The sequence below is a fragment of the Petromyzon marinus genome, unplaced genomic scaffold (assembly GCF_048934315.1).
Source record: "Petromyzon marinus isolate PM22_M1 ecotype Great Lakes invasive population unplaced genomic scaffold, UKy_Petmar_22M1.pri1.0 PM_G_Scaffold_101, whole genome shotgun sequence".
Lineage (NCBI taxonomy): Eukaryota > Metazoa > Chordata > Hyperoartia > Petromyzontiformes > Petromyzontidae > Petromyzon > Petromyzon marinus.
In genome coordinates this window covers 107071-176278 of record NW_027422653.1, presented here as the reverse complement: position 1 = coordinate 176278, position 69208 = coordinate 107071, and the positions used below count along the sequence as shown (strand labels likewise).

Below are 69208 nucleotides of genomic sequence, written 5' to 3'. Positions count from 1 at the left end.
TATCAGGCAGTTACCGATAATGTACTCTTCAAATTGTTGCCTTGTATGACTTCCGAAATTGAAAACACTTTGCGCCAAATGTAAATGTTTATTGGAAAATGGATATACTGTAACTGCCAAAAAATATATATAATTGCAGAAATAATAATATGGTCTTTGTAAAAAGTGTGTGTTTTGAAAAAGTGTGATTGCATGCAAGACAGTTTTGGGTTCTTCCCACGAGTTTTTTTGCATATTCAGAGATGAAAGCTAGAAATGCGGTATAGTGCCCCAATGTTTGACCTTTTTATCTTTTTCCATTACAGATAATACTGTTTTGGATGTAATATAAATGTTTTGTAAGGCCCTTTTACAATGAATTGTCAGCAGATGATTGGAATTGCAAAATGAACCATTCTTGTATATTACGTGTTTTCTAAATTGATTTGCATTATAAATGGCAATATAAACCCTTTTCATGTGGTAAATATATTACCGTTATCTGATCTCTTCTAGAAATCAGTATTTGGATATAAGAAAAAAAGCTGCTTTTAGCTCTGCACCACTTATTCCACATTTTTTTCATTAAAATTGTTTTTGATGTTAATATTTTCATTCATGACATTTTGCAGTGTTACACTTTTTATTTTCGGTAAAGTCTCGTCGAAAGAAATTACTACACTTTACCCGAAAGAACCAAAGAGTCATTCCTGCAGTCACGAAAGCTTTGAATCTATTTTGCTGTGTATTTAAAAGTTGAAAAAACATGAATGTACCTGGAAATATGTCCAGTTTAAGTTGTCATGTTCTTTACTCTGGGAATGTTACAGATATGTGGATATGTCAAATTTCAATTGACACCCAACAACAACATTTTAACAAGTTGTATTTTGGAGCCTTGCCACTTTTATAGGCATGTTTACCATGTGTTGATAAACAGTTCACTGGAGAATTGTAATGTGTTCACTGTTCATCATTTACAGCGTTTTGTCAACCCACTGCTTAAACGAAGGCCTCACCACACCATGTCGGTCATTCTTCACCCACTGATGTTAACTGTGGCTGGGAATTGAACTGGTTGTTTCGTCAGTTTCCTAGTGCCATCACTCCATTCAATTACATCCTGTTTAATGTGTATAATTATAAGTGGCATTCTTACTCTTTGGTTCTATTCGGTAAAGTCACGTAGGTAAAAAAATTAAAACAACAAAAATCACGACGTTTCGGCCACAACACAAGCGGCCTTCATCAGGTGAAGGGACCAACCTGTCCAGCGGGCAGCGTTGGAGTGAAGAAAGCCAAGCGCTGGTCGCCTCCCTTTAAGCTGTGAGGGGGCAAACAGCAAACGCTCTGACAAAGGAAATTAGCATGAAACGCACCACTGACAAAGTTTGGAGTTAGCACAAGATGATAATACACCACCCTGGGAGTTTGGAATACCACTATGCATGTTGTTGTTGCGTTGCAACAACATGCATAAATACAAACTGACAATTTCATCCTTGCAGTCACGAAAGCTTCAAATCTAGAAGTCGCATTCTATTTTTGGTGATCATACGTTCAGTATTTTCTGCTGAACTGAGTGTTGGATTTATTCATTTTAAATGTACTTTTTGCTTGGTTACATTTTGCTCAGGTAACAGCTCGCATTTGCGGTAACTGGTGCCATACATCAATGTCTTGTATGGCATTAGACACGTCTGTACGAACAGTGTTTTCATTAGCCTCCATTTATCAGTTAGGGGAACAACTAAGCTCGAAGGGGCAGTACGTGTCGTTCTGGTCACTCAACACGACGTGTACTGTTCACGGACCACTGAGAAAACGCGTTGCAACAACAACATGCATAAATACAAACTGACAATTTCAGCCAGTGCAGCAGCTTTATATAGCATGACCACATCGATTCAAGTTTCACAAACATCTTATTCGTATGTGCAGACGTGTAGCAACTACAATAATGTTTCTTTGAGGTGGTAGAGCCGGATGACTGCGTCAGCTGTAGCAGATTGTATCACTGTAATGCCTCCATTATGTTTGTGAATCGGGCATTGAATTGTTATATGTTCCATGGTTCTGGGTGAGCCCAGTCGCACACTGGAGAGTTTTTTCTATTTTCTTTTTTGTGCATCGACCGGATGTTGTTTAGGGTAGCCCGTAAGCTTTACGGAAGATTGAAGCCAGGTACCTTTTACATCGGGTCTTTCATGAGGTGTTTGTGTCTTGTGGACTTCATTCGGATTTCCAAGAATCACGTTTGAATGTTGCCTTAAAGCTTTCGTGACTGCAGGAATTCACATTCTTGGGTCTTTCGGTAAAGTCACGTAGATAGGTTTAAATAAAATAAAAAAAACTACGACGTTTCGATCACAGCACAAGCAATCGTCATCAGGAGAGCAATCTTATTATCCTTGAGATCAGGGCTAGGCCAGCCCTGAACAAGATCCGTTTACCATTGGGAGAAGTGACAACAGCAGATGTCAGTGTGAAGGCGATCGGTATTACCTTAGTGTCGCGGCATCTTTTCAGAAATGTGAGCGACTTGATCGAGTCGACGGATCTTGTTCAGGGCTGGCCTAGCCCTGATCTCAGAGATAATAAGATTGCTCTCCTGATGACGATTGCTTGTGTTGTGATCGAAACGTTGCAGTTTTTTTTGTTATTTTTTGTTATTTTCTTTGAACCTATCTACGTGACTTTACCGAAAGACCCAAGAATATCACGTTTGAAGTTACATTGTTGAAGGTTAAGCGCGTGGGTCCAAAAAGGCTTGCGCGACTCGAGTGCTGGCGAGGGACTGTATTGAGATCCGAATGGATGGGGAGACGTTCGTTTTTCCACGATTTGCTGTGCTTCCCGGACAGTTGCAGTATTGAGGCAAATGGATGGGGAAGTGATGCGTGGCAACTCGAGAAGCCAGGATTTTGGATCCTGCTTTAAGGTTCCAGTGCCACCGCATTGCATCGTTCAATTGGACATCAACAAGCCGGGTGTGTGCCGAGCTATTTATGGTCCATGCCGTTGCACAGAATACACAAGGACCATGGCTTATACCATAGCACCGGTGATAAATAAGAATTATCAAACAAGAACATGGAACAAAAGCTGAAAAGTATTTAGGAAAAAAGCGTGGAGCGGTGCATGCTGAGAGTTACTCTGGGATGGAAAGAGGAATGCAGATGTACTGACATCGCAGACGTCGCTGTTTAATGCCGGCGCTAGAGGTGCACGGTGTGCGATGTACTCACATCGTGGACACCACGTATATAGTGACATCGTGGATGTCACTGTGTAATGCCGGCCCTAGAGAGGCACGGAGTGCGATGTGCTCACATCGCGGACACCACTTGTATGCGGGTGTTGTGCTGGCCCTAGAGGGGCTCTGTGAGCGCTGAGTCATAGCGCTGAGTGACACCACGCTCAGGTGTGCATTGCCGACTCCTACAGGATGGGGTGTGAGAGTGTCAGCCATGGAATCGGGTTACTATAGGCCATGGCACTCTGGTTGACCCCGGAGAACACGTGACTGGTAAAGTCTACACAGGGTCCCCAAGTGGGGGGCTAGGGGTGGTCACGTGTCGGGGCGAGATCCTGCTTGGGGATTCTAGAAGGTGGTCGTGGCCAAGGGTGAGGCCAGCCACGACCACGGAGGATATAAGCTGGGTCCCCAGAGTTGCTGTTGTCATCCTGAAGCTCTACATTCGACGTCCGTGAAGAGTCACCAACACGTGGACCTGGACCCAAGCTGGGGTTCTGTCCGTTGTAGCTACTCCCAGTGTAGTTAGTGTAGTTAGCCTGGTGGTCACGTAGCTAGTTACGGTGCAATTAGTGTAGTTAGCCTGGTGGTTACGTAGCTAGTTACGGTGTAATTAGTGTAGTTAGCCTGGTGGTGACGTAGCTAGTTACGGTGTAGTTAGTGTAGTTAGCCTGGTGGTCACGTAGCTAGTTACGGTGTAATTAGTGTAGTTAGCCTGGTGGTTACGTAGCTAGTTACAGTGTAATTAGTGTAGTTAGCCTGGTGGTGACGTAGCTAGTTACAGTGTAATTAGTGTAGTTAGCCTGGTTACGTAGCTAGTTACGGTGTAATTAGTGTAGTTAGCCTGGTGGTGACGTAGCTAGTTACGGTGTAATTAGTGTAGTTAGCCTGGTGGTTACGTAGTTAGTTACGGTGTAATTAGTGTAGTTAGCCTGGTGGTCACGTAGCTAGTTACAGTGTAATTAGTGTAGTTAGCCTGGTGGTCACGTAGCTAGTTACGGTGTAATTAGTGTAGTTAGCCTGGTGGTCACGTAGCTAGTTACGGTGTAATTAATGTAGTTAGCCTGGTGGTCAGGTAGCTAGTTACGGTGTAATTAGTGTAGTTAGCCTGGTGGTCACGTAGCTAGTTACGGTGTAATTAATGTAGTTAGCCTGGTGGTGACGTAGCTAGTTACGGTGTAATTAGTGTAGTTAGCCTGGTGGTTACGTAGCTAGTTACAGTGTAATTAGTGTAGTTAGCCTGGTGGTCACGTAGCTAGTTACAGTGTAATTAGTGTAGTTAGCCTGGTGGTCACGTAGCTAGTTACGGTGTAATTAGTGTAGTTAGCCTGGTGGTCACGTAGCTAGTTACGGTGTAATTAGTGTAGTTAGCCTGGTGGTCAGGTAGCTAGTTATGGTGTAATTAGTGTAGTTAGCCTGGTGGTCACGTAGCTAGTTACGGTGTAATTAGTGTAGTTAGCCTGGTGGTCACGTAGCTAGTTACGGTGTAATTAGTGTAGTTAGCCTGGTGGTTACGTAGCTAGTTACAGTGTAATTAGTATAGTTAGCCTGGTGGTGACGTAGCTAGTTACAGTGTAATTAGTGTAGTTAGCCTGGTTACGTAGCTAGTTACGGTGTAATTAGTGTAGTTAGCCTGGTGGTGACGTAGCTAGTTACGGTGTAATTAGTGTAGTTAGCCTGGTGGTTACGTAGTTAGTTACGGTGTAATTAGTGTAGTTAGCCTGGTGGTCACGTAGCTAGTTACAGTGTAATTAGTGTAGTTAGCCTGGTGGTCACGTAGCTAGTTACGGTGTAATTAGTGTAGTTAGCCTGATGGTCACGTAGCTAGTTACGGTGTAATTAATGTAGTTAGCCTGGTGGTCAGGTAGCTAGTTACGGTGTAATTAGTGTAGTTAGCCTGGTGGTCACGTAGCTAGTTACGGTGTAATTAGTGTAGTTAGCCTGGTGGTCACGTAGCTAGTTACGGTGTAATTAGTGTAGTTAGCCTGGTGGTGACGTAGCTAGTTACGGTGTAATTAGTGTAGTTAGCCTGGTGGTTACGTAGCTAGTTACAGTGTAATTAGTGTAGTTAGCCTGGTGGTCACGTAGCTAGTTACAGTGTAATTAGTGTAGTTAGCCTGGTGGTCACGTAGCTAGTTACGGTGTAATTAGTGTAGTTAGCCTGGTGGTCACGTAGCTAGTTACGGTGTAATTAGTGTAGTTAGCCTGGTGGTCAGGTAGCTAGTTATGGTGTAATTAGTGTAGTTAGCCTGGTGGTCACGTAGCTAGTTACGGTGTAATTAGTGTAGTTAGCCTGGTGGTCACGTAGCTAGTTACGGTGTAATTAGTGTAGTTAGCCTGGTGGTTACGTAGCTAGTTACAGTGTAATTAGTATAGTTAGCCTGGTGGTGACGTAGCTAGTTACAGTGTAATTAGTGTAGTTAGCCTGGTTACGTAGCTAGTTACGGTGTAATTAGTGTAGTTAGCCTGGTGGTGACGTAGCTAGTTACGGTGTAATTAGTGTAGTTAGCCTGGTGGTTACGTAGTTAGTTACGGTGTAATTAGTGTAGTTAGCCTGGTGGTCACGTAGCTAGTTACAGTGTAATTAGTGTAGTTAGCCTGGTGGTCACGTAGCTAGTTACGGTGTAATTAGTGTAGTTAGCCTGATGGTCACGTAGCTAGTTACGGTGTAATTAATGTAGTTAGCCTGGTGGTCAGGTAGCTAGTTACGGTGTAATTAGTGTAGTTAGCCTGGTGGTCACGTAGCTAGTTACGGTGTAATTAGTGTAGTTAGCCTGGTGGTGACGTAGCTAGTTACGGTGTAATTAGTGTAGTTAGCCTGGTGGTTACGTAGCTAGTTACGGTGTAATTAGTGTAGTTAGCCTGGTGGTCACGTAGCTAGTTACAGTGTAATTAGTGTAGTTAGCCTGGTGGTCACGTAGCTAGTTACGGTGTAATTAGTGTAGTTAGCCTGGTGGTCACGTAGCTAGTTACGGTGTAATTAGTGTAGTTAGCCTGGTGGTCAGGTAGCTAGTTACGGTGTAATTAGTGTAGTTAGCCTGGTGGTCACGTAGCTAGTTACGGTGTAATTAGTGTAGTTAGCCTGGTGGTCACGTAGCTAGTTACAGTGTAATTAGTGTAGTTAGCCTGGTGGTTACGGAGCTAGCGTTATTTATAAATGTGTCGTAACCCTCCACCACCCGACACGGCCAATCAGCAAAAAAAGTGTCACATTGACAAAAGAGTTTCACTACATCAGCTCACCGGTGTGTTGAAGAGTGAATCCACAACATTTACAGTTTGAATACGACGTTTCGCTGGTAATTACATCCAGCATTATCGGGCAATTCGCCAGAATGGTAAAGCCCTCACTTACTCCCGGTCTTAAATAGAGCAGCAGCAGGGTGACGTCTTCATTTAACTCATTCAGGTGCAGTGATTATATAATCGATTGGTGATCAGTGACAGCGCCGTGACTACACGGGACGTCGCGCTTGACTTGAGCAAAAGGCAGACGGCACAAAGAATGAAGACGCACAATGTGACACTGTGAACTTGCGAGACGATTTCGTTTTGCGCGTGCAACAATCACCGCCATTCTGCTGGGTAAAATGTGTAGTACTCTTTGGTTCTATTGGGTAAAGTCACGTAGGTGAAAATAAAATAACAAAAAATCACGACGTTTCGGCCACAACACAAGCGGCCTTCATCAGGTGAAGGGACGAGACTGTCTGGAGGACAGCGCTGACTTTACCCAATAGAACCAAAGAGTATGGATCCTAGCAGTCACGAAAGCTTTAAATCTAGAATTAAAATGTGTAGTCCAATCGCTTGGCACTAAACATTTTATTTAAATGTGAAGACATTTGTCGATCCACTGCTGGATAAATTCCTCCACCACGTTGTTTCTGCCATGGGGGTTGTTTGACCATCATTCACCACATTGGTCAGTGTGGATTGGTGAAGGACAGGTAGGTGCCCGGAATTAGTTCAGATATCACTCGCTACTGATGTCATCCGTGATCAGTAATCAAACTTGACTCGCTGCTGGGTTCATAGTGCATTGCGCTAACAATTGCACCGCTACTACACCTTAAACATTGAATGTCATCATTGACCACGATCAATCCACAGCTGGATGAAGACCTCCCGGTGCTATCCGTGTACCTGCTTGAGTCCCGAGTGGTTGGGGTCATCTGAGTGCAAGTGGTGTGTGGTTATCCACGTCGGGTGAGTTTCCTCACCAACCTGCATTGACCAGGGTATAATGACTAACGGTCACGTATCTTCCCCACAATTTTAACGCATCTTGACACATTAACCTGAATCTGAAAATTTGAAATATTCATCATTACGAGGAAATAAAACAGGAAGGAGACAGACTTCTAAACATGGATTTCTCTGTTAGATGCAGTCATTTGATGCCACTATTTGTGATGTCTCAGGGAACACGATGTGACAAATCAAGCATACCAGCTTATATGGAAGAATGTCTCGATTCCAGCTCTCAAATCAACAGATAGACACGATGCTTATATAAATAACCACATTGTACAGCTTACCGACCTACCAAGGAGTTGACGCGTTCTTTTGCTGTCTTCTAGTACACAGGTAACTATAGGCTACAACAGGTGTTTCGTAAAGCCAGTAGATACACCTTTCTGCGGCCCACTTTTCACTTCCCACAAAATCAGCAGCCTGCAATACAATGCAGCGATACGGTCCAATTTACACTTCAATGGCGACTAATGGGAGATGCGAATGGACCGTGGAAGACTGGCCCACAAACTTCAGTTTGAGAATGCAGAGGACTGGAGGGAAAAATGCCAAGGAAATCCCGATCGGATACCCCCCCCCCCCCAATCTCTCTCTACGAAGAGTTGACGGCGGGGATTTGAGAGGCGGCAGCAGCAGCAGCAGATGGTGGCCGTACGCTTGTGGCAGCGAAGCCCCGAGTAGCCGTCCCTGCAGGTGCACACGCCAGGGAGCCGCGCAGCGCCCGCCGTTGACGCAGCCATCTCGGCACAGCGCTGTTCGGGGGGCATCGCCAGAGGCGCACGGGAGGAGGAGCCTTTAGCCGTCGGCAGAATCCTTGCATCGGGTAGAGCGGCCCCAGACATCGTCGTCGTCGTCGTTGTCGTCGGCCGCTAAGTGATCGGAGTGGCGATGATGACGCATTGGCGAATGTTCGTGCGTGTGTATGTGGTCACAACGGTGACTTCCTGGGCCTCAATTATGTCGGCTCAGACTTAAATGAGTACCTGGTGTGCTGTGGATACGTCAGCATTGGGGCGACAAAAGCGGCTTTGGGGCCGTCCATAAATGACGTCACGCGATTTTGGACGATTTTTGACCCCCCCCCTCGTCATTGTCACAAATGTCTGACCCCCCCCCCCCCAAAAAAAGATAAAACATGCTTCAAATCGCTTTAAACGATTGTCATTGTAGTGCGTATTTATTGTGCCGCTGCACTCTGATGTTGTAGGAGAAAACATTTATTAACAAGTCTATTTAATTAAGTGGAACGTGTTGTCTATATTTATTTAAAGTTGCGCATTTTTATGTGACGTCACATTTCTCACCCCCCCCTCGTCACACATCGTCACAAATGTCTGACCCCCCCCCCAGGTGCGTGACGTCATTTATGGATGGCCCCTTTGGCGTGGTGTTGGCCACACCACCTACTCGATACAAGACGTACACAAGCTGAAGAATCAGACTGGCGAACGAGAGGCACAATTGAAATAAATACATCGTGACACGGTTGGCATAGATAAGGTGAGAAGGAAAGGAGAGCACCCCATACCTCTGAAGAGTGGCATAACCTTTTCCATCATAGGGGCACAGCTGACAGTAATTCTAGAGGAATGGGATTATATTATTGCTGTCTCTGAGAATCGCACTTCGTGTTTGATCGCTCTCATCGGATAGGGCGACCTGAAACACTGGCGGTGTACTTTCTCACTCTCGCTTGTGTACAATTACGGGTTACCAGAGCACAGAATGCAAGCTCACATTCACTCGGGTAAGATGGGCTGCAAGCACCGTGGCCAGATGTTAACTACCTCGCCTAGTATACAGGAGGTCGTTGGTTCGATCTCGACCCTGACGCCTGCTGCTGTATATTTGGATGTTCTCCCCTTGGTCGTGTGGCTTTTTCTCCGAGTCCTCCGGTTTTTCCCTCCCAATTCAGAAGCATGCGTTTGGAGTATTTGGCTGCTAGAAATTTTCACACAATAAGCCACTTCGTTGAGCTATCATTTGTGGCCAGGTCGCTTCTAAAAAAAAGAGCTTTACAGCTCAGTGGGCCCTGGTAAAATAAAAAAAGTTTTAATTTAGTATGAGAGGGCAACATTCTCGTCGGTAATGGCATAAGACAGGAGGCGGCAGTGTATACGTGGTGCATCTGCGTTCGAGGCTTAGCCAATTTTCACAGCCTCAGATCAATCCACTGCTGGATGATGCCTTTCCCCATATTATATGGGTTACTTGACCATACTGCACCACACTGGTCAATGCGGTTTGTTTGAAGGGGTCCAGATATCACTTTCAATTCATGTTATAGTCATTCCCTGTAATCGAACTTACAGTGAGGGAAAAAAGTATTTGATCCCCTGCTGATTTTGTACGTTTGCCCACTGACAAAGAAATGATCAGTCTATAATTTTCATGGTAGGTTTATTTGAACAGTGAGAGACAGAATAACAACAACAAAAATCCAGAAAAACGCATGTCAAAAATTTTATAAATTGATTTGCATTTTAATAAGGGAAATAAGTATTTGACCCCTCTGCAAAACATGACTTAGTACTTGGTGGCAAAACCCAGGAGTGTCCCACTTTTGTAGAGGAAACCTTTACAGCAAAATCATCAAACACCCACCACCCCCACCCCACTACCGTTCCCAAAGTCCGCCGAGTGGAAGGTCATGGCAACACAAGAAAGTCGACTGATCTTTCACGAGGCCAGGACTCCCCACGCCCGTGTCTGAGGGTTCTAAGGTCAACTGTAGTTTAGATTAACAAAAATATCTGAATGCAACCACAACTCACAAAATAACAAAATTAACCCAGAATGCACCAAATCTCGTCAGATTTTTGAAGCTCAGCCGGGGAAGAGCCTGGGTTTAGTGCTTAATTTGAAGACTGTCTGGGAAAAGCAGACGTTTTAGGCCTTGCGCTGCAAGTTGGCCAACAGATGTCGGTGTACGGTGACGCTTTTTATATTCTTGGTTCTTTCGGTAAAGTCACGTAGCAGGGAAACAATAAAATAATCAAAATATAAAACATCTATGCAGTTGTCGAGTGTTACCCCCCCCCACCACCTTTCGTATGTACAGGTAATCTCCGAGTTACTCCGGTTTCCTCTCACGAGCCAAACAAGCTACAAAGGAATTGGTCGAACATCTGAACGCTGGAACTTCATGAATACAAAATCTCAGAAACAAGTCAGGATTTCCTGAGTAAATGAACGGGAAAAAAATATTCTGACAGTATTATTATTATCACCCACGGATGCGCATATGAACGCTGTTTTGTCAACAGCGCTGGATGCAGCAACAATACGTTCCTAACCTGAAGCCACGAAAAACCTCCCCTATGCATTAAGTGCCTGGCATGAGCAATTCACATTTTTCAGATTCCGTATTCAAAGATCGCACGTGTCCAAAACCAACGGCGCCACGTTCAAGTTGAAACCGGTTCCTTGCGAAGCCTCGGGAGGTACCGGTGGGGCGAGTGGGAGGACGTGTCTCACGGTGGGCCCCCTCCCACCCCAAACTCCCCCTTCTCTCTCCTCGCCGTCCGCTCGATCTCCACCGCGGTTCTAGTTTCTGTACCGTGCCGCAACATCGGACCACAGCTTCTGCATGTCCTCCAGGCCCCTGGTCCAGAGCTCGCGTAGCTTCACCCAGCCGGTGCGCGCCGTTATCAGCAGGTAGTCGGCGTTCTGCGGGTATCGCAGGATCGTGTAGCGGGCCATGACCAGCGACTGGCAGAACCTGCGGGGAAAAGTAGACCATGTTGTTGTTGTCGCCGTTGCTGTCATGACGGTTAATATCGTTTGTTATTCAAGAGGGTTTTTGCTGCCGACTTGTTGATCGGCTGGGATTTTAGCGTCCAGGAATCGCAGCCATAGTTGGATCAAGTCTCGTGGTCAGCAGCAGAAGTGCCAGCAGAAGGAAAGTCGCCGTCTTCATCTTCCTCGTCTCCAGCAGCAGCAGCAGCAGCGTGATCAGCAACATGATCGTAAACAACATCGCTATGAGTGTCTTTTCTATAATCATCATCACCGTCATCAGCAGCATCCGTAGAAGTGCTGTTAGCAACATCATGGTAATCAGCATTATTATGTCTTAACTGTTACTGATCCCCCCCGTTCACCAATACACATTAACCAGCATGGTAAAGTATGGTCAACCACCGCGACGATCGACATGGCATTGGCAAGACCTTCATCATTGGTCTGATGAAGAGCTTTAAATAAATAATAAAGCACTTTTTTTGCCGCACAATCATCGAGTTTATCGGATTCTCGCCAGACCTGGATTAATTCTCGTTACTCAACCGCCACAGGTTTTTGAAGCCAACGTTTCCCGATGCGGCCAACGGCGATCCGGGCAGACCCGACCCGACCTGCCCCGGCCCCCCTCCCCACCTCCGCTCTCACCTGCACGCCACCAGGAAGTAAACGGCCCTCCTCTCGTCCTCGACGAGGGCCTGCACGCTCTCGTAGCCTGCCAGGACGTGACCCCCGGCCTCCATCGCCTCTCCGCTCTCCACCATCATGTACATGATGGCCATGGCCAGGTCGTACACGTGGTAGCCGAACATCATCGAGTTGAGGTCCACAATGCCGGAGACGTGGTGCCGCGGCGCTCCCTCCGCCGACTTGGGCCCCTGCTGCTGCTGCTGCTGCTGCTCGCTTCCCGCGGCCACCTCCTGCACCAGGATGTTGTCGTCATTGAAGTCACCGTGGATTATGCCTGCGGCGAGGGGGAAACGTTGAATTTGATTTCGTCCGTTGTCTTTTATTGTTGACCGTCCTCCCCTCGTCGCCGTCGTCATCGTTCGTGCCCGTGCCGCTTTTATTCCGGCCGCACGATTGGTGTTGCGCAAGCCGCGTGTGCGAGTCTAAGAACGGCCCCCGCAGAGTCTCAGTGAATCACCGACTTCTCCTGCCTTCAAAGGCACAGAATTACAATAACCCACCAGCGTCGTACAACCCTGTACAGGGGCGAGATATGGAGCGGTGTGTAGTGGTATGCACACCGCATCACGAGCCCTTGATTCCCGACCATGGAGAACATCACTGATATCTGAACCAGTCCTGGGATCCTACCTACCTCCTCACCGACCAGCATGGTGAAGGAGGCAAAACAACCCCCATGACCCTACACAGCCTGGGAATGCCTTCGTCCAGATAGTGCATTGACAAAGGGCTGTACATTATTATTATTATGAGTATATGTGTAACAAAAACTGTTGAACACAATTTAGCATCCATTGAAAAATGATTTGGTAGAAATTACAATTATGATTTATATACAGTAGCGTCTGAATGTAATAACCCTGTCATTTGATTTCACCTGTGATCAGTGTCTGTGCGAGTGTCCCCCATTACATGCATGCCTTGTAATGCATCTGTGTATGCTGGGTAAAAGTAATCACGTGAAGCACATTGCAAAGAAAATGCTTGCCACAAATGAAACACAATACCTTGCTGATCTCGTCAAGCAGCATAAACCATCACGCGAATTCGGGTGATCCTCGCAGCGGCTTTTGGCTAACCATCGAACAAAGAAAGACGGTCACCGCATCGCGCGCTTTCAGATGCACTTCTGCGGCCGTCTGAAAAGCTCTTCTTTCCGATATTAGGAAGGCACTGGAGCTATGCACTTTTAAACCTAGATTGAACACTAATTTATTTTTGAACTGATTTTTTTGTGTTTAGTTTGTTGTCCTTCCCCCGCACCTCCGATTAGCACGGTTGGCTACGTACGGTGCGAAAGAAGTTCAACGTACACACGTACGTGGCACCCGTCGTGGCTTCAAGGCCTCGTCGGTGGCCTGAAGCGCCCCTCGCCCCCTGAGGCATGGAGCTACGTCCCGGGTGAAGCTGCGAGGCGAGCGTACATCTGGTAAACTTGTGCAGGTTGGGTTGGATCTCCTCGCGGAACTTGGCGATGACCTCCCTGACCAGACCCTGGTTGGGGTCGCCATCCAGAGTGAAGAGGTAGGACTCGAGCAGGTGGGTGTTTGACAGGTTCCAGATGAAATCGTCTCGTTGCAGGGAGTGCAGGAACGGGTGCTCAAACTATGCAGATGTTTAAAAACGAAGGCGGTAAGATGACAAAAAATGCAATACGAGATTAACATCGCATTGGCCAGTTGAGTACACATGTAAGTTAAAGGCAGCAAAACGTCAAGCTTAGCAAAGGATAGTCTTCGTTTCAGAAAAGATGTTCTCCTTGACTTATTATTTTCTCTTTGGTTTTTTTCGGTAAAGTCACGTAGGTAAAACTATAAAATAAAAGAATAAATGAAAAAACAACTACATTTTTTTTCATTCTATCATTTTATAGTTTTACCTACGTGACTTTACCGAAAAAACCAAAGAGTATGAATCCTTGCAGTCACGAAAGCTAAAAATCTAGACTTATTATGCAGCTGAGGGTGGGGCTGCCCAAGTCCTGCGTGCGGCTGGCAAATGTTTGATTGGTATTTGTCAATAACAGGACACTTGAATGGATCTGAGAAGTAGTTTTGTGAGATCACCTTCTGTGGGCCATTCTCTAACCAGAGGTGATGCACAGAATGAGATGTTTTTTTCCATCTCATGACATGGCACCAATTAGCACAACTCATACAGCCCTTATCAAGGCACTGCCGTATTCAGTGTTGGTCATGTAGGGTGTTTGACCATACTTCGCCAAACTGGTCAGTGTAGGTTGGTGAAGGATAGAGGACAAGGGGGGGGTGGGGGGGGCAGGACTGGTTCAGATATCACTTGCCACGAATGTTAGCCGTGGCCGGAAATAAAACTCAGGTGGCCGGGTTCGTAGCGCAGTGTGCGCACAACTGCGCCACCGCTCCACCCCGACGCTTGGAATAAAATTTGGGGGGGGGGGGGAAACAACAAAAATACGTTGTTCATAATAAAGGTTTTTGGGTTAGATCGCGTTTATTTATAAATGTGTTGTAACCCTCCACCACCCGACACGGCCAATCAGCAAAAAAAAGTGTCACGTTGACAAAAAGACAAATAATTCACTACTTTAGCCCACCGATGTGTTGAAGAGTGAATCCACATTTACAGTTTGAGTACGACGTTTCGCTGGTAAATACATCCAGCATCATCGGGCAATTCGCCAGAATGGTAAAGCCCTCGCTTGCTCCCGGTTTTATATAGAGCAGCAGGGTGACGTCATCACTTAACTCATATCAGGTGCAGTGATTAGAGGCGGAGGGGAGGGGGTATTGTAATTATATAATCGATTAGTAATCAGTCATTGGTTATGATTAGTAATGAGTTGTAGATTAGTAATTCTTTAAATCAAAATGTAACGTGTATTATTTAATAATACGCTTCCAGGCCGCACTAAGCCTGTAGCTGTCAGAGCGATTAAAGTTATTCTTGTTCCTCTCAATTTCAATGGATTATCTAATTAGTCTTTGCCAGTAATAATTAATTTTACACACCACTGCAACATTGTCAAAATCAATTGAGTGTCCTTGTTGACAAGCATGTTCTGCCACTGCCGACAGTTGTGTTTGAGATAATTTAATATTTCTCTGATGTTCTTTTAGTGTTACGCTGATGTTACGTCCCGTCTGCCCAATGTAGCAGCTGCCACATAAACAATTAATCCGATATACACCTTCTGTTGATAGTTAGGTAATGCGTCTTTTGTGCAAGATACTAGTTTTTGAATTTTGTTTACTGTACCAAATCTTACTGTAATGTTTTGCTTTTGCAAAACACGGGCTAATTTGTCAGTTACTCCTGAGATATATGGAATTTTTATTGTTTTAACAATCTGGTCGCTTTCAGCAGTATTGCTTTGCGATCGTGATTTGGCATTTAGTGCTCTGTTAATTTGAGCATTATTGTAGCCATTCTGTCGTAGTGCGTCTTTAACGTGTTTAATCTCTCTCACTAGACTCTCACCATCTGACACTGTTTTAGCCCGATGTATGAGCATCTTGATAAGAGAGGATTTCTGAGCTGGATGATGATGTGATTCTGCATTCAGATAGGCATCAGTGTGCATTTGATTTCTGTAAACGCTGTGTTATTTTATACATCGGGCTAAAACAGTGTCAGATGGTGAGAGTCTAGTGAGAGAGATTAAACACGTTAAAGACGCACTACGACAGAATGGCTACAATAATGCTCAAATTAACAGAGCACTGAATGCCAAATCACGATCGCAAAGCAATACTGCTGAAAGCGACCAGATTGTTAAAACAATAAAAATTCCATATATCTCAGGAGTAACTGACAAATTAGCCCGTGTTTTGCAAAAGCAAAACATTACAGTAAGATTTGGTACAGTACACAAAATTCCAAAACTAGTATCTTGCACTAAAGACGCATTACCTAAATTATCAACTGAAGGTGTATATCGGATTAATTGTTTATGTGGCAGCTGCTACATTGGACAGATGGGACGTAACATCAGCGTAAGACTAAAAGAACATCAGAGAAATATTAAATTATCTCAAACACAACTGTCGGCAGTGGCAGAACATGCTTGTCAACAAGGACACTCAATTGATTTTGACAATGTTGCAGTGGTGTGTAAAACTAATTATTACTGGCAAAGACTAATTAGAGAATCCATTGAAATTGAGAGGAACAAGAATAACTTTAATCGCTCTGACAGCTACAGGCTTAGTGCGGCCTGGAAGCGTGTTATTAAATAATACACATTACATTTTGATTTAAAGAATTACTAATCTACAACTCATTACTAATCATAACCAATGACTGATTACTAATCGATTATATAATTACAATACCCCCCCCTCCGCCTCTAATCACTGCACCTGATATGAGTTAAGTGATGACGTCACCCTGCTGCTCTATATAAAACCGGGAGCAAGCGAGGGCTTTACCATTCTGGCGAATTGCCCGATGATGCTGGATGTATTTACCAGCGAAACGTCGTACTCAAACTGTAAATGTGGATTCACTCTTCAACACACCGGTGGGCTAAAGTAGTGAATTATTTGTCTTTTTGTAAACGTGACACTTTTTTTGCTGATTGGCCGTGTCGGGTGGTGGAGGGTTACGACACATTTATAAATAAACGCGATCTAACCCAAAAACCTTTATTATGAATAATATTGGTCGCGAAAGCCTACATGTTAAACTGACTAACTTCTATGGGGAGGATACTTTTCTTAAAACCAGAAAATTGGAGAAGCTCCGCATTAAGCGGATGAAATTGATATCTTCACTGGCGTTCCTCAAAAGGTGCAGAGATTCAAAGGTAATACCAAACGCAGTTAAAATAACACATCACATAAAGTCTTCTAAAGCTAACCAAATACTACACAGAGCTAGCGAATTATTATTAATAGAGAGAATACAGCACAATAGGAGTGAACTATCTTACATTTCGGAATCGCTAAAGCAGTTACACTTAGATATAAGCAATAGTGTATCTATGCATTATTGGAATATAATCGATAACATAACACAACAATCGGCTCATAATGTGTTTAAACTAACAAAAACTAACCAAATTAATACATTTTCTAGACTACATAATAAACAAATCCCTACTGAAAACCAAAAATTTAAAAACAAAACCGTACTGAACTTGACTAACACTGTATTAACCGGTGACATGGTCTCTATCCTTTCTAAAGGCCTTAACTTTGCCGTTACCCCACGCACAATTCCAGTGGATGAGATCATTGCTGAGGTAGAATCAGCAGTTAGACTCCTTCCACATAATGAGGCAGAGATGACTAGACATGAGGTTGCTAAAATAATTGAGAATAGCAAAGTTCCAAAAGTAAATATTAGCTCTAACGAGGCAAAAGCCTTAAGAGAGCTGCGTGTAAACAAGGATATCCAAATCCTAGCAGCTGATAAAGGCCGCACTACTGTAGTGATGTCACGAGCCGATTATGATAATAAATTAGAAATTTACTAGAGGAAAGCACCTACATTAAAATTAAACGAGATCCAACTAATACTTTAGAACGTAAGACCACTGCAATAATTGCAAATTCATTAATCCCTAAAAATGAGCAATACCAAATTAAGCCAAGGGCCTCAAAACCACCTAGACTCTATGGGCTACCAAAGATTCATAAAATCGGCATCCCATTACGACCCATAGTCAGTACAATTGGCTCTGCCACATATCAATTAGCAAAATATATAACCCAACAAATACAGCCCTACATCGGTAGGACATCTTCATTCATAAAAAAAAAATTCAGAACATCTTGTGAATGTGCTTAAAGATATTAAACTTTCTCCTGATGATATTCTGGTAAGTTTTGATGTGATTTCTCTATTCACTAAGGTTCCAGTGGACGAATCGCTTAAATTACTTGATACACTAGTAAAGAATACCGGTTTACCAAAATATATTCCGAAACTTGCTGGCCATTGTTTAAATAACACTTACTTCTTATGGAGAGGGGATTTCTTTAAACAAAAGGAATGAGCAGCAATGGGTTCTTCTTTATCCCCTGCTAAAGCAAATTTGTATGTGGAAAACTTTGAAATAAGAGCACTTGCCTCGAGCACATTAAAACCATCCTTTTGGTTTAGATATGTGGATGACACTTTGGTTGTCTGGCCACATGGTAAAGATACACTGAATGATTTTCTAAATCATCTCAATGCACAAAACCCGGCCATCCAGTTCACCATGGAAATGGAGGTGAATAACACACTCCCATTCCTAGATATTTTGCTTGGACATGGCCTAAACGGTAAAATAACACACAGCGTTTACAGAAAGCAAATGCACACTGATACCTATCTGAATGCAGAATCACATCATCATCCAGCTCAGAAATCCTCTCTTATCAAGACGCTCATACATCGGGCTAAAACAGTGTCAGATGGTGAGAGTCTAGTGAGAGAGGTTAACCACGTTAAAGACGCACTACGACAGAATGGCTACAATAATGCTCAAATTAACAGAGCACTGAATGCCAAATCACGATTGCAAAGCAATACTGCTGAAAGCGACCAGATTGTTAAAACAATAAAAATTCCATATATCTCGGGAGTAACTGACAAATTAGCCCGTGTTTTGCAAAAGCAAAACATTACAGTAAGATTTGGTACAGTACACAAAATTAAAAAAACTAGTGTCTGGGACTAAAGACGCATTACCTAAATTATCAACAGAAGGTGTATATTGGATTAATTGTTTATGTGGCAGCTGCTACATTGGACAGACGGGACGTAACATCAGCGCAAGACTAAAAGAACATCAGAGAAATATTAAATTATCTCAAACACAACTGTCGGCAGTGGCAGAACATGCTTGTCAACAAGGACACTCAATTGATTTTGACAATGTTGCAGTGGTGTGTAAAACTAATTATTACTGGCAAAGACTAATTAGAGAATCCATTGAAATTGAGAGGAACAAGAATAACTTTAATCGCTCTGACAGCTACAGGCTTAGTGAGGCCTGGAAGCATATTATTAAATAATACACATTACATTTTGATTTAAAGAATTACTAATCTACAACTCATTAATAATCATAAACAATGACTGATTACTAATCGATTATATAATTACAATACCCCCCCCTCCGCCTCTAATCACTGAACCTGATATGAGTTAAGTGATGACGTCACCCTGCTGCTCTATATAAAACCGGGAGCAAGCGAGGGCTTTACCATTCTGGCGAATTGCCCGATGATGCTGGATGTAATTACCAGTGAAACGTCGTACTCAAACTGTAAATGTGGATTCACTCTTCAACACACCGGTGGGCTAAAGTAGTGAATTATTTGTCTTTTTGTCAACGTGACACTTTTTTTGCTGATTGGCCGTGTCGGGTGGTGGAGGGTTATGACACATTTATAAATAAACGCGATCTAACCCAAAAACCTTTATTATGAATAATATTGGTCGCGAAAGCCTACATGTTAAACCAAAAATACGCTGCTTGAAAACCAGCCATTCGATCACTTGGAAGGACTCTCACGTTGCTAATTATGAACAGCTGCGTACGTTCCGAGCGAGTGGGCTCGTTACGTCACATTACACTTGCTTACCGAGAGAAAAGGCTCGCCGAGACTCAAGAGTTTTTTTTTAAAGATTGTCGCAGTAAGGGGTTGGGGAAACTATCGCTCCGCATTTCCCAATGAAGTAATTTGCGAGTTATTTATTTTTTGGCTTTTTACTTTGGCGAATATTCTCATATTCTTGTTTCTTTCGGTAAAGTCATGTAGAAGGGAAACAATAAAATAATAAAAATATAAAACAATAGAATTTTCACGACGTTTCGACTGCAACACAAGCAATCATCATCAGGTGTGAAAACCACAGCAATATTTTTTTTTTCAAATTTCCTTGTTGTGGTTTTCACACCTGATGACGATTGCTTGTGTTGCAGTCGAAACGTCGTGAGAATTTTATTGTTTTATATTTTTTATTATTGTATTGTTTCCCCCTCTACGTGGTGACTTTACCGAAAGCAACAAGAATATGAATCCCTGCAGTCTCACGTCACCTGTCAAGAGGCGCTCGTGCTCTCGTACCTGCTGCAGGGCTTGGTGGATGCTTGCTGCCAGCTTGCCCACCTGGTAGTACAGGCTGCCATCCGCCAGCACCCTGGACAGCGGCACGCCGGGCAGGTACGTGAGCAGCCGCACGTTGAACTCCTTCTCTCCTTCGCCGCAGTCTGAGAATTCACAGCAGGAGTCGCCACCGAGGTCAAGAGGTCACCACGGTTAGTGAAATCTCACCGTCGCTTCCTTTTGCTGGAACATAAAAAGCTGTTCGGAAGCTGATATCGGAACCTCCAAGGTCTGGCCAAAGTGTCAACTCACCACTTTGCGCCCTGTGTTCATTACCCACGTGCTATACTACACAGGGTCTCTTATGAATTGCTCAACTGATAGCCAAGGCTACTATTCTTTTTTTAGGAAATTAAGCGACAATTTGCTGCTCAGCATTAAATGGTTAATAACAATAATGAACGTGCCAAGTCCGATATATAACGCACGTAAAATTCGTGTAGTCTTTAAAACGCCAATCTCTCAAGCAACTTGAATCGAGTATTTCTGTTCCCCCCCCCCCAAAAAATAGTAAATTGGAGTGATTTTTTCCTCATGACTTTCTTTCACGGTACTATTAACGCAGAAATTAATAACACGAACGCATTCCGAAATTCGCATTCCTATATGGCCTTGTTGTCTAAACCGCTATAGCTAAATAAAGCATTTGAGAGGAATAATACCTCGCCACACCCATGCGTAAGGCATCCGCCAAAGTTGCAACGTGGCACGCAACCCTCGTGCCTTAGCGCACGCTGACCGGAACCGGGGGCAATTCACCCAGATTCGGGCCAGAATGGATACGTCAGCACACGAGTCTAGCTGAATTCCCTGGGTTCAGCTTGAGCAAATTACTTAGGAGCAGGGTGAATGGGGGCCCATCTGCATCAGGAGGCGACTTTTATCGCTCGTTCCATCACGTAAATATAAGGGTCAGCGGCTTTCCGTGATCTTCGCATTCCAAACACGGCGTTGGGCGGTGATGTCAGCTCACGCGATGAACCCCGAGCCTGGGTTTAAAGGAGCGCTGCTAGCCCAGGCATTATAATCAGAATATGTACTTTTACTGGAGGAATCCGATGAGCTATGAAGCACTTTGCTTTACAAATGTTTAGCAGCCCAGGGTTGTCCCAACTACAGCCCGTGGGCCAAGCCCGAACCACCAAAATTAATTCATTCTGGTCTACAGGACAACTATCCCGCCACGCCTTACAAGAACTAATTAAGTACATGTCTCAGTCAGCAATACTCACTTGAAATTACACACGACAACCGTCGCTCCCACGCCCGCCCCCCAACTGAAAAGTTTGACAAGACCCTCCCGATACTCAGTGAGGCTCTGCTGTGAAAACAAGTGTAACGTTGATGATTACAATAATAATAATATTAATAGAAGTGATGCGATGCAGGAGGTCGGAGTGGGTGTGGGGGAGAGATAAGCTCTGTATCGACATGTTTGCATTTCTCTAAATCTCTCCTCTTGCGGATAGATCTTTCTCCTATCTCTTCCATATAAATATCATATTTCTGATTAAATCTCTCTCTATGAATGAGTTAAATGATGACATCACCCTGCTGCTCTATTTAAGACCAGGAGCAAGTGAGGGCTTCACCATTCTGGTGAATTGCCCGATGATGCTGGATGTAATTACCAGCGAAACGTCGTACTCAAATATTGTAAATGTTGTGGATTCACTCTTCATCACACCGGTGGGCTAAAGTAGTGAACTATTTTGTCTGTTGTCAACGTGACTCATTTTTTACTGTTTGGCTGTGTCGGGTGGTGGAGGGTTATGACACATTTATAAATAACGCGATCTCACCCAAAAACCTTTATCATGAATAAATTTCTCTCATATCTCTACAATATATCGCTTGTGACATCTCTCTCCCGTCTATGCTTGTTCATGTAATACATGGTTTTGGTTTGACGTGTTCCCCTTGTCAGCCAATCCGGAACTCGATGCAAAGAGTTTGACGTTTGCTTCTCTGTGCCATTAAAACGTCTCAGGGTCTCGTGGGAAGATAAGCAGAAACAAAAATTACGATTTAGGTTTTGTAAGTATGTTGAAATTCTTTCGCACCATACGTACGTAGCCAACCGTGCTCATCGGAGGTGTGGGGAGGTGGAACACACTGTGCAGTTGGCGAATGGCGGCGTCGGTGAACTGTACAAACATTATATCTACCAACCTGCAGGTCAGTAGATGAGAAAACAGCAAGTGTGCTTCTGATCTCTCACCACAGATGTTATCGTCTCGTCCGTGTGGCTTTGCTGTGAGCAGTCATTCCAGTTTCATCCCACACACCAAACATTGTTTTTTTATATATATGAAGAATTTACAAAATATCACAATGTGGACCTTGGGCCAGTACCAACAAGCAGTGCGTTACATCCACCAACCTCACAAAAACTAAAAAGTATGATCCTTTTACATCACTTATCGTCAGTGGAGTGCGACCCAGTATCGTACCACCGCCTCATGCTCGGATATTGATCGTTGTCTTTGCAAGTATAAACCAATGCTGTATTCGTATGATTACTATCAGCCTATGACTAAATCACCTGGAATGTGCCCTATCGTAAGATCTGAAAGCAAAGCAGGTTGAGCCTGGATTAGGGCTTCTATGGGTGACAATCGTGCATTAAACAGGCATCACAGGCTGCTGCGTGGTGCTATGTTGTGGGGGCCAGAGTTCAGTTGGAGCAAAATCAATTGTACTGCACTGTACATCTATTAAACTTGATTTGTCGCTTTCGTGACTGCAGGAATTACTCTTTGGTTTTTTCGGTAAAGTCACGTAGAAATAAGAAAAAATAAAATTACATAATAGCATACGACGTTTCGATTGCAACGCAAGCAATCATCATCAGGCATAGAAGAGCTAAATTTAAGAGAGAGAGAGGAAACACAGAACCGCAGAGATATATACAGACACCTAAGTGGAGGGAGTTCACACACAGACACAAAGAGAGACACAACGTACGGAGCACAGAGAGATAGGGTCTCTGTGCCGAGGCCTTAGCATGTAGGGGGAGACAAAGAGAGATGGAGAAGCACATCAAATAGAACAAGATTTAGTATTATGTACATGTCTTCTCCAATGTCTCTGCTCCCGGGACCCCCGCAGGCGCAGCTCACCGATGCTCTCGAGCGACATGATCTTCCCGCTGACGTTGTCCACCACCTCCTGCATGGGGAAGCCCCTCTCCCGCAGGAACCTCATCATGGCCATCTGCACCTCGAGCATCTGCGGCCGCTGGCTGTCTCGCGTGTTGGTGACCTTGAGCACGAACTGGCGACCGTCGCGCGCCAGCACACGGTAGTTCTGGTCGACGTAGCTCGCCAGCGGGCTCACCCCCGCCACGCTCACCCCGTAGAGGCGCTCCACCAGCTCCGCCGCGCGGGACTCGCTGAGGCACGGCTTCTCGTGCTCGCTGCCATCGTCCTGCGGCGCGGCTTGCATCGTCTTCAACGGACAAAACGAGGGCAATCAAAAAGCTTTTGGGTTTTGCAAGTGCACGTTGGCATCCGCTCCATTCGTGCAGCGCAAGGCGCCTCCGATGAGCACGGTTGGCTACGTACGGTGCGAAACAAGCTCAGCGTACACACGAGGCTACACCCTGGAGGCGCTACGCTTCACGGACAGCCCACAGTAGTTGTCGCATTTACAGAATTGTGCCGACACACGTGGCATACTACTGATTTAAATTACATCTCCGAGATCTTTAGCATCCGACTGTGAAGCAGACAGTCCGCAATATTTACAGTTCATACACCCACAGCGTTAACCGGGGTGGTCGTGGGGCTCGTACCACAAACATCTGCAACGCGCTACCGCTCGGCCATGAAGTCAATCGATCGATCAGCGATCAATAAACAAGTCTCTTTGCTCGCATCACATTTAATAGCAACACATTTCACCGAACAGAAAAGCACCACTTAAACATGTCAGATATAAGATTCGTAATAACAGAGAATTATCCTTGTGTATTTCAGTGGAAATACAGCCAGTGCCTGATAAAGTAGCATTACTGTAACTGGAATTATAACAAGAACCGTGGGTTTATGCAGCATTGGGGAGCTGCAGCTATGGCCCACCGAGTAAACACCTTGTCCCGTAAGCACGAAATCACGTGTTCAAATTCCACTGGATGTGTAATTGTGTGAATAATAATCAGGGCTTAATCTGTCACTGAATATTTTCCGGGTCGCTGGTGCGGAGTGGAGTGGGCAGCACAGCCCCGGTAGCCACGGCGATAGCGAAAGGTACACACTGGACGTGGTGTGCCGGGTGTCAGCAGATTTTTCAGAGTCGCTGACACAGAGCAGCCCTGGCCGAAATTATCTCCATACATATGTAAAAGGCAAAGTTGTGATTATGTGTGTCTATTCAAAATGTTTAGCGTACTTCCCGACATGCAACAAACTTGAAATTTGCCATGTGGGTACTTTCCAGACTGTACACCACGCAAAAAATATTAAAATACACTTTTGTGTTTTTTTCTGGGGGGAGGAGGGGGGGAGCTCAATAATGCATTTTTTTTGCACGGCAAGTGAGCTGTGACGTCAAATCTGTCACGTGACCCACGCATGTGGAAGCTTAACGCATTGTAGTGTAGTGGTTAGCGCACTGCGCTACGAACCCGGCAACCCGAGTTCAATTCCCGCTCACGGCCACCACCGGTGACGATTATTTCAACCGCTCCTGGGCCTCCCCTAGATCGACTCAGCCTCAAACGAGTAATTGCTGTGGTGTGTGAACATCGCCACTGGGGACACAAAGGCGGCCGGGCGTGGTGCTGTCACCCACCCCTTCGTCTGTATATATAAAAGCGAAATTTGTGAATATGTGTGTCTGTTCGAAATGTTTAGCATACTTCCCGACATGCAACAAACTTGAAATTTGCCATGTGGGTAGCTTCCAGACTGTAAACAATGCAAAAAGTATTAAATATACTCTTTGGTTCTATTGGGTAAAGTCACGTAGGTGAAAATAAAATAACAAAAAATCACGACGTTTCGGCCACAACACAAGCGGCCTTCATCAGGTGAAGGGACGAGACTGTCTGGAGGACAGCGCTGGAGTGTGAGAAGCCACGCTCAGATCACGACCTTTAAGCTGTGTGAGAAGAAAAACACAAAGCGCCTTGACAAAGGAATTAGCATATAATTTAGCATTGAAATGGCTCATTGAAATAGCTAAGTTAAAGTATACACATCCGCAGAGGTACCCTTTGACAAAGGAATTAGCATAGAATACAATTTTATAAAACAATAAAATTGTATTGTTTTATAAAACTACAATTGTATTGTTTTATATTTTATTATTTTACTAGCGGTAAGTACCCGGCGTTGCCCGGGCGAAAAAGATAGACTCACACATCAACTTACACACAGACATCGACCCACACACGTAGAAACACATCGACTTACACGCGCACACACATACACATATAGACTCACACAGACAGACATCGACTTACACACACACACATATGAACTTACACACACATAGACATCCACTTTAGATACACCCACATGGAGTTACACACATACAGCGACTCACACACACATCGATTCACACACAGACAAAGGTGAACTCACACACACATTGACGTAAAAACACGTCATTACACACACACACATATCGAGTAAGACACACACACACACGGACGTATATATACACACACATGGACCCACGCACACACATTGACTTACACACACACACATAGACTCGCACACACATAAATAGACTGACACACACATTGCCCCACACACATATGGACTCTACTTTAGATACACACACATGGAGTTACACACACATATCAACTCACACACATGAACTTACACACACACACATGTATGGACTTACACACACACATGTGGACTAACATAGAGACATGGACTGACACACATACACATGGACGTACACACACACATCGACTGACACACATAGACACACAAACGCACATTGACTTACACACTGACATGGAGCCATGCACACACATTGACTAACACACACACAAACACATCGACTAACACACACACAGCGACTGACACGCACACATGGACTGACACGCACCCTTGGACTGACACACACACACAAACACATCGACCTACACACACACACAGCGACTGATGCACACACATGGACTGACACGCACCCTTGGACTGACACACACACACACATCGACCTACACACACACACATCGACTGATACACACACATGGACTGACACGCACCCTTGGACTGACACACACACACACACATCGACCTACACACACACACATCGGGGGTTGTCCGTTAGAAAAAGACAGACACACGCATGGTCCTACACGCACACACGTATGGACTCAAACACACACATCAAATCACAAACAAAGATCCCCCATATAGCCTTAACAGACTGTAGGGGCAAGTGCTGTTAGCGAGCACCTATGAAGGCCGGAACGGTACACCAGGGGGTGAGTGGCCAGCACCACGCCCGACCGCCTTTATCTCCCTAGTGCCGATGTTTACACACCGCACCAGGTACTCATTTAGAGGCTGAGTCGACCTAGGGGAGGCCCGGGACCGGTTCAGATAATCGTCACTGGTGTTGGCTGTGAGCGGGAATCGAACCCAGGTCGCCAGGTTCATAGCGCAGTGCGCTAACCGCTACACTATCGCTCCCCACATCAAATCACACACACACATCGACGTGCACAGCAATCCCCGATGATGGCACAGCTATGAGCATCGCAGTACTACGTATCAGCAAATAGTGTGACGTGAGCAATCGAAATAGTAGAAATGCATAGAAGAAATCAGCTGAAATAAGTGTACATGAATGAGCATCAGTATGCACAGGTAAGTTGAGAAGCAGGCTACAGTCTAGATTATAGAGTGGCAGTATGTCGACTCAATGACATAAGCATAGCTACAGTCGACATAAAAAGCTGGCAATATGGGCAGCAGCTGAAAAATCAGGATACAGTCGACATGAAAGGCTGGCAGTACACTGAGTGAGGTAAAGAAGCAGGCAACAGATTATAGACTGGCATACACTCATAATGGGCAAAAGCTAAATTAGCAGTGTGTATAATAGCGGCGGTGCACTGGCGTGAATTAATCAGCAGGCAACAAGCCACATCACAGACTGGCAGTGCACGGTCTCAGCGTCATAAAAACACAGCTCAAAAAGGAAACATGTAGCAACCTAAGAATTTAAAAAGTATTTTTCTGCACACAAAGAAAGTGATTGGAATATCTGCCACCTTCTTTGTTTCATAATAGTAAACAATGAACCCGAGTTATTATCTGCACACAAACATTATTATTATTGTAATATCAGACAACTTATTTGTTTGGGAATAGTAAACAATGAACCCGAGTTATTATCTGCGCACGAACATTATCATTGTAATATTTGGCAACTTATTTGTTTGATAATAGTGTAGGGAGGGGCGTGTACATGGGCTATGTGTAGCGACGGTCTGTGTACAACTTACCTGTAAGGACTGACATAGTCCAGTAGGGGCAGTCGCAATATCCCTTGCCCCGTAGCAGGAGGGGGCTGTTGGGTGTCCTGGGATCCGCCGGGGTCCCTCCTGGGGGGAGGCGGCTGCCGGGTGTTCTGTTAAACACGTGAAATAAAATGTCCGGTGTGAGCTCCACTGAACGCACAACACTTGGCGCGGTCCACCGCCCCCTTCCCCCCCCCAAGCAATTGGCGTGAGTTGGTACGGTCAATGTCGCGCAGTAAATAAATTCATATAGCGAAATCCCACGAAATCGCTGTGACTAATTTAAAGGTGACGGACATGAAAAAGGAAGAGCCTATTCCCACCGTGGGGCTTAGGGCGTGCTGGCTGGCACATTTTTTTCGATGTCAACCCCACGGTTCGAGAGGCAAATCCCTCGCAAGCGCACGCGCGCGGAGACGTTTATAGATAAGATATTTACATACAAAAATTATACCTTTTATTTCATAATACGAACGCCCGCTGGCAGAAGGTCAAGGGACAGACCCAGGTGCCACGGGTCGACTGACTGAGATGACTGGCTGATGCACCACCTGTGCCCCCTCCTGTGCCAACCTGTTGTGCTTTAGCCACCCGGCGTTCCGCTCGTTGTTGTGAGCGTCGTTCCTCCGCCCTCCGTTGTTGTTGGAGGGTGACTGCCTCCAACTGCCCAGTAGCAGCGTCCTTCACGAGCCTCCTCCACAGAGGCCGATCTTGACACCGCTGGTACCAGTCATCGGCAAGTCCACTCAGCTCCACGTCCTCCTGTACCACATCACTCCATCTCTTCTCTAGCCCGTGCCGCGCACAGACAAAGATACCCCGTATAGCCTTAACAGACTGTAGGGGCAAGTGCTGTTAGCGAGCGCCTTTAAAGGCCAGCACGGCACACGAGGGGGTGGGTGGCCAGCACCATGCCCGGCCGCCTTTGTCTCCCTAGCGGCGATGTTTACACATCGCTCCAGGTACTCATTTGAGGCTGAGTCGACCTACACACACACAGACACATATCCTTGTGCGTGGTCTCACCTGGTCGTCGTCCTCACGGTCAGTGAGCAGCGTGAGGAGTGAGCGCAGCGTCCCAGCCGCCCTCACCACCCCAACCGCCCACTTCTCGGGTTACTCGCAACCACCACCAACACCACGGCCACCACCCCCACCAACGCCACCACCACCACCACCGCCACCACCGCAACCACCACCACCAACACCACCACCACCAACATCCACCCCCACCAACACCACCACCACCAACACCACGGCCACCACCCCCACCAACGCCACCACCACCACCACCGCCACCACCGCAACCACCACCACCAACACCACCACTACCAACACCACCCCCACCACCACCAACAACAACAACAACCGCCATTCGCCACTAAGTGGCGGTGACGTCACCACGACGCTTGTGCCAGGCTATGTGCACCCTGAGGCCACGTGAAGTGTCGAACGCCCGCTGGCAGGAGGTCACGGGGCAGACCCAGGTGCCACGGGTCGACTGACTGAGATGACTGGCTGATGCACCACCTGTGCCCCCTACTGTGCCAACCTGCTGTGCTTTAGCCACCCGGCGCTCCGCTCGCTGTTGTGAGCGTCGCTCCTCCGCCCTCCGTTGTTGTTGGAGGGCGACTGCCTCCAACTGCCCAGTAGCATCCTTCACGAGCCTCCTCCACAGAGGCCGATCTTGACACCGCTGGTACCAGTCATCGGCAAGTCCACTCAGCTCCACGTCCTCCTGTACCACATCACTCCATCTCTTCTCTAGCCCGTGCCGCGCCCGCTTAGCCCCCTCAATCCGGCCAAACAACAACACCACCACCACCAACACCACCGCCACCACCACCACCACCACCGCCACCACCACCAACACCACCCCCACCACCACCAACACTACGGCCACCACCCCCACCAACGCCACCACCACCAACACCACCACTACCCCCACCACCACCAACCACCACCACCAACACCACCACCTCCACCACCACCGACAACACCACCACCACCAACACCACCACCACCACCCCCACCAACACCACCAACACCACCCCCACCACCACCAACACCACAGCCAGCGGCGGTGGTGTTGGTGGTGCAGCAGCAGCAGCGTCTGAGAGCGCCCAGGAAGCCGAGCCACCAGCGGCACAGCGGGGAGCCAAGCGGCAGTGCGGCAGCAGCAGGAGCAGCAGCAGGGACAGCAGCAGCAGGGACAGCAGCAGCAGGGACAGCAGGGACAGCAGCAGCAGGGACAGCAGGGGCAGTAGGGACAGCAGCAGGGACAGCAGCAGGGACAGCAGCAGCAGGGACAGCAGCAGGGACAGCAGAGGCAGCAACAGCAGCAGGGGCAGCAGCAGCAGGGACAGCAGCAGGGGCAGCAGGGACAGCAGCAGGGACAGCAGCAGGGGCAGCATCAGGGACAGGGCGCGGAGCGTGAGACAGGAAGGCCGTGTTGGCCATGGTGGTGACAAAGTCCCTCGTCCTGGGGGGGAGGGAGGGGGAGTGGGGGAGTGGTGAGTGTACTAGTGGTGAGTAGTGGTGAGTGTACTAGTGGTGAGTGTACTAGTGGTGAGTGTACTAGTGGTGAGTAGTGGTGAGTAGTGGTGAGTGGTGAGCAGTGGTGAGTGTACCAGTGGTGAGTGTACTAGTGGTGACTGGTGGTGAGTGGTGAGTAGTGGTGAGTGTACTAGTGGTGAGTGGTGAGTAGTGGTGAGTGTACTAGTGGTGAGTAGTGGTGAGTGTACTAGTGGTGAGTGGTGAGTGTACTAGTGGTGAGTAGTGGTGAGTGTACTAGTGGTGAGTAGTGGTGAGTGTACTAGGGGTGAGTAGTGGTGAGTGGTGAGTAGTGGTGAGTGTACTAGTGGTGAGTGTACTAGTGGTGAGTAGTGGTGAGTGTACTAGTGGTGAGTGTACTAGTGGTGAGTAGTGGTGAGTGTACTAGTGGTGAGTGTACTAGTGGTGAGTGGTGAGTGTACTAGTGGTGAGTAGTGGTGAGTGTACTAGTGGTGAGTGTACTAGTGGTGAGTAGTGGTGAGTAGTGGTGAGTGTACTAGTGGTGAGTAGTGGTGAGTGTTGAGTGTAAACTCACCAGGCAATGCTGAACCCCCCGGACCCGGATCCAACTCCACACGACGAACCGGTTCCAAACACAAGTCGACAAGGAATTGATTCAGACCCTAAGTCGATTCCTCATGCAATTCAATGAGCAATCGATTTCTAACACAACTCTACAATCCGATTCCCCGTGCAAGTCAATGGGAGTCGATTCTTAATGCGATTAAAAAGGAGTCGACTCCTCACGAAACAATGTTGAGAATTTGTACGGTGGAGTCACGGAGGAAAAATAAAATAAAACAAAAGAAAACAATTAAATCACGACGTTTAGGAGGCAACACAAGTCTCCTTCTTCAGGTGGTGTCAAGTGGACAGCTCAGTGACACAGAATTAGTAAAGTTGGACTACATGTTTATTTCTCGAAAGCATTTTGGCTGTAGACCAGTGTAACAAGTCAAAAATTTAACTGGAGGCTTTATTTCTTCCAGCACAAGACGCATGATATGGTAGCTGCAGTAAGCCACCCACCGCCGACACACACACACCCACGTGTATTTGTGGATGCACTAAGTCCGACACACACACCTGTACTTGTGGATGCACTAAGTCCGACACACACACCTGTACTTGTGAATGCACTAAGTCCGACACACACACACACACCTGTACTTGTGGATGCACTAAGTCCGACACACACACACCTGTACTTGTGGATGCACTAAGCCGACACACACACACCTGTACTTGTGGATGCACTAAGCCAACACACACACACCCACCTGTACTTGTGGATGCACTAAGTCCGACACACACACACCTGTACTTGTGGATGCGTTAAGTCCGACACACACACACCGACCCATCTGTACTGGTGGATGAACTAAGTCCGACACACACACACACCGACCCACCTGTACTTGTGGATGCACTAAGTCCGACACACACACACCTGTACTTGTGGATGGACTAAGTCCGACACACACACCTGTACTTGTGGATGCACTAAGTCCGACACACACACACACACCGACCCACTGTACTGGTGGATGCACTAAGTCCGACACACACACACACCTGTACTTGTGGGTGCACTAAGTCCGACACACACACACACCTGTACTTGTGGATGCACTAAGTCCGACACACACACACACCTGTACTTGTGGATGCACTAAGTCCGACACACACACACACCGATCCACCTGTACTTGTGGATACACTAAGTCTGACACACACACACACACCTGTACTTGTGGATGCACTAAGTCCGACACACACACCTGTACTTGTGGATGCACTAAGTCCGACACACTCACACACCGACCCACCTGTACTTGTGGATGCACTAAGTCCGACACACATCCACCTGTACTTGTGGATGCGTTAAGTCCGACACACACACACACCGACCCACCTGTACTGGTGGATGTCCTCGAAGGACTTGGAGTTGTTGATGGCGAAGACGCAGAGGAAGCGCTGGCGGTCGGAGACTGAAATGGTGGCGGCTGAGGAGCTTGTTCACTAGCTCACTCCTTGTTTAAAAAATGTTGCTTTGAAGGTCTCGCTCTCAAAATAACGCTCCCAAATAATCAACAGATATTGGTAGTGTGCTGCTATCGACCGCCTAGTGGGAAGGATGTTGAAGCTGCGTCTGCACTGAGAGAGCTTTTTGGGCACCTCCCTAAAGGTGAAATAGTTTTAGTGGGTGATCTAAATTGGAATTGGCTAAACCCGCCGGCCGTGGCCACACATTTTGCAGATGAATTTAATCTGTTTCAATTAATAAATGTCCCCACAAGACCCAACCTAAAATATTCGGGACAGTCAACTCTGCTTGACGTCCTATTGACATATGCCCCTCACAATTTCACACTGACTGGTGTTCTGGGTAATAACCTTAGTGATCACTCCTTCATTTTTGGAGTGAGATCATCAGCCAGACCCAAAGCCCCCCTAAATTGGTTGAGAAGCACTCTATGAGACACTTCAGCACTCAGGCATTTGCTAATGATGTGCTTCACTCGGATATTGACAAGGTCTGTGATATCCCCAACCTGATTACGGCTTGGGAGACTTTCAGGTACACGTTTCTCCAAATTCTTAACAAACATGCTCCGTTGGTTAGATTTAAAACTAAATGCAACCGCCCACCATGGTTTGATCATTTGATTACAAAGCTAATGAAAACTAGGGACAAGGCTTGGGCATGTGCTGAGAAAAGTAATTTGGTCAATGACTGGCTAGAATACAGGATTTTAAGGAATAGATACGTCAAAAAAATACGGCATGCAAAAAATGCCTACTTTTCCTCCACTCTCCTGGAATCACATGGAAATGCCAGGATTTTCTTGAAAACAAATATATCGAAAAGGCATCCAAAACAGACAATCTGCCCGTTGAGCTTAACCGAAATGGGGAATATTTTTCAGATCCCAAAAAAATAGTTGACAATTTTAACCTTCATTTTTCTGAAGCTGGTAATCTTTTTTTATAATGTATTGGGAGTCACCTCTGCTCATGCAAATTCCTACACCCCTGTCCAAACATTAAACGAATTTAGTTTCCAGACAATCCACGAAAGTAATGTTCTGAAACAACTGTCTTACCTCAAAGGGTCTTCCTCTTCCGGAGCAGATAGTATTCCCGTCTTTGCTCTACTAACTGTTGGTCACCTAATATACAAACATATAGCCCATATTTTCAACCTGTCCATCAAAGAAGCATCAGTTCCTCTAGAATGGAAACATTCCTATGTCCGTCCACTTCACAAAGGGGGCCCTAAAGATGATCCAAATAACTACTGACCTATCTCAATTTTGTCCCCGTTGATGAAAATTTTTGAAAAATTATTGACCTACCAAATTAGCAGTTTCCTGTCCACCAACTATCTACTACATCTGAAACAATCTGGGTTCGGAAAAAAATACAGCACCACATCTGCTGCATTAGACTCTCTGAATCACATTTACAGTAGCCTTGATAATAAGCAGTACTGTACCTGTCTTTTTCTAGACCTGTCCAAAGCTTTTGATACAGTAGACCACAACACCCTGCTTAGTAAATTAAGTTGCCTCGGTTTTTCCGAAAACACAGTAAAATGGTTACAAAATTACCTCTTTTCTCGCACCCAAACTGTATTCACAGATGGTTGGAGGTCAAACAGTGTTAAGATAACAAAAGGGGTTCCACAGGGTTCCATCCTCGGCCCCCTTTTCTTCTCTCTTTATGTCAATGACTTGGGCACTGACCTGGATCATTCCAGGGTAAATCTTTTTGCAGATGACACAATAGTGATTACTGCTGGCCGCTCTCCGGATGACGTGATTGCTAAGCTACAGGGTGATTTCAACAAACTACAACATCAGCTAGTTGCTCTTAAACTAGTCCTGAATACCTACAAAACCAAGGTGCTATGCTTCTCACCAGGACTGAAGCAGGAAGTCATGTTTCCCCAATTACATTCCTTAAATAATTATAAAATAGAGCAAGTCAAGATCTATAAGTATCTTGGGGTCATCCTGGATTCAAAACTGAATTTTGAAGATCACATTGATTATATTGGTAAAAAGACAAAAATAAAAATTGGTTTTCTGTATCGACACAAGCACTGCTTCCCCCCAATGTTCCGTTTCGAATTGATAAAAGCTACCATACTGCCTCTACTTGACTACTGTGACATCGTGTATAAATCAGCCCCAAGTACTGTACTGAAGAAGTTTGATTCCATCTATCACTCGGCCTTAAAATTTACATTGAACTGCACATATAGGACTCACCACTGTGATCTCTACATTGGGTCAAACTTAACGTCTCTTAATGTTCGACGGCTTGTGCACCAGATCTTATTTATTCACGATGTACTTACAAAAAAATCCACAGACTACCTGCTGGATCTCCACTCTATTTCAAATAACAAATTTGACCTCAGGTCTTCGCTCATTTACCAGCTTCACATTCCCTATTGCCGTAGGAAGGGCCTTTGCTATTGATGCCCCCAGCGTCTGGAATGCTATTGCCAATAAACTGCAACTTGAATCGCTACCAATGAGATCTTCTCTCAAAACTGCTCTCGAGGAGTTGTACACCCCTAGCTGCCACTGCTATTCATTGGCGTAACATAAAATAAAATGTTTCGCTCCGGATGACGCTGCAAAGTATTATCTGTATTTTGATTTAGCGTGCTGATCTTAAAGGTACATTGAGTAATTTGATACTCAGACCGATGCATCTGTTGTTGTGGAGTAACTCATGCAGCCAACTATGGCTCTAGGATTTGGTGTTACATGTTATTTATGTAGTTAATTGTAAAAATTCGGTCACAGTCCCTGTGATCACTGTTACGCTGCAATTATGGCTTTATTTTTTGGTGATTTGGAAAACGTTTTTAGGTTTGGACATGTTTGTTTTGTTGTAGTACGGAGTTAAACTGATGGCCTTAATCTAAGTTTTTGTGGTTGTTGTTTGACTTGCATCCCACTGGGATTTTTTGCACACAGCGTTGGTGTACGGCTACTTTTTTCAGGAATATTTTGCTGTTTTTTTCATGGATTTTCTGTTTGCACAGTCACATAGTCACTTTAAGATGTTTTTCTTGTTCGTGTTTTTGTTTTTTTTGTTTGTTGTGGTTGCACCCGATTCAAGAGCCGAATCGCTCACAGGGCTAAAATAAACTGAAAACTGAACTGGGCCTTCAAACCGTCACGGAGAGACGTGGGTGGAGGAGGGGCGGGGTTTGAAGGGGGCGTGGTGGAAGGAGGCGGGGCGGGGTGGAAGAGGGCGGGGCGGTGCAAGGGGGCGGGGTGTAAGGGGGCGGGGTGGGGGTGTAAGGGGCGGGGTGGACGGGGGGCAGGGTGGGTGGGGTGGGGAATTGCCCCTCGGTTTAAAAAAACGCCGCGTATTTCTATTGGTCGAGAGGCATGCACGTGACCCACTTTATATTTCATGCAGTTCACATTCCTGGTTCTTTCGGTAAAGTCACGTAGATAGAAAATAAAAATTAAATAAAAAATGACTAAAATGAAACACAAAGCAAAAAACCCACGACGTTGAGCGGAAGAGAAACAAATCCCCCTCCCCCCACAATCCCGCCCACTTGGCGCTACCCAGAGTGCATTGCAGTGCCAGTGGCGTGTCCGTGAACACGTGGGGGCCACGCGGTGGGTTGTTGCCATCATCATCATCACCACCATCATCATCAACACCATCATCATCAACACCATCATCATCAACACCATCATCATCATCAACACCACCATCATCATCAACACCATCATCATCATAAACACCACCATCATTAACACCATCAACAACACCACCATCAGAATCAGAATCAGAAAGGGTTTTATTCGCCATGTAAGTTCACACCGACACGGAATTTACTTTGGCAGGATGGTGCATACATTCAACATATAGGAATCTAAAATCTTAAATAAGTTTTAAACAAGTCTTACGATAATAAGGGTTAAAAGTCTAACATTAAGGGGCTGAAATATATAAAATTAAATAAATATCGAATATAAAATAGCTTTAAGATATAATTTAAAAATACAAATAGGGAAACATAGTTAATATCAGCAACGTGTCGTTATGTAGATCAAATGTTAAAAACAGTGTTAGCCCTTGGCCTTGTTTAACAGGCCAGCAGCAGATGGGAAGAAACTGTTTTTATGGCGTGAGGTTTTGGTCCTGATGGACCGAAGCCTTCTGCCGGAGGGGAGTAGCTGAAACAGAGAGTGTCCAGGGTGGGAGAAATCGGCCATAATCTTCCTCGCTCGCCTCATAGACCTTGTCGTGTGCAGGTCCTCGAGGGTCGGTAGATTGCAGGCAATTACCTTCTCAGCAGTGTGGATGATACGCTGCAGTCTGCTCTTGTCCTTGGCAGTGGCAGCAGCGTACCAGACGGTTATGGAGGAGGTGAGGATGGATTCAATGATCGCTGTATAGAATTGCACCATCATTGTCTTTGGCAGGTTGAATTTCTTCAGCTGCCGTAGAAAGTACATCCTCTGTTGAGCTTTCTTGGTGAGGGAGCTGATGTTCAATTCCCACTTGAGGTCCCGGGAGAGAATAGTGCCCAGGAAGCGGAAGGACTCTACAATTTTGACTGGGGAGTCTAACAGGGTGATGGGGGTGAGTAGTGCTGTATTCTTCCTGAAGTCCACAACTATCTCAACTGTCTTTAGAGCATTTAGCTCTAAGTTGTTCTGGCTACACCAGGTCACCAGATTGTCAGCTTCCCACCTATAGTCAGACTCATCCCCACCAGAGATCAGCCCAATGAGGGTGGTGTCATCCGCAAACTTCAATAGTTTGACGGACAGATGATTGGAGGTGCAGCTGTTGGTATACAGGGAGAAGAGCAGAGGGGAAAGGACGCAGCCCTGAGGAGTTCCGGTGCTGAAGGACCTGGAGCCAGAGACTTGTGTTCCCAGCTTAACGCACTGCCTCCTGTCAGTCAGGAAGTCTGTGATCCATTTACCGGTGGTGTATGGCACGTTCAGCTGGTAGAGCTTGTCCTGAAGCAGGGCAGGGATGATGGTGTTGAAGGCAGAGCTGAAGTCCACAAACAGGATCCTGGCGTAGGATGCTGGGGCGTCCAGATGCTGTAGGGTGAAGTGGAGGGCCATGTTAACTGCATCGTCCACAGACCTGTTGGCTCTGTAGGCAAACTGAAGGGGGTCCAGGAGAGGGTCTGTGATGGCTTTGAGGTGTGCCAGGACCAGGCGCTCAAAAGACTTCATTACCACAGATGTAAGGGCGACCGGTCTGTAATCATTTAGTCCTGTTGGCCTTAGCTTTTTGGGCACAGGGATGATGGTGGAGGACTTGAGACAGGCTGGTACATGGCATGTCTCCAGGGAGGTGTTAAAGATGTTGGTGAACACCGGAGACAGCTGGTCAGCGCAGTGCCTGAGGGTGGCTGGAGAGACAGAGTCCGGCCCGGCTGCTTTGCGTGGATTCTGCCTCTTGAAAAGTCTATTAACTTCTCCCTCCTGAAAGGAGATAGTCGTCTCTGTAGTATTGGTGGGGGATGGGGCCTCTTGGGTTGGAAGGGGTGGTTCAGGACAGTCCAATTGTCTTTCAAATCTACAGTAGAACTCGTTCAGGTCGTTGGCTAGGCGGGAGTCGTTAGTGGTGTGGGGGGCTCTGGGTTTGTAGTTGGTGATCTGCCTGAGCCCTCTCCAGACAGAAGCAGCGTCGTTTGTAGAGAACTGGTGTTTTAGTCTCTCTGAGTACAGTCGTTTAGCCTCTCTCACCGCTTTGCTAAACCTGTTCCTCGACTCCTTGAATCTGTCTCTATCTCCACTCCTAAACGCTTCCTCCTTCTCCAACCTCAACCTTCTGAGCTTTGCTGAGAACCAGGGCTTATTGTTGTTAAAGTTCACCCTGGTACGTGTTGGGATACAGCAGTCCTCACAGAAGCTGATGTAGGACGTCACAGCCTCTGTGAGTTCATCCAGACTATTGGTAGCAGTCGTGAACATATCCCAGTCAGTACAGTCTAAGCACGCCCGCAAATCTTCCACAGCCTCACTGGTCCACTGTTTAGATGTCCTCACAGCAGGTTTACAGAGTTTTAGTTTCTGCCTGTATGCAGGAATCAGGTGGACCATGGCATGGTCAGAGTGTCCTAGTGCTGCTCGGGGGACGGCGTGGTAGGCTCTACTGACTGTAGTGTAGCAGTGATCCAGAGTGTTCCCTTCTCTGGTTGGGCATTTAATGAATTGTATGTATTTGGGGAGTTCGTGGCTGAGATTACCTTTGTTAAAGTCGCCAAGTACGATAACCAACGAATCTGGATTTGCTCGCTCCACACTCAGAATCTGATCGGCGAGCATGCGTTGGGCCTCTTTAACCTGAGGACAAGGCGGCAAATAAACTCCGACCAAAATGAGCGACGCGAACTCGCGAGGCGAGTAAAACGGTTTACAGGTTATAAAAATTGATTCAAGGAGTGGAGAACAATGTTGCAGAATCACTGTGACATCTACACACCAGCCACTGTTAATGTAAAAACAAATACCACCGCCTTTCGTCTTGCCGGAGAGTGCTATGTCACGATCCGATCTTACAAGATGGAATCCTGCTAGTTGTAGCGAAGTGTCCGGAATCAAATCACACAGCCATGTTTCCGTGAAGCACAATGCAGAAGCTGAAAGAAAGTCTTTGTTTTTTACCATCAGTAGCTGAAGTTCATCCATTTTGTTGTACAGTGAACGTACGTTGGAGAGGAAAAAGCTCGGAAGCACTGTTCGGATCCCGCGTCTGCGTAGCCGTACTAGAGCCCCCGACCGTTTACCCCTTGGGCGGCGTTTCGTTGCTTGAGCAAAGCCTAGCGCGGCATTGACTAGAATGCCTACTAATTCTGCCGCTGGAAGCAGAAAAGTAGGAATTAAATCCACAGGAGTTGTTTCCCTGATATTTAAAAGTTCATCTCTTGTTAGAGAACTCCGAAAATCTTGGCAAAACACTGAATTGACAGACAAAACAAGACAAAACAGGGCGCACCGACCGGCTGAGGCTACCATCATCAGCGCCATCTTCGCACCAGCACGGGTGTGCTGAACAGCAGGACTCTCTCACCAGCACTGGTGTGTTGAACAGTAGTCCCCTCTCACCAGCATGGCAGTGGTGAACAGCAGGCCCCTCTCACCAACACGGGTGTGATGAACAGTAGGCCTCTCTCACCAGCATGGGAGTGAACAGCAGGCCCCTCTCACCAACACGGGGGTGATGAACAGCACGCCCCTCACACCAGCACGGGTGTGATGAATAGTAGGCCTCTCTCACCAGCACGGGTGTGATGAACAGCAGGCCCCTCTCACCAGCACGGGTGTGTTGAACAGCAGGCCCCTCTCACCAGCACGGGTGTGTTGAACAGCAGGCCCCTCTCACCAGCACGGGTGTGTTGAACAGCAGGCCCCTCTCACCAGCACGGGTGTGCTGAACAGTAGGCCCCTCTCACCAGCACGGGTCTGTTGAACAGCAGGCCCCTCTCACCAGCACGGGTGTGCTGAACAGTAGGCCCCTCAACACGGGTGTGCTGAACAGCAGGCCTCTCTCACCAACACGGGTGTGCTGAACAGTAGGCCCCTCAACAGCAGGCCCCTCTCACCAGCACGGGTGTGCTGAACAGCAGGCCCCTCAACACGGGTGTGCTGAACAGCAGGCCTCTCTCACCAGCACCGGTGTGCTGAACAGCAGGCCCCTCTCACCAACACGGATGTGATGAACAGCAGGCCCCTCTCACCAGCACGGGTGTGCTGAACAGCAGGCCCCTCAACACGTGTGAGCTGAACAGCAGGCCTCTCTCACCAGCACGGGTGTGCTGAACAGCAGGCCCCTCTCACCAGCACGGGTGTGCTGAAAAGCAGTGTGTTGAACAGCAGGCCTCTCTCACCAGCAAGGGTGTGCTGAACAGCAGGCCCCTCAACACGGGTGTACTGAACAGCAGGCCTCTCTCACCAGCACGGGTGTGATGAACAGCAGGCCCCAAAACAGCAGGCCTCTCTCACCAGCACGGGTGTGATGAACAGCAGGCCTCTCTCACCAGCACGAGTGTGTTGAACAGCAAGCCCCTCTCAAGACAAAACAAGACAAAACTGGACAAAACAGGGCGCACCAACCGGCCGAGGCTGCCATCATCGGCGCCATCTTGGGTGGTCCATCAACACCATCAACATCACCATCAACAACACCATCATCATCATAAACACCACCATCATCAACACCACCATCATCATCACCATCATCATCAACACCACCACCATCATCAACATCACCATCATCACCATCATCAACACCACCATCATCATCATCAACACCACCATCATCAACACCATCATCAACAACACCACCAACACCACCACCATCATCAACACCACCACCATCAACACCACCAACACCACCACCATCATCATCGTCGTCGTCTCACGATCCGGGCCAAGTTCCCCCCTCCCCCCCCCTCCTCCTGCCCGGCCCCACCAAGGCGGCCCCACCAGCCCCTCTCGTCGCCCGTAGCCAGAGCCGGCGACCATGGCCACTTGGGCGGCCTGCATGGGCGTCAGGATGAGCTTGCTCTCCATGGCGGGCATCCGCTACGAGGGCATCCTCTGTGACATCAACACGGACGACTCCACCGTCGTCTTGGCGAAAGGTTACGCACTGGGGGGTGGGTGGTTCACGGGATGACTGTGGACACCCCGAAGCTGCGGGTTAAGGGTTTAATGAAGCCGCTTGAGTCGTCCTAACAGGCGACTCGCTCGGGCAGCAGCAGCAGCAGCAGGAGGAGGCCTTGGGGCTGGGGAAAGTTTGCCAGGAGGAGGTGAACGTGTCGGCGACGTTGTCGCCTTCTGGACAGATTGGTGTGGGTGTCGTGGGGTCAATGTGTGGGGGGGTATTAAGGAGGGGTTTGACCCTTTTCAGGGCAATCAAACAGGAGGTGTTAAGATGCTCAAACGACAAGATAGTCTTTGGTTTTTTTCGGTAACGTCACGTAGGTTAAAAAAAATGAAAACAACTAAATTAAATCATGATTGTATTGGATTGCTGTATGTACTTTTGTGTTTTCAATTAACCTGGATTTGTAAGAGAGTCCTTAATCTCAGTGGGAATTGCCCAGAAATGTTTAAAATGACAGCCATTGATGCGTCACGTGGGGGTCAGACATTTGTGACGATGTGTGACGAGGGGCGGTGGGGAGTTGAGAAATGTGACGTCACATGAAAATTCGCAACTTTAAATATAGAGAACACGTTCTACTTATCTTCTTGGTTCTTTCGGTAAAGTCACATAGAATGGAAATAAAATAATAAAAATAAAGCAATAACATTTTATTGTTAAGAAAATTGTATAATGTTTTATTATTATTTTTTAATAAAATAAAATGTTATTTTATTATGTTTTATTTTTATTATTTTATTTCCATTCTACGTGACTTTACCAAAAGAGCCAATAAGATGAATCCCTGCAGTCACGAAAGCTTTAAATCGAAACGTTCTACTTAATCAAATAGACTTGTTAATAAATGTTTTCACCTTCAACATCGGAGTGCAGCGCCACATTAAATACGCACTACAATGATAATAGTTTAAAGAGATTTGAAGCGTGTTTTATATATTTTTTTGGGGGGGGGGGGGGGGTGGCAAAAATCGTCCAAAATCGCGCGACGTCATTTATGGCCGGCGCCTCTAGCTGTGCTGGGGCAAAGTTCTTCAACTCGTCACCCGCTTAATCACGAATGTTCTGAGGTTGTTCTTGCTGATTCTGGGTCGCAGTGGTTTCAAGTATTTTTCAACGAAGGTTATTGGGTGCACAGCCGTTTCAATACGGGCACACATTGTTTCGTCCGTCTGTTTGCGTTTCTCCCTTGCGACGGGACCTCGTTGTCTAAACGTTGATATTTATAAGGGCAGGGGGTGACCAATAAGGGTTTGAATCGATCTGTAACAATCTAGGGGCACTGATAAGGGGTTGACAGCTATGCCAACACGAACGCGCGATTAACCCCGTTGACCTGAACAAGTTCGTGGTTTCGGTGCGTGCGCGTGTTCAAGTTTCATTTATTAGGTATAGTCCTGTGAGCCATGCGAGCATCTTAAGTCGGGGTGCAACCGCAACAAACAAAATTTGAACACAGAACATCTTAAAGCGACGACGCGTAACAGAAACATTCTGGAATAAACCAGCAAATAATTCCACACAAAAACAACGTATTAAAACGCTGCGCGCAAAAATCAAGTGTTGAAGCCGGGTCGGTAGTCACAGGGCAATGAGATGCGGCTGGTCATAGACGGCGCGTGACCCCGGCCAAAAAGCCCGGCAGGGTGCCGCTTAAGGGGCCGTCCATAAATGACGTCACGCGATTCTGAACGATTTTTTTGACCCCCCCCCCGCCCTCAAATATGACGTCACAAAGCTCTGCCCCCTCCCCCCCGCCAAAATAAAACACACTTCAAATCGCTTTAAACTATTGTTGTCATTGTAGTGCGTATTTAATGTGCCGCTGCACTCTGATCTTGTAGGAGAAAACATTAAAAAGTCTAATTAAGTGGAACGTGTTGTCTATATTTAAAGTTGCGCATTTTGATGTGACGTCACATTTATCAAACTCCCCCCCCCCAGTCGTCACACGTCGTCACAAATGTCTGACCCCCCCCCCCCAGGTGCGTGACGTCATTTCTGGACGGCCCCAAAACACTCCAGCGCTGTCCTACCAGACAGTCTCGACCCCTTCACCTGATGAAGGCCACTTGTGTTGTGGCCGAAACATCGTGAGAATATTATTGTGTTATTTTATTTTATCAATTTATTATTTTATTCTCATTCTACGTGGTGACTTTACCGAAAGAACCAAAGAAGAGGCCCCAAAACAGTTAATTTGGAAATGTTCCAGATTCATTTTTGCCTTCGTTCACAGATCTGGGCCAACGGCACCTGTCTGGATTAAATTGGCACAATGGAGAACTTCTTTGCGACGGTGATGATAGGGATTTGTGATGTTGATACCCATAAACATTCAATACCTGCAGGCATATGGCTTATGGATGACAGGCTATTGGTTGGTTTTAATACAGCTAAGACATAATAAAATAAAATACATATAAAATAAATTTCATTTATATTTTATTTAAATAAAAATAAAATAAATTTCATTTTTATTTTATGTTTTATTTTTATTATTTCCGTTCTACGTGACTTTACCGAAAGAAACAAGAATATTTAATACAGCTTCTGGCAGGAAATAAATGAATCTCAATTTTTGGCTTACAGAGTTGAGAAATGTGTGCAGCTCGGAACCCCGCGAGCTAGATTTGATTCCTGGCTACAGACAACGTCGTCGGTGGTGGCCTTGTATCCCAACTCATTCTGGTTTTCGTGTAGGTAGACTGCCTTCAAGTGAAGTTACCTGGTGCGGTGTGTTAGTAAAAAAGATGATTAAATCAGCACTGGGGAGGATGAAGGTAGCTGAACCAGCTAGAAACTATTTTAAACAATTGTTTAGGTTGCGGGTAAGGCCCACTTACTATACTGCTCTTTCAGAAGCGACCTCCCCACAAATGGTAGGTAACGCAACGAAGTGGCTTATCGAAGGACCTGGAGGGGGGGGGGGGGGAAATCCACTCGACCCATGGGAAGAGAAAACCTCGCTGACTCCAAATATACAGCAGGTGTTGTCAGGGTTGGGATGAAACGCATGACCTTCGATATATACCAGGCGAGGTAGTTAACTTCTCACCACAGTGGCGCCCAAAACCCACAACCACGCACCTGCTCCGACCTGCATAGGTGCTCTCGACCGTAACAACGCTTGACCAAACGGGTACGTGGAGGTCTGTACCAGCGGCGGGCGTCTTTGTGTGCGCGCAGTGCGCTTGCGCGGGACGGAGGGGCGCCCCGCCGACCGTCCCATCGCCCCTCGTGAGGAGGTCTTCGAATACATCGTCTTTCGCGTCAACGAGATCAAGGACTTGACCCCGTGCGAGTACATGCTGTCCGCTCTGCACCACGACGTGGCCATGGTGCAGGTGAGAGGTGCAGCCGCTCTTTACCATTAAACTATTTATTGTACCATGTGAGGCCCACCGAGCTACTTGACTCTCTTTTCAGAAGCGACCTGGCCACAAATGATTTGCTCAACGAAGCGGCTTATCGCGTGGACATTTCCAGCAGCCAAATACTCCAAATGCACGTCGGTTCTAAAACGTGGAGGTAGAAACTGGATGACCCAGAGAAATCCACGTGACCACGGGGGAGGACGTTGAAAACTCCAAAAATATGCAGGCGTCGGGGGTCTGGATCAAACCCCACGACCTATTGTACTCCAGGCGAGGTAGTTAACATCTTGCCACTGCAGCAGTGCCATGGTTTAGGGGAGCGGTGGCACAGTGGTTGATGCGCTGCACCACAAACCCGCCTACGACCCACCGGGGTTTGATTCCCACTTACGGCCAACGCCAGGTGACGATTATCTGAAACGGTCCCGGGCTTTTCCTGAGGTCTATCCAATGAGCACCTGGTGCGATGTATAAACATCGCCACTGGGGAGAAGGCGGTCGGGCGTGGGTCTGGCTTCCCCACCTCCTCCGTGTGCTTTGCCGGCCTCGTAGTTGCTCGCACTGCACTTGCCCCGAACGTCCGTTAAGCCTTTAAGGGACATCTTTGGCAACATGTTGACAAAATGTGGAAAAAAAAGTCAACGCTGATCGGCCGCATTTCGGGCAAATTTTCCCTTCACGGCACTGGAATCGAGGAAGCCAGAGATGGTGGAGAATACGAGGTTGGAGACTGCACTTCACACTTGGGGGGCTTGATGAAAGTTGCATTTGAGAGTAACAATATTTAGCTAACAGTGGTAGCTGTGGAGGGTTTTTACAGGTTGAGGAGGAGGAGATGGAAGAGGCTACCAAGATCCGAGCCCGGGTGCCAGCGTGCCAGTGGCTGAATTGCGCAACCCTTGGCACCTGATTGGCTCTCGGGTGATGACATCGCAATTATCCCTCCTCCTAAGACCGAAACGGGAGAATCTCTCATGGTAGCCTGATGGCTTGCAGAGGTTCTCTGTAAGCCATCTGGCTACCATGAGAGATTCGTTTATGAGGCTATCCACATATACATACACAGAGACAATTTCAACCGAGAGGAAGGAATTCTGGCTTAGCAATCATTGGAAGGATTTGATAAACCATTCCGGGTCTTAATTGATTGTTCACGCTTACGGTGGCTTTCAGACCGCATCCATCATTTTCGTCTCCCCCCTCTTTTCCGAACATAGATGGACTTGTCCATCTGAATAACTGCCAAATCGCTCTCCGTGGTGCTAACGTTAAAAAAAACCCGCCACTTTTAAAAAAAAAATGTCTTGCTGTGGTTTTTACACCTGATGATGATTGCTTGTCTTGCAGTCGAAACGTCGTGAGAATTTTAAAGTTTTATATTTTTATTATTTTATTGTTTCCCTTCTACGTGGTGGTGACTTTACCGAAAGAACCAAGAAGGTGCATAAGAAGTTTGACATGCGTACGTCGTCCGTCGTGATTTGTTCTAATCGCTGCCTAACCCACCCTCACCCCCCGTCCAGTCCTCGCCGGGCACCCCGGGGGGGGCCGCCGCTCGCTGCCACACGTGCGGTATCGGAGCGGCGGCGAGCTGCCACTCCGCGCCGGGCACGCCGACCGGACCCCCCCGCGGTGCCACGGGCGGCCACCCGGGCCACGCGCGGCACGACGCCTGGGCCACAGCGGTCGGGCACCGTCCCTTCGTGCAGCCTGCGTACGGAGGAGCTGCGGGTACGGGAGGGGGGGGGTGCGGTATGCGGTAAACATCGGCACTGCAGGGCTGCACCTTTGCCCTCTTAATGCCACGTGGTTTCCGTTGCCCAGTGGCCTTGCCTCGGGTCGTTTTCGCCTTTTGCTCGTTTAGAGGCAACTGCGTGATTTCAATGCGATCTTAATTGAACGCAGTTGAGTTGCAGCTATCTTCATGGAATTATTTCCGTAAGCGCATGCTACTGTTGCTGCCCTCTGCTGCTGCTGCCCTCTGTACTGCTGCCCTCTGTTGCTACTGCTGCCCTCTGCTTCTGCTGCCCTCTGCTACTGCTGCTGCCCTCTGTGCTGCTGCTGCCGCCGGTGCCCGCGGGTTGCATTGAGCTTCGCGTGCGAGCCGAAGGGCGACGCGAAGTGGCGCTTCTACGGAGAGGAACAGCAGCAGCAGGAGCACAGCGCCCTCGACTGGCAGGTGCGGTGGTGGCGGCCTGGGGTCGTGTTAGTGGTGGCTATGGTGGTGGTTGTGGTGGTGGTTGTAGTGGTTGTGGTGGTGGTGTTTGTGGTTGTGGTAGTGGTGGTTGTGGTGGTGCTTGTAGTGGTGGTGGTTGTGGTGGCTATGGTGGTGGTTGTGGTAGTGGTGGTTGTAGTGGTTGTGGTGGCTATGGTGGTGGTTGTGGTGGCTGTGGTGGTGGCTGTGGTTGTGGTGGTTGTGGTGGCTGTGGTGGTGGCTGTGGTGGTGGTTGTGGTGGCTGTGGTGGTGGTGGTTGTGGCTCTGGTTGTGGTGGTGGTAGCTGTGGTGGTGGTGGCTGTGTTGGTGGCTGTGGTGGTGGCTGTGGTGGTGGTTGTGGTGGTGGCTGTGGTGGTGGTTGTGGTGGTGGCTGTGGTGGTGGCTGTGGTAGTGGTGGTTGTGGTGGCTGTGGTGGTGGCTGTGGTGGTGGTGGTTGTGGTGGTGGCTGTGGTGGTGGCTGTGGTGGTGGTGGCTCTGGTTGTGGTGGTTGTGGTGGTGGTGGCTGTGGTGGTGGTGGTTGCGGCTCTGGTTGTGGTGGTGGCTGTGTAATTGGTTGACAATATTTTGTATTTCTCTCAATTTCAATAGATTTTATAATTAGTATTGGCCAGTATTAAGACTAAAATAACACCAAAGAAATATGTTGATGTTTGTGTAAAACGAATTATTATTGACCACGACTATTTAGATCATCTGTTGAAATTGAGAGAAATTAAAAAAAACTATTTCACCGTTCTGACAGCTGCAGGCTCAGTGCTGCTGGGAGCGTATTGTTTAGTAATACATTTAACGCATGCTTATATCCAGGTTATCCAGGTTAACTCGTCCGTCTTCAGGCCAAAGCCGGGGTCTGCTTCTGATAAGATCGACCGCGTGACGCTGTGCGGGCAACGGGGAGCGCTGCAGAACACGTCGATGATGCGCGTGCGCGACACCAAGATATTCTTGGTGTCGGCGTACCACGACCAGCGCGAGGCCGGTCAGAGCACACGCATCATCGGCATCGCCAACCGGTATGAGCCGGACGTGCTCTCCTGCCACTTCTGCTGCCGAGGGCACTCGGAGATCCTGACGGTCACCGCCAGCGCCTACGTCCACTCGGATCACTTTGACTTCCCGTACGGCACGGCCGACTTCCTGTGCACGGAGCCGCTGGACTGCGAGCCGGGACACGTGTCCGTCCAGCGCATGCGCACAATACCGGACGAGGAGGAGGCCGAGTGGGTCTTCATGCCCGTGCGAAATCGGCTCTACATGCCCCCCACCTTCACACAGGAATTCAGCGTCTGCATCTCCACGCTCTTCGGGAACTACGGCAACGTCCTGCAGTTCGTGCAGGCGATCGAAATGTACCGCATCTTGGGTGCGGGCCGCGTGACGGTATACAACACAAGCTGCAGCTCTGAGCTGAACAAAGTGCTCCTCTACTACATCAAGACCGGCCTCGTCGAGGTCGTTCAGTGGCCCATCACGGACTACGTGCGGGTGTCCAGAGGGTGGCACTACCCCGAGCACCCAGGCGAGCTGCACTACTATGGCCAGATAGCGGCGCTGAACGACTGCGTGTCTCGGCACATGTACAGCACGCGCTACCTGGTCCTCACGGACATCGACGAAGTGATCATCCCTTTGAAGCACACAAAATGGAAGGACCTCATGCGGTACTTGAACGACAAGTACGGCGCCGACATTTACACATTCGAAAACCACGTGTTTCCCTACACGGTATCGGAAGAGTTTCGGTCGAAGTTCCAGGCGTGGAACGCCATCCCGGGCGTCAACATCATGCGCCACATTAGACGGGAGCCAAACCTGCCGGAGGTCTTCAACCCGACCAAGATGATCCTGAACCCACGCGCGGTGCTGCAGACGTCGGTGCACAGTACGCTCAACGCGCTGGGCATCTCGCAGACGGTGCCCGGAGACATCGCGATCATGCACCACTACCGATCGCCCAAGCAGCCCGACCTGCCGCTCGTCTCGCTGGTCGTGGACCTCACGCTGTGGAGATACAATGCCACTCTGATCAGAAATGTCAACAAGGTCCTCAACAGGGTCTTCTGGAATGAGTAGGCACAACGGGCGGCGGTGGCGGCGGTGGCGTTGATTGTCATCTTGCGTTTTTTGCGGTCTTGCAATTTGAGTTAAACACCGGTGTTTGTGAGTTTTCCGTTTGCGAATGTGGTCAATGTATGGGACATATTTATTTGCTAATCTTATGATTGCGTTTACAGTTAAAATTTGTTATCTTCATGTTTTTCTGCATTTGAATCCACCAGGGCACAATAGGGGTTGTATTGGTATGTCTTATGGAAGCTAGGGAAGTTAACATTGGTTTATTTTAAACCAATCCTAATTATTTCTATTGCTTTTGGGAGTACCACTCGAAATGTTTTCAGGTTAAAACATTTAAAATGTGGCACAAATTGATTTAAATAAATGTTCAGTGTGCATGTTCTACCAGTCTCTAATGAGCTTATTGTTTTCATGACTCGTGTCCACGGAGGATAGTCAAATCCCAGAGGATGGTGGCAGGATTTTAAAAAGTAAATCCTGTGGTGATAAAAAAAATGTACATACGATATTAAACTTTTAATTTGAGTGATAATTTGAATGACAGGTGTGTTTTGGGCCAAATGAGCTAGTAAAGACTCACATTAAACATAATAGATTCAGTAGGAATACATTTATACATCCAAATGTATATAGTTGTGTATTTGAATATGTATCAACACCAGCTGTTGATACATACAACTCATTTTAAATTATAAAGCCATGTTAATGTATTCCTAAACAATACATGGAGTTGACATTTCTGAATTGTTGCATTAGATAGTTTCGCGATGGATTATTCAGCAGAAATCATCATTATCACGTATTATCAATCTTGCAAACCAGTTTTAAACATATACAGCAAAATGCTATTACCATTCTTTATCTACATATATAATATCACAGATCTGTCCTGTCATTCTGTGACTGTGATTAACGCCCCCGGATTGGTTTAAGTGCGTCACGTGATCCCGAGCAAGCAGCCAACCAGAGGTGCGCCCCCCCCCCCAAACATGTACGCCCCCGGATTGGTTTAAGTGTGTCACGTGACCGCGAGCAACCATCCAAGCAGAGATGAGCCCCTCCCAAACATGTACGCCCCCCGATGCTGCCCTGAGGCAGAGCCGTGCTCGGGCCGCTGCTGCCCTGAGGGAGATGGGTGAGGAGACAGGTAACAGGAGAAGGGTGAGTGAGAGTGAGGAGAAGGGTGAGAGTGAGTGAGGAGAAGGGTGATTGAGAATGGTGAGAGTGAGGAGAAGGGTGAGTGAGAGTGAGAAGGGTGAGTGAGAGTGAGAAGGGTGACAGTGAGAATGGTGAGAGTGAGAAGGGTGAGTGACAGGAGAAAAGTGACAGGAGAAGGGTGAGTGAGCGTGAGAAGGGTGAGTGACAGGAGGATGGTGAGGAGAAGAGTGAGTGAGAGTGGAGAATATATGTAATTTGTACGTGTTTATCTTAGGGATGATTCTTTGGTAGAATACGTCAATACAAAACTTCCATAAATCGTTAACAAGTTTATATGCTTAACCCAGATATCATGGCACTTATGTATTTGTAATGAGAGTGCGCCACCTACAGGACGACCGGGGGGTTATTGCAGACACGTGCTATGTTGTCTCACATCCAATCAGTAAGGGGGATCCCATCTGGGTGAAAGGTAAATGGGTAGAGCTAGCGGGAAGCCTCGAGAGCCCTCTAAAATGTTCCGAGAGGGGCGTGGCTAGAGGCGGAGCTTAGCACCGCCGAGAGGGATATAAGCAGAAGCAGCAGAGGACTCTGGGTCGTCGGTGTGAAGAGCCTGGGTCCGAACGTCGTCACCACCTGCGCTACCACCCATCGGCCACGTGGCGGGCTCCACCAGCTGAGCCCTCTCTCCGACACGCCGTCAGGCAGCGGCGAGGCGGAGAAGGAGTGAGTGCCACGGCGGCGGGAGGCAAAGCGTGCGCCGCCGTCCCGGGAGCAAGAGAGAAGCCAGCCGCGCAGGGAGACACGTGCTGTACTGCAACTTGAGAATAAATACAACTGAAGTTTAACCCATGTCGGAGACGCTGATTACATATTGATAAGTGGATGTTAATAAAACATGCAACTAGTCGTAGTCAAAACCTTCTGTATTGTCATGTAACAATGTATCCGTTCACAAAAGTTAACATTTAAAATCGTGACGTTTAACAATATTCACATGCAGCGGTTGGCAATTTTACGTTTCAACTTTCCAGGCACTCGGGTTTGTTAATTCAGAGAGTGAAACAGCAAGGGACATTCTCGTCTCTTTGTCCTGTGTTTGCCCTCGGGTGCAGTGAGTTTATGGTGTTTTGCCATGGGTCCTCCCTTGCTCTCTCAGAAATTCCCTGAGTCACTCCTTGGAAGAGTTATTCCTTTATGGCCTTTCATTAACGTTTCACCTTTTGCTACATGAGTTAGGTTTATTCCTGAGAAGCGAAATATTCGACGGCTTTAAGGCCCTCCTCAGCTCTGGTTATTCTCATCATGCCCATCTGATCAATGTCTCTTGTATTATGTTTACCCGTTTCTCATAGTGCTGTTTTGGCTTCGTCATCTGGTTTTCCCAAGCTTCAGCATGCAGGGAACGTATATTTGTGTCCAAGGAGCCATGATATAAAAAATAGACAATATTACACTAACAGTTTTTTGGAAGAGGCATATATACAACAGGTGTGGGAGCATGGCGCTGAGGTTTAGCAAACTGTAAGTCCCAGGCTTCTATGGTCTGGCCTTCCCATAAACAAAACACGAGGAATGGTAATGGTGGTTGCTTACGCCTCCACCGACTATTAACACCAGTGGAGGGATGGAGGCAAGGCCGGTGAGTCAGATGCCTTCTATGACCTGTCACAAGTACTAGCTAAAGTCGCCCCTTGGGATGGAGTCATCCTGTCGGGTGACTTTAATGCCTGAGTGGGTCATGACACTGGCACCTGGGCCAGAGTGATTGGAAGGCATCGGCCAGAACAGCTCAATAACAATGGTAGGAGGCTGCTAGACTTCTATGCAGCACATTGGGCTTACCAACACGCTGTTCCGGCATCGGCGCATCCACACAGCATCATGGATGCACACTGGGTCCAAGCAGGGACATCTGCTGGACTATATAGTAACAGAACACCGAATGCAAGCCCATGTCCTTGACACCAGGACCTACCGTTGAGGTGATCTGCCCGTTGACCATATGCTTGACATCTGTAAGATTTTCCACTCCGGTGGTGGGTGTCCATCTAGGACACCATTCAAAGCCACATTGGCCTGGTCTCAGCTAGCTGATGAACGTTGCAAGTTAGAATGTCATCATCTCTTGCAGGAGAATACAAGTTATGAAGCATTAAAGTCAGAACACAGATCAGAACATTTAATTAAATGACTGCGTGTTGTCTTGGTGTGGTCTGGGACTGTTTTGTTGGTGTTTTACTGCCTTGCCCTAGCTTGCGTTCGGTATTGATACATCGGCAGGCATGTATGTACTCATTTAATTTGTACTTAGATACTATATTTATAGTCGTACATTTTTAGTGACTTGCATTACTTTTTTCTATTTTGTACTCCTAACAAAATTGTATTGCTTGTTGTAACTTGATCCGCCCCTGCTGGACATTTGTGAAAAAGACCAGAAACCTTCACATTACAGGCATTGCAGAGTCCAATTCCAGTTGTTTCCAGACACTCACACCGCCACACGCAAGCCCGCACTTTGTTGAAGGAACTGGTTCCCAGAGAGTTGGCTGCAACAATCCAATGCAACCAATTTAACGGGGTTCAGGAGTTACATGAGGTGCATCCGAAAACGCTACATATTGACAGAAATAATTGAATCACGCTCTATTGGGGGCAGAGTGGTGCACCAGAATGTGTCTGGGATCGATTCCAGACTCGTGTGCTTTTTTGGGTGGGGTTGGCGTGTACTCCCCTTGTTCTGCATGAGGGTGAGTGAGCGTGTGAGTGAGTGGAGTTGGAATGTACTCCCCTTGTTCTGCATGAGGGTGAGTGAGCATGAGTGAGTGGAGTAGGAATGTACTCCCCTTGTTCTGCATGAGGGTGAGTGAGCATGTGAGTGGAGTTGGAATGTACTCCCCTTGTTCTGCATGAGGGTGAGTGAGCGTGTGAGTGAGTGGAGTTGGAATGTACTCCCCTTGTTCTGCATGAGGGTGAGTGAGCGTGTGAGTGAGTGGAGTTGGAATGTACTCCCCTTGTTCTGCATGAGGGTGAGTGAGCGTGTGAGTGGAGTTGGAATGTACTCCCCTTGTTCTGCATGAGGGTGAGTGAGCGTGTGAGTGAGTGGAGTTGGAATGTACTCCCCTTGTTCTGCATGAGGGTGAGTGAGCGTGTGAGTGGAGTTGGAATGTACTCCCCTTGTTCTGCATGAGGGTGAGTGAGCGTGTGAGTGAGTGGAGTTGGAATGTACTCCCCTTGTTCTGCATGAGGGTGAGTGAGCGTGTGAGTGGAGTTGGAATGTACTCCCCTTGTTCTGCATGAGGGTGAGTGAGCGTGTGAGTGAGTGGAGTTGGAATGTACTCCCCTTGTTCTGCATGAGGGTGAGTGAGCGTGTGAGTGGAGTTGGAATGTACTCCCCTTGTTCTACATGAGGGTGAGTGAGCATGTGAGTGAGTGGATTTGAAATGTACCGTGGCGAGGCCCTAATCCGCTGTGTACCAATGCTAATGATAACGAAAACGGGATGGCTGCGGCAGGACTCTGGGTGCACGCCTCGCCGCTAAGGCTGTTTTTACTATGCACACGCTGTGTAAGTGCGCGCGAGTGCCAGCAAGTGGGCCCCACGCTGAAACCCTGCAGCCCCGCGCACACCCTCTCATGCACACCGTCTCCCCACAAAAATCACAGACTCCACGCCGAGGCTCTACCCACACACACAGAAATGAACTAAAGTTTATTAACGGCACAAAAACCCGCTACCTGGAGGGGGAATATTTCGTGAGGAGAGCCTAGCCTAACTCTGCCTATGACCCCAGTTACACAAACGTCCTACCATGTACCTCGTAGCTGTTCTCACGGCTTCGCACAGACGCTATGAGAGTCAGAGGGAGAAGGACGAGCGAAACCCTTGCCTATCGCTGCCTCATAGCAGCACTCGCTGGCATCACATGGACGCTGCGAGCAGCTCGAGGAGGCAGGACGGCAGGCAGTGGGTCTGGATTGCCCGGAGGTTGAAGACAACTGCCCCAATCGTCCCGGGGCTCCCACCTTCATTCTCTAAACTTAAAAGGCCCAGGGTGGAATTGTACCGCGCGGCCAATCGCGCGCTTAACCTGCGCTGTCTAAATGGAGGGCCACGGGGTCTGCTGCCGCTCACCCATTGTCCTCCCGTGCTCATTAATTCTAACCCACTGGTCTGCTCTTCTGGCCAATTACTCCACACTCCGCCTATCCCAAGGTCGTGAGTAACTCATCGCGGTTGGTCCAGTGAACCTTTCTCTTTTGCGCCCATAAAATCTTCAGCCAATTTAGGGGCACCGCAGTGTAACCTGTCCTGTGGGGGGTCGGCCAATCTCCTGGCACCGGGAAACCGTGGGACTCTCCCTCTAGGCGCCCTTTAGATTAAAACCCGATGTGCCAGGAAACCCCCCGTCAGGACACTACTAGGGGGGTGCGCTGTGTGCGGGTTGCGCGCTTAGTCGGGGGCCGGGAGGGGATTGTGGTGTTTGCGGAGTTGCTCCGTGGTCGTGGCACCACAACTGAGATGACTGGCCAATGCACCACCTGTGCCCCCACACAGTTTGTACACACACAGTGTGTACACACACACAGTTGTACACACACACAGTTTGTACACACACACACAGTGTACACACACACAGTTTGTACACACACACACAGTGTACACACACAGTTTGTACACACACACACAGTGTACACACACACAGTTTGCACACACACACAGTGTGTACACACACACAGTTGTACACACACACAGAGTGTACACACACAGTTTGTACACACACACACAGTGTACACACAGTTTGTACACACACACAGTGTACACACACACAGTTTGTACACACATAGTGTGTACACACACAGTTTGTACACACACACAGTGTACACACACACAGTTTGTACACACACACAGAGTGTACACACAGTTTGTACACACACACAGTGTACACACACAGTTTGTACACACACACAGTGTACACACACACATACAGTTTGTACACACACACAGTGTACACACACACAGTTTGTACACACACACATACAGTGTACACACACAGTTTGTACACACACACAGTTTGTGCACACACACAGTTTGTACATACAGTGTACACACACACAGTGTACACACACACAGTTTGTACACAGTTTGAACACAGTTTGTACACATACACAGTTTGTACACACAGTGTACACACACACAGTTTGTACACAGTGTACACACACACACAGTTTGAACACACAGTGTACACACACAGTTTGTACACACACAGTGTATACACACACACAGTTTGTACACACACAGTTTGTACACACACACAGTGTACACACATACAGTTTGTACACATACAGTTTGTACACACACACAGTGTACACACACACAGTTTGTACACACACAGTGTACACACATACAGTTTGTACACACACAGTGCACACACACACAGTTTGTACACACACACAGCTTGTACACACACACAGTTTGTACACACACAGTTTGTACACACGCACACAGTGTACACACAGTTTGTACACACACACACACAGTGTACACACAGTTTGTACACACACAGTGCACACATACACAGTTTGTACACACACAGTGTACACACACAGTGTATACACAGTTTGTACACCCATAAACAGTGTACACACACACAGTGCACACATACACAGTTTCTACACACACTGTACACACGACACACACAGTTTGTACACACACACAGTTTGTACACATACACAGTGTACACACACAGTTTGTACACACACACAGTTTGTACACACACACAGTGTACACACAATAATATCCACGTTTTTGTTGAGCTTACGCACCCAAGGGGTCTCTGTTGAAGAGAGGGAGCAATGGAAAATTAATCTAAATCAACTTAAACTCGAACTCCGCTCTGTGACGTCACCACTCAGCAATATCTCATCGGCGTGAAACGCCAGGCGGCGGTGTCCTTCGCTAGTGACTTCATGTCACCGAGGTATTCGGTGCGCTCTTGAGCGTGACGTCACCTCCGCTTGGTCACTGCAGAAATCTGTTCCGGTACAATCCTTATTTAGGTAAAGCTACGCCCAGTGACTGGCGGAACATTAACATCCTCGACAAATGGACCAAACTAATTAACATAATTTATTCATATTCTTAGTTTTTTCGGTAAAGTCACGTTGAAGAGAAACAACAAGATAACAAAATATATAAAACAATAAAAAATTCTCACGACGTTTCGACCATAACTCAAACGGTCATCATCAGGTGTGTCGGTTTGCATAAATTTATTTTTAAAACGGTACATTTATTTATTTATAAAAAAAACGTTGGCGTCACGCGCAGCGATTTGGCAGTTTGCCCAGGACTAGTCCATCTATTTTTTTTGAAAAGAGGAGGGGGGAGACGAAATTTTTTATAATGTATGCTGTCTGAAAGCCACTGTAAGCGTGAACAATCAATCAAGAACTGAAATGATTTATCAAATCTTTCCAATGATTGCTAAGATAGAATCCATCTTCTCGGTTGAAATTGTCTCTGTGCTTGTATATGTGGATAGCCTCATGAACGAATCTCTCATGGAAGCCAGATGGCTTACAAAGAACCTCCGTCTTGGAAAAGTCAATGGCATGTGAGCCTACTGAATTAGAACAATGATCTGCTACGGCCGAGGTGTTAGTCCTACCGTGTTTAAGGTCTGCTTTATGTTCACGAATGCGGTCCGAGACATGGCGTTTGGTTTCTCCAATGTAACTACTACCACAGAGGCAACTTAGTTTGTAGACACCAGGGTATTGTATGTCCGGAATCACATCTTTTACAGACGGAACCAGATCACGGATTTTATGTAATGTGTTGAAACGGACCTGGATCTTGTGTTTATTCAAGATTTTGGAGATCTTTTTTGTGATCCCAGCAATGTAGGGTAAAGTGATGGTTTTGAAAGGCTCCTCAAGAGGGTTCTTCTTCATGGTTTGAGTGATAGCTTTGCGGATTGTATAGTCGGAGTAACCATTAGCCCTAAGAGCTTGGTGTACGTGCTTGAGTTCACTGCTTATGTGTTCCTGGTCGGATATGCATTGGGCTCTATGATACAGAGTCTTGATGAGAGAATTCTTCTGTGATGGATGGTGGTGGGAATCCGGTTTCAGATAAGCATCCGTATGGGTAGCTTTCCTGTAGACAGAGTGGCTCATTGAACCATCAGGTCTCTTTTTAATTAGGACATCCAAAAAAGGTATCTTGCCATCTATTTCGACTTCCATGGTAAATCTGATGGCTGGGTGTATGGAATTGATGTGGTCGAAGAATTGGTCTAGAGCAGGCCGGCCATGTGGCCAGATGACAAAAGTGTCATCCATGTACCTCTTCCATAAGGTTGGGCGCAGAGTGGCAGTCTGGATGGCGTCAGTCTCAAATTTCTCCATGAAAATGTTAGCTATAACTGGAGAAAGGGGGGAGCCCATTGGGGTGCCCTCAGTTTGTTTGTAGAAAGTTCCATTCCAAGTGAAGTATGTATTGGTTAAACAGTGTCTCACCAGGGGGGGTACCTCAGTGTTTAGTCCTTGATGAACCAAGTCTTCAATGATTGCAATGGTGTCAGGTACAGGAACCTTGGTGAATAAGGAAACTACATCAAAACTGACAAGCAGGTCGTCTGGGGACAGGGAAATACCCTTGATTGTTGATACCAGGTGAGTAGAATTTTGTACCGCAGAGGTGGTCTTTCCAGTGAAAGGACGCAGGATTTCAGACAAAAAACGAGCTAGTTTGTAGGTGGGGGAGCTGATAGTAGAGACTATGGGACGAAGAGGTGTATCAACTTTATGTATTTTTGGTAAGCCGTATAATCTTGGTGGCCTGGCAGCAGAAGGTTTCAACGAAAACTGTTTAGATTGATCAATTAATGCGGTTGAATCAGAAATTATTTTGTTGGTTTGTGTGACGAGGCTGTTGGTGGGATCTCTTTTTATTTTTGTATAACTACCATCGTCGAGTAATTCTTTAATTTTGTTGTTGTATTCTATTTTATCCATGATGACAGTAGCATTGCCTTTGTCAGCTGAGAGAACTACAATATCATTCCTCTTTTTTAATTTATATAATTCAAAACGCTCATCTTTGCTGAGGTTGCTAGCTGGCATCTTAGCGTTTTTGAGGGTTGTAGCGATTTCAGATCTTGCTACGTCTGCAGCGATGTGACCCAGAGAGCAATACGCACAGAACTAGATCAGTTAGACAAGACACTCTACAAATCACACTTATCATTGACGGCAATAATGTCCACATCGGATTGGGAACATGTAGACAATATGACTGCCTCTTCAGCTGCTACTATGTCGACCAAATGTAAGGAAAACCTGATTTCCAAATTTAACCTCCTCTTCAACAAAAGACCGGACCCACACACCAAAAAGTTAGACGTTAATAAAGTCGTAATTAATCGCAGTAACAGTTCTATTTCCGATGGTCTGAAATCCGTTTTAGCTAAAGATCTAAACTTTGCAGTCACACCTAAACACATACCAGTTAATGATATAATTGCCCAAGTAGACGTTGCTCTCAGGGGCCTGGGTCACATCGCTGCAGACGTAGCAAGATCTGAAATCGCTGCAACCCTCAAAAACGCTAAGATGCCAGCTAGCAACCTCAGCAAAGATGAGCGTTTTGAATTATATAAATTAAAAAAGAGGAATGATATTGTAGTTCTCTCACCGTTAACACCGCGGTGCACGCACAGACACTAGTGACACTCGCTCGTGTCTCACCGTTAACACTGCGGTGCACGCACAGACACTAGTGACACTCGCTCGTGTCTCACCGTTAACACTGCGGTGCATGCACAGACACTAGTGACACTCGCTCGTGTCTCACCGTTAACACTGCGGTGCAGACACAGACACTAGTGACACTCGCTCGTGTCTCACCGTTAACACTGCGGTGCAGACACAGACACTAGTGACACTCGTGTGTCTCACCGTTAACACCGCGGTGCACACACAGACACTAGTGACACTCGCGCGTGTCTCACCATTAACACCGCGGTGCACGCACAGACACTAGTGACACTCGCTCGTGTCTCACCGTTAACACTGCGGTGCACGCACAGACACTAGTGACACTCGCTCGTGTCTCACCGTTAACACTGCGGTGCATGCACAGACACTAGTGACACTCGCTCGTGTCTCACCGTTAACACTGCGGTGCAGACACAGACACTAGTGACACTCGCTCGTGTCTCACCGTTAACACTGCGGTGCAGACACAGACACTAGTGACACTCGTGTGTCTCACCGTTAACACCGCGGTGCACACACAGACACTAGTGACACTCGCGCGTGTCTCACCATTAACACCGCGGTGCACGCACAGACACTAGTGACACTCACGTGTGTCTCACCGTTAACACCGCGGTGCACACAGACACTAGTGACACTCGTGTGTGTCTCACCGTTAACACCGTTGGTGCACGCACAGACACTAGTGACACTCGTGTGTGTCTCACCGTTAACACCGTGGTGCACGCACAGACACGCGCCGGCGCGGGCCACCGTTGGTATTTTAATATGCGCGTGCGACACACCCACACTGAATTTTGATTTAAAGCTTTCGTGACTGCAGTAATTCATATTCTTAGTTCTTTCGGTAAAGTCACGTGACTTTACCGAAATAACTAAGATTATACACCCACACTGATTTATAGTCACCCACACACCGTCGTACGCCGATCGCTGTCCCACCGCTCTTCACACGCACACATGCACCACGCGTCACAACGTCAGTCTGTGCTAAGATTTATTTCCGAATAGGGACACCCGTTTATGGCCCCCTCCAGCCAGCACCCTTCGGACAGCGCCTAACCTCCTGTCACCTGGCCGTCGCAGAGTGCGTCTATCCCCCAAGCTCGAGCTGACTGAATTGGCCCCCCTCCCCGTACCCACTCACCTCTTCGGCTGCCCCATGGGGGCTGGGGAAGATGCTCACCTTGGGGACTTTTTCTGTCCGACCGTTTCCAGCTCCACCCTGCATTGGTCGAACAGACGCTGAGGACGGCTGGTCTCCTCCGCCGCTCCAGAAGGACTCTGATTCAATCCGCCCCTCCGGCCCCCTTATGTCTCCAAAGCCCCCCTTAACCCCTGGGTCACATGACGTCATCCTGCGCATCCAATCGAATCCTCTTTACGGACGTTTTGAGCGCTCTGGCCGTTGGGAGGGTGGGGGGGTCGCGTCATTCCCCCCCTTCCCATTGTCTCTGTGCCTGCGTTCCTCGCCGTTGACTCATCGATAATCCCCTTGCTCCCTCCAACTTGAGTCAACTCTTATCTGCCTAGGGGCTTTTCCCTCCCACCCCACTGTTTACCCTGCCACTGGGTGCTGGCCTTGAGGTCCCCCCCCCCGTGTTGTGTATGCTTCATCAACACCCTTTGCTATGTCAGCTGAATTTAGCTTTTATAAATATTCCTTTTGTAGCCAGACAGCTGAAATTGTGTGCTCGGAGTTTTGGGTGAACATTCATTTTGAAGATACGAGGGCTTCCAGGCATGTTTATAACCATTTGCCCTCTCATTGAGTGCCACAACAGCCCGTGTGATGAATTTTTGAAATTTTTTCACGATATCATGAATATATGAATAATAAACACGTGTAAGTCGCGTGTGACTGTATATTTGCATTCCTCTGTGCCTCGATACTGACGTGTAGATGGTGTGGATATTCTTTTTTTCTGTCTGCAGCTGATGCTGGTCTGATAGAGCAAAGGCAGTCAGCACAGCAGCTTGGTACAACAAGCCAACAATGCAACCAGCGTGCATACAGCACGGATCGGACTGTAAATTTTACACAGCACCAGATAACTCGCACAGGAGAGAAACCCTTCAAGTGCAGTGTGTGTGGGAAGGCATTTTCATGCTCATCTGCTCTTGTAACACACCAGAGAACACACACAGGAGAGAAACCCTTCAAGTGCAGTGTGTGTGTGAAGGCATTTTCAGATTCGTCTAATCTTAAAACACACCAGAGAACACACACAGGAGAGAAACCCTTCAAGTGCAGTGTGTGTGGGAAGGCATTTTCACGGTCATCTGCTCTTAAAACACACCAGAGAGCACACACGGGAGAGAAACCCCTCAAGTGCACTGTGTGTGGGAAGGCATTTTCACGGTCATCTGCTCTTAAAACACACCAGAGAACACACACGGGAGAGAAACCCCTCAAGTGCACTGTGTGTGGGAAGGCATTTTCACGGTCATCTGCTCTTAAAATACACCAGAGAACACACACGGGAGAGAAACCCTTCAAGTGCACTGTGTGTGGGAAGGCATTTTCAGATTCATCTGATCTTATAAAACACCAGCGAACACACACAGGAGAGAAGCCCTTCAAGTGCACTCTGTGTGAGAAGGCATTTGCACAGTCAGCAGTTCTTCAAAGACACCAGAGAACACACACAGGAGAGAAACCCTTCAAGTGCAGTGTGTGTGTGAAGGCATTTTCAGATTCGTCTAATCTTAAAACACACCAGAGAACACACACAGGAGAGAAACCCTTCAAGTGCAGTGTATGTGGGAAGGCATTTTCACGGTCATCTGCTCTTAAAACACACCAGAGAAGTCACACAGGCATCAGAAAATCCACAAGGAGCGGAGTCGGAGTCTGAAATCATCTTGTGAAAGTCAAAGTGCTGTAATGAGCCCATCCCTCATGAAACAAAAACCAGAATAAAATCCCAGCTTGGACACTTTTAAAGGTATCGAGGTGAAATATGAAGGGGTGAAGGTGAAATGTGGTGAAGTGATGGGGAAGAGCGAAAAAGTGACGTAAAATGTGAAGATGAAGATTCACCGCCAAAATGGGACCTTCACATCGATGGAGGCAACGTAAAGCAGGAGGAGAATTCTGACCGTGAGAGCGAGGCAACTCCCAGCAGTTTGTGGAAGTGGAGGTGTGGGTGGACTTCTTCGACAATATGAAGTCAAATGGAGACCAGTTAGTCGATGTGTAAGCTTGAGACAATGAAGCTCCAATAGATTCACCTTTGTCAACCTGCAGAGTAAGAGCGGCCAGTATTTGTGGACCTGTGGGTTGGCTAGATCTCTAACCCGGAGAGAGAGTCAATAAGCTCCCAAGCATTCACGATGTTATAATATTTGCATTTATACGGTGCTTGCTTAATTGCCTCAGCAATTCGGAGTTTTGTATCATATCGCATCTCAAACACTCGAAGAGCATCCCCAAGTAGCAGCTGCCCCTGTGTGGCACAATGTGGTGGCCCTGCACCAGCCTGCATGTGGACAAGAGCCTGTCAGTAGGGGGCGATGATTGATGTGTCATCTCAGTTGTGTAGTTTGTAGGTAATGTTTTGAATTTGCAAAATTTTGACTCAGACGCCAGCATGCAATGGCCTACTCGTTTTGAATGACACAATAGTATGTTTTACATACACTGTGAAGCAGATGGTGTATTTTTTTAAAAATAGCTTCTTGTTAATATGATGTATCGTGATGCAGTATATTTCGCTGCAGTAATTCAATGTTAATATTCCCGTCAATAATTTAGAATGAATACTTGTCTGGTTTTGTGCATACTTGTAACATTTGATCTGTAAGGGTCAAACATTGAATAAGTGATGTTAGGACAAAGTGTGTGTGTGTTTTGGAAGTAACCTGTACAGAGAACTCAGGTGAGACCCGTTGTTCTTGTGATACAGGTCAAAGGGCACTTTTGTGTTTCACGAAGTGTCTGCCTCTGGAGCAACTCATTGTCTTTGAAATAGGGAGCACGCTCGGATCATTCATCAGTTACAAGGCATACCACTTGAAAGTTACACGTATAGGAGGAGGTACATTCTCTACAACACGAATTGTAGTTTTGTCTTATGTGTTGACGTAGATTTTGTCTAACTGGGACTAGAAGTGCTCCTTGCTGATTGACGTCTGGATGTTCGTTACCTATCGGTTGAAGCAAACCCCACTGCTGTTGTTGAGACGCTGTCACAACATTTGCACACGAAGGACACATTCACGCAAGTACCCCATGCTCCGTTTTGAAGTTTTAAAATGAAACATCTTTGAATTGTGTTGTGTTTTGAATTAGATGATTTTATTTCTTCATTAAAAGTTAATTTTACATCTGGAAGACTTAGTTGAAAAGGACATTTCGTGTGAATTTTCTCTCGTCGTTAAGTAGACAATGGCCTTGCCGGGGGTTCGGTTCGATGCGGACTTTCACCTGGTAGGGGATTGCGGGATCGAGATAAGGCGACACGGAGCTGCTGGCCGTCTGCAGATCGATTCCAACGTAATGGAGCGTCTGTCCCTGCGCCTCTGTCGTTCGCATGCAGGGGGCGCGTGTAGGTTTACAGCGCCCCCTGCATGAAAACGACAAAGTGCAGCATTCATCACAAAGTTGTGCGTTTGTATTTTAAATGTTATTCTTTTATAAGGTGATGTTAATATCGAAAACTGACACATAGCTGGCATGCCATAAATAGGAAATTAACTCTGCGTATTCGTATCAATGTATTCATATATGTTGATGAACTGTTTTCAAGCAGATTTTGTGTCTCTAACAGCGACTACAGGGACCACGTGATTGTTTAAAAATGTCTTTGATTATAACTATAATTGCCTACAATTCGTCATGTGTAGCTTATTTAGACTATAATTTATTCACTACTCAAAATGTATTTACTTGAAAACATGGAGCTGATATTTATTCTTGGTTCTTTCGGTAAAGTCACGTAGAAGGGAAACAATAACAAAAATATAAAACAATTAAATTCTCACGACGTTTCGACTGCAACACAAGCAATCATCATCAGGTGTCACACAGGCACACACACAGAGACACAGGCACACACAGATACAGGCACACAGTGTGTACACACACTGTACACACACACACTGTACACACACACTGTACACAGTCTGTACACACAGTGTACACACGTACAGTGTGAACACAGAAACAGTGTGTATGTACACACACAGTGTGTACACACACACAGTCTGTACACACAGTGTACACACAGAAACAGTGTGTACACACAGAAACAGTGTATACACACAGAAAGTGTGTACACACTACAGAAAGTGTGTACACACTGTTTCTGTGTGTACACACACACACACGGTGTATACACAATAATGTCCACGTTGTTGCTGAGTTCACGCACCCAAGGGGTCTCTGTTGAAGAGATGGAGCAATGGAAAATTAATCTAAATCAACTTAAACTCCATCCCCGCTCTGTGACGTCACCACTCAGCATGACCTCGTCGGTGTGAAACGCCAGGGGGAGGTGTGCCTCGTTAGTGACGTCATGTCACCAAGGTATTCACCCCACCCCCGTCCACCGCGCCCTTGAGCGTGACGTCACCTCTGCCTGGTCACTGCCGATATCTGTTCCGGTACAATCCTTATTTGGGCAAAGCTACGCCCAGTGACTGGCGGCTCATTAACATAATTTGTCCGTTAAAGCCGTCGCGAGTTTATTGGGACGGGTTCAGCACACACAACCCCATCCCTCGACATATGGCCCGGGCTCATTAACATAATTTTATTCATAGAAATAGGTTTTACCCTTTTAACTGGCACAAAAAACTGACACCTTTATTCAAGGCATCATGTTTGCCAGTTAAAAGGGTAAAACCTATTTCTATATCTTGTTTCTGGCAAAAGAGGTCTCATAATATAATTTTATTCAGTTACGGAGCCGCTCGTGGGAGGGGAGTGTCTTGTACCCGGACGTGACGTCATGTCACCTGCTGCTGCCGCGTGACGTCTTGAGGTAACAGGAAGCGATCGCTTCGCTCTTGCACTGAAATCCGAGGTGAGAAATTATTATCGTGTTGGTGTTCGTGGTTGTTGTGGTGGTGGTGGTTGTTGTTGTTGTTTACCAAGGTAGAGCCTCTCTCTCGTAGGGATGTCAGTTGAGTAGCAGCGAGCATGGGAATCGATGTCCAGGTTGGAACTTTACAATGCGGGGCCTAGCCACGCGGGGCCTTGCCTCCTGCCCTCGCCTGATTGCATTTACTTTAATTATCTCTCTTAAGTTTAATTTGTCTTCACCCGGCTCGCCACTTTGTAACTTTGTTTTATTGTCAATATTCACGCAGTTTTTATTTTCTTTTGTTAGCAGGCCAAGCCCGCTTGAGCTGCTATACCGCTCTTGTTATCAGAAGCGACCTGCCCACAACAACACAAGGTGAGGCTTTGTCAACGTGTGTGAATGTTTTGACTTAAAACTTTGGTGACTGCAGGAATTAATATTCTTGGTTCTTTCGGTAAAGTCACGTACATAGAATATAAAATAACAGATAATAAATTTAATGAAAACTAATTTTTTTTAAAATGAAGCAAAAAACCCACGACGTTTCGATCGCAACACAAGTGGTCTTTATCTTATTAAATTTAATCTGTTATTTTTATTTTCTATCTACGTGACTTTACTGAAAGAACCAACAATACGTGCGTCCATGTCTATCGGTCAAAGACGCTAAGCGCGTGCCGCTGTTGACTCTGAATGTGTGGAGGGGAACACCTTCACCACGGGGAGAGAGAGACAGAGACACGGATAGCCTCGGCTATGTTGATTGATCCTTGATTCATTACTTGGTGGAGTGAGGAAGAATTAATGCTGAGCAGATGAAGGTGGCCAGGCATGGTGCTGGTCATACCGCCACCTGTTTACTCATGGCAGTGTGTGACAGTGTCAAGTTTGTTTGCAGTAAAGTCTATTAACTCTGTTGAACACGGAAGTTATATCAAGACAATAGTTTATTTTTGTTTTCCTCTGGAATGCTTTGTAAGAATGGAAACAGGAGGTGAACACAGCACACACATGCAGCTGAATTCGGAACTGTTCATCCCAGCATTCAAGGACATCTGAGCCTGGATTCACACCTCTAAGTTGCGATTGAACATTAAGTCATGCATTTCTGCAAAACACAAATAGTATTGTTTTCAACACCCTTTGCTATGTCAGCTGAATTTAGCTTTCATAAATATTCCTTTTGTAGTCAGACAGCCAAATTTGTGTGCTTAGAGTTTTGGGTTAACATTCATCTTGGAAGATATGAAGGCTTCCAGGCATATTAATGACATCTGCCCTCTCATTGTGTGCCCTAACAGCCCGTGGAGAGAAACCCTTCAGGTGCATTCTGTGCGTGAAGGCGTTTGCACGTTCATCAAATCTGATGAATTTGAGAAACTTTTCACTACATCATGAATATATTAATAAGTATAGACGTGTAAGTCACGTGTGCATTCCTCTGTGCCTGACGTGTAGATGGTGTGGATATTATTTTTTTCTGTCTGCAGCTGACGCTTCCTCTGCAGAATTGGTCTGATGGAGCAAAGGCACTCAGCGCAGCTCGGTACGACAAGTCAACAATGCGACCAGCGTGCATACAGCACGGACCGGACTGGAAATTTGACACGGCACCAGAGAACTCGCACAGGAGAGAAACCCTTCAAATGTACTGTGTGTAACAAGGCATTTGCATGGCCATCAGTTCTTCAGACCCACCAGAGAACACACACGGGAGAGAAACCCTTCAGGTGCACGATGTGCGGGATGGCGTTTGCACAGTCATGTAATCTTGTAAAACACCAGAGAACACACACGGGAGAGAAACCCTTCAAGTGCAGTGTGTGTGGGAAGACATTTTCAGATTCATCTACTCTTAAAACACACCAGAGAACACACACGGGAGAGAAACCCTTCAGGTGCAGTGTGTGGGAAGACATTTTCACATTCATCTACTCTTAAAAAGCACCAGAGAACACACACGGGAGAGAAACCCTTCAGGTGCAGTGTGTGTCGGAAGACATTTTCAGGTTCATTTGCTCTTAAAACACACCAGAGAACACACACAGGAGAGAAACCCTTCAAGTGCAGTGTGTGTGGAAAGGCATTTTCAGATTTCATCTCATCTTCAAAGACACCAGAGAACACACACGGGAGAGAAACCCTTCAATTGCACTGTGTGTGGGAAGACATTTTCATATTCATCTCATCTTCAAAGACACCAGAGAACACACACGGGAGAGAAACCCTTCAAGTGCAGTGTGTGTGGGAAGACATTTGCAGATTCATTTGCTCTTAAAACACACCAGAGAACACACACGGGAGAGAAACCCTTCAAGTGCAGTGTGTGTGGGAAGGCATTTTCACATTTATCTACTCTTAAAAAACACCAGAGAACACACACAGGAGAGAAACCCTTCAAGTGCAGTGTGTGTGGGAAGACATTTTCAGATTTATCTACTCTTAAAAAACACCAGAGAACACACACAGGAGAGAAACCCTTCAAGTGCAGTGTGTGCGTGAAGGCATTTGCACAGTCATCTGATCTTGTAAAACACCAGAGAACACACACAGGAGAGAAACCCTTCAGGTGCACGATGTGCGGGATGGCGTTTGCACAGTCATGTAATCTTGTAACACACCAGAGAACACACACAGGATAGAAACCCTTCAGTTGCACTGTGTGTGGGAAGACATTTTCATATTCATCTCATCTTCAAAGACACCAGAGAACACACACGGGAGAGAAACCCTTCAAGTGCAGTGTGTGTGGGAAGACATTTGCAGATTCATTTGCTCTTAAAACACACCAGAGAACACACACGGGAGAGAAACCCTTCAAGTGCAGTGTGTGGGAAGGCATTTTCACATTTATCTACTCTTAAAAAACACCAGAGAACACACAGGAGAGAAACCCTTCAAGTGCAGTGTGTGTGGGAAGACATTTTCAGATTTATCTAATCTTAAAAAAGACCAGAGATCACACACAGGAGAGAAACCCTTCAAGTGCAGTGTGTGCGTGAAGGCATTTGCACAGTCATCTGATCTTGTAACACACCAGAGAACACACACAGGAGAAAAACCCTTCAGGTGCACGATGTGCGGGATGGCGTTTGCACAGTCATCTACTCTTGTAACACACCAGAGAACACACAGAGGAGAGAAACCCTTCAATTGCACTGTGTGTGGGAAGACATTTTCAGATTCATCTACTCTTAAAACACACCAGAGAACACACACGGGAGAGAAACCCTTCAGGTGCAGTGTGTGGGAAGACATTTTCACATTCATCTACTCTTAAAAAGCACCAGAGAACACACACGGGAGAGAAACCCTTCAGGTGCAGTGTGTGTCGGAAGACATTTTCAGGTTCATTTGCTCTTAAAACACACCAGAGAACACACACAGGAGAGAAACCCTTCAAGTGCAGTGTGTGTGGAAAGGCATTTTCAGATTCATCTCATCTTCAAAGACACCAGAGAACATGCACGGGAGAGAAACCCTTCAAGTGCAGTGTGTGTGGGAAGACATTTTCAGATTAATTTGCTCGTAAAACACCAGAGAACACACACAGGAGAGAAACCCTTCAAGTGCAGTGTGTGTGGAAAGGCATTTTCAGATTCATCTGCTCTTAAAACACACCAGAGAACACACACGGGAGAGAAACCCTTCAAGTGCACTGTGTGTGGGAAGGCATTTGCACAGTCATCTGCTCTTAAAAAACACCAGAGGACACACACGGGAGAGAAACCCTTCAAGTGCACTGTGTGTGGGAAGACATTTTCAGATTCATCTGCTCTTAAAACACCAGAGAACACACACGGGAGAGAAACCCTTCAAGTGCACTGTATGTGGGAAGGCATTTGTACAGTCATTTGCTCTTAAAATACACCAGAGAACACACATGGGAGAGAAACCCTTCAGGCGCAGTGTGTGTGGGAAGACATTTTCACAGTCATCTGCTCTTAATGCACACCAGAGTACACACACGGGAGAGAAACCCTTCAAGTGCAGTGTGTGTGGGAAGGCATTTTCACAGTCATCTGCTCTTAAAACACACCAGAGAACACAGAAGCATCAGAAGATCCACAAGGAGTGCAGTCTGAAATCAGCTTGTGAAAGTCAAAGTGCCGCAATGAGCCCATCCCTCATGAAACACGAACCGGAAGAAAATCCCAACTTGGACACTTTTAAAGGTATCGAGGTGAAATGTGAAGAAGTGATGGTGAAGAGGGAAGAAGTGAAGGTAAAATGTGAAGATGATTCAACTCCAAAATGGGACCTTCACATCGATGGAGGCAACGTAAAGCAGGAGGAGAATTCTCACTGTGAGGCAGAGCGAGGCAACTCTCAGCAGTTTGTGGAAGTGGAGGTGTGGGTGGACTTCCTCCGAGACAATACAAAGTCAAGTGAAGACTCGATAGATGTGTAAGCTTGAGATGATGTCGCTCCAATAGATGCACCTTTGTCACAGGCCTTTAATGACAAGAACGTGAAGTTGGACACTCAGTTGCTAGGTTCAACCTGCAGAGTAAGAGCGGCCAGTCTTTATAGACCTGTGGGTTGGGTAGATCTTTAACCAGGAGCGAGAGACAATAAGCCCCCAAGCATTCACGATGTTATAATAATTGCATTTACACGCTTGTTTGCCTTATCGCCTCGGCAACTCGGAGTTTTATGTCGTACCTCGTCTGAAACACTCGAAGAGCATCCCCAAGTAGCAGCTGCCCCTGTGTGGCACAAGGTGGTGGCCCTGCACCAGCCTGCATGTGGACAAGAGCCTGTCAGTAGGGGGCGATGATTGATGCGTCATCTCAGTTGTGTAGTTTGTAGGCAATCTTGATTCGAAGCTTTGGTG

General features: G+C 46.9%; 2 protein-coding genes across 2 annotated transcripts; one reads left to right on the top strand and one right to left on the bottom strand.

The window, feature by feature from the left end:
• Positions 1–9875: 9875 nt before the first annotated feature.
• On the bottom strand, positions 9876–28628 carry LOC142908804 (hydroxylysine kinase-like). The gene is made up of 7 exons (XM_076059417.1): positions 28070–28628; positions 27482–27606; positions 23130–23457; positions 19969–20111; positions 13348–13528; positions 11882–12197; positions 9876–11213 (listed from the first exon to the last, which is right to left on the bottom strand). Exons 3-7 carry the CDS (start codon positions 23452–23454, stop codon positions 11039–11041), a joined length of 1140 nt encoding a protein of 379 aa, XP_075915532.1. The 5' UTR covers positions 23455–23457; positions 27482–27606; positions 28070–28628; the 3' UTR covers positions 9876–11038.
• Positions 28629–43007: 14379 nt separating this feature from the next.
• LOC116937269 (beta-1,4-galactosyltransferase galt-1-like) lies at positions 43008–48779 on the top strand. The gene is made up of 4 exons (XM_076059409.1): positions 43008–43044; positions 43919–44076; positions 45688–45837; positions 47129–48779. The coding sequence occupies exons 1-4, from the start codon at positions 43008–43010 to the stop codon at positions 48392–48394; spliced, it is 1611 nt and encodes a 536-aa protein (XP_075915524.1). The 3' UTR covers positions 48395–48779.
• The last annotated feature ends 20429 nt before the right edge of the window (positions 48780–69208 follow it).

Coding starts and splice junctions, on each gene's coding strand:
- LOC142908804 (XM_076059417.1), bottom strand. CDS start 23,454: ATGCAAGCCGCGCCGCAGGACGATGGCAGCGAGCACGAGAAGCCGTGC. Junction 20,112..23,129: donor CATGTCGCTCGAGAGCATCG/GTGAGCTGCGCC, acceptor GTGAATTCTCAG/ACTGCGGCGAAGGAGAGAAG. Junction 12,198..13,347: donor CCTGCACAAGTTTACCAGAT/GTACGCTCGCCT, acceptor CCCTCGCCGCAG/GCATAATCCACGGTGACTTC.
- LOC116937269 (XM_076059409.1), top strand. CDS start 43,008: ATGGAGAACTTCTTTGCGACGGTGATGATAGGGATTT. Junction 43,045..43,918: donor GACGGTGATGATAGGGATTT/GTGATGTTGATA, acceptor GTGTGCGCGCAG/TGCGCTTGCGCGGGACGGAG. Junction 44,077..45,687: donor ACGACGTGGCCATGGTGCAG/GTGAGAGGTGCA, acceptor GCGGTATCGGAG/CGGCGGCGAGCTGCCACTCC.